The 72,089-nt window shown below is 34.3% G+C and overlaps 4 protein-coding genes across 5 annotated transcripts; all 4 read right to left on the bottom strand.

Moving 5' to 3' along the window:
• Positions 1-37,988: 37,988 nt before the first annotated feature.
• Positions 37,989-39,035, bottom strand: LOC131614418 (F-box/kelch-repeat protein At3g06240-like). The gene is made up of 2 exons (XM_058886001.1): positions 38,799-39,035; positions 37,989-38,612 (listed from the first exon to the last, which is right to left on the bottom strand). The coding sequence occupies exons 1-2, from the start codon at positions 39,033-39,035 to the stop codon at positions 37,989-37,991; spliced, it is 861 nt and encodes a 286-aa protein (XP_058741984.1).
• A 7,575-nt stretch (positions 39,036-46,610) lies between these two features.
• Positions 46,611-47,845, bottom strand: LOC131609661 (probable WRKY transcription factor 24). Its single transcript, XM_058881434.1, has 2 exons — positions 47,317-47,845; positions 46,611-46,939 (listed from the first exon to the last, which is right to left on the bottom strand). The coding sequence occupies exons 1-2, from the start codon at positions 47,763-47,765 to the stop codon at positions 46,762-46,764; spliced, it is 627 nt and encodes a 208-aa protein (XP_058737417.1). The 5' UTR covers positions 47,766-47,845; the 3' UTR covers positions 46,611-46,761.
• A 2,606-nt stretch (positions 47,846-50,451) lies between these two features.
• On the bottom strand, positions 50,452-54,125 carry LOC131609660 (sphingoid long-chain bases kinase 2, mitochondrial). The gene is made up of 12 exons (XM_058881433.1): positions 53,816-54,125; positions 53,428-53,504; positions 53,295-53,348; positions 53,035-53,094; positions 52,767-52,844; positions 52,595-52,641; positions 52,466-52,506; positions 52,029-52,113; positions 51,830-51,944; positions 51,556-51,678; positions 51,324-51,424; positions 50,452-51,239 (listed from the first exon to the last, which is right to left on the bottom strand). Exons 1-12 carry the CDS (start codon positions 53,961-53,963, stop codon positions 51,110-51,112), a joined length of 1,059 nt encoding a protein of 352 aa, XP_058737416.1. The 5' UTR covers positions 53,964-54,125; the 3' UTR covers positions 50,452-51,109.
• Positions 54,126-59,547: 5,422 nt separating this feature from the next.
• LOC131609657 (uncharacterized) lies at positions 59,548-63,628 on the bottom strand. Of its 2 annotated transcripts, none has more exons than XM_058881431.1 (10): positions 62,287-63,155; positions 62,066-62,202; positions 61,796-61,969; positions 61,362-61,598; positions 61,161-61,261; positions 61,000-61,072; positions 60,840-60,908; positions 60,346-60,453; positions 60,101-60,226; positions 59,548-59,984 (listed from the first exon to the last, which is right to left on the bottom strand). In XM_058881431.1, exons 1-10 carry the CDS (start codon positions 62,318-62,320, stop codon positions 59,790-59,792), a joined length of 1,254 nt encoding a protein of 417 aa, XP_058737414.1. In that variant the 5' UTR covers positions 62,321-63,155; the 3' UTR covers positions 59,548-59,789. The 2 variants fall into 2 exon arrangements, with proteins under 2 accessions (XP_058737414.1, XP_058737413.1); XM_058881430.1 differs by lacking the exon at positions 62,287-63,155 and adding an exon at positions 63,240-63,628 and having other exon boundaries at positions 59,552-59,984.
• Between the last annotated feature and the right edge of the window lie 8,461 nt (positions 63,629-72,089).

The following is a 72,089-nucleotide window of genomic DNA, read 5'->3' as shown; positions in this document are numbered from 1 at the left end:
TGATGCAGCAAAAACCTTGAAAGAGAATTTACTAAAAAACTCCCACAACAGAAAATTCCCCCTTCAATAAAGCCTGAGGATAGATATAGTTTAGATTTTCAGTTGCAACCACCAAAGTTTCCAAAGTTACTCAATGCTGACTTTGGTTTAATATTTTATCCACCTTATCCAAGTTTGTTTACTTGTGGAAATATTTTTAATGAACTAAAAAATGACCCTCAAAAACCTGCTAAAAGGGTGGTTTCGACTAAGCATACTCTGGACAGTTTCAAAGGTTTCCTTCACTATGACTTGTCAGTTGTATCTATTGTAACTCAGACATGTGAAGGTGTGGAACTAAAGGATTCCTTGGTCCTTTTGATTACTCTTTAGATTTTACTGTTTTAATGTTTAACTAACCTCAATGATGTACCTTCTTCAGTAGTATACAAAACGTTATCCCGCTATCCGGGATCCCACTATTCCTACTTTTGGGAGTCGGCCGCTCCGCTCCGCTATTCGGTATCCCGCTATTCCCACTATTCCCACTTTTAGGAGTCGGTCGCTCCGTTCCGCTATCCGGAATTAATAACTCTGGCAGCGTGGAGATTAAAGTACATAAATAACTTATCTCTTATATGAAGTTGTTCTTTGTGCTTTAGTATATTCAGTAAGGATTTAAATTGCGGTTGTACATATCTATAAAATGTTAGTATTTAAGATTGAAATTATAATTATGATGTTAAGTTTGCTTATTAAATCATAGAAGTGCTTGTGTAGACTACAAAGTTTATTAATATAGAGAGTTGATATATTTTATGTACTATCTATGGAGCCATGTAGGATTGATTGGCCGGTCCTTAGTACTTGAATATGTCAGACACTAAATACACCTTTGATTTAAAGTCTCATGATATAATTCCTCAATAAGTCCAGCAGTATGATTTAGAGTTATTATGTCACCCATCCAAATTTCTTTGAAAGTAAGGTTTCACAGGTGTAAGATACGTTTAGTCTATTGCTTTTCGTTTACAGTTTTGTTTCCATTGGTTTAAAACTCTAGTAAATTGACTTGATTGAATTGAAAGTAATGATTACTTGATGCAAAGTGTGGATATGGGATAGACAATTATATGATTAGGCTGCACTTATTGGTTGTGTTGACGACTTGCCAACATTTTTATCATATCAACATATCCTAAGGACTGATATTGTTGTAGATCCACTTGTAGCAACTATGGTATTCATTGTTTTTTGGATCCTCAACTTATCTCTGTTTTATAAGTTGTAAGAGATACGAGTTTTTTTAGTTATGGTTGGTGTAATTAATTTATTTCGATCACAAGTTTTCTGTGCCACATTTTGGAGGTTTTGTAAGTCTCGAGTATTTTCTAAACCCGCGCGCTTACGGAAACATTATTCATGTTATATAAACTTGAAAACATTATTATTTGTTTCCAAGTTTGACAGAATGAGAGATTGAGAGAAAGTCAATCCAAACTTGAAATCCTCACTGTTATACCTCAAAATTTGCCCGCATCTTTTTTCAGAGAGAAGGCAACAGACTTCTGTCTAAAAATTGGGAGTTTCATATAATCTTGGATTTTATTTCATAAATATCCTGATTTTATGAATACTCGGTTTTTAGAATATTTTTTATACGGTATTTTGGTTCACTATTGAATTTATTCTTACACAAACGCCAAATACTCTTTATCACTTCACACGCTGTTTATTTGAGATTTATTTTCAGATAAATAATACTGACGCAATTGGTACAGAATTAAATTTTGGCAGGCGCAAAGTCCGGGGATTCAGACTGTACTGGTAACAATTAAATTATTATTAGTTTTTTGTTTCCCACTAATTTTTGTACTATATTACTGTTTTTCAAATCTTTTCCTTTCTTTTAAAATCTCTTTCTTTCAAATCAAATCCTAACTTTATTCCATACATCTTTCTTTTCAAACCCTACCATACACTTTCTTTCAAATCCTACTACCACTCAAATTTTCCTTTTTTGTACGGTATCACTTCATTCCCCAACATCTCCATCCTTCTTTTCACTCTAAATATACCCCTCATTTTTTCCATAAATTCTCACATCAAATTTCACTCATCTCCCAAATTTCTATCATACTATCTCCTAATTATTTTCTCTTCTTCCCCGGCAAAAATGGCAAAGTGGATGGATACGTTTTTTCTTATGGTCATCACTGTTTTGGTGGTGATCGTGTCCTTTTTCTGTCTACATAGTCCTGAGAAATGCGGACCTGGGATGCTTACACTCCCGTGCATCTATATGTTGTTATTTATAGCATGGGTTTTTAATCGTCATACTTAAAATTTGTCGTATCTTTCGCTTTCAAATAACGTACTGTTCATTATATTTGTCGTACTGTTCGCTATATTTTTATGTAGTATTTGTACTGTCAGTATGAAATATAGTATTGTCTGTCGTACCGTCGTTTAATTATCAAGATAATATTATGTGTGTTTATTGCTAGTTAAATATTTATTTTTCTGTGCATTAAATCTTTTTCAATTTTATTATCGGTAATTTCGTTCGCGTACAGTATATTTTATTTATTTATTATGTTTGTGTTTTTCTAACAACTCATGTAAATAAATTTTCACCATTAACACAACAAAAAACAAAAAGAAAAAGTTAACTTTAATTGTTAAGTTTTCACTTTAACTGTTACGTTTATTCCCAGACAGCTAGTTAACAGTCAAACCCGCTGACGGCACGATTCTCCGTGTTTGTACTATCAGTCAAATCAATCTTTTGCATTTCTAAATTCCAAGATTTTTGTTCTAGAAGTCTTCTAATAATCACATGATCAGCAGAGACTCAACACTGCATAAAAATCAGGTACGCTTAACTGACTCCTACACAAACAGTCTCTAATTAGGGTTTTTGTTTTTTTTCAGGAGAACAAGTTTTTTGAGACCTCAAATGGATTTCATGGATCTCCATATGTCTCAAAGTACCACCAGACAAATTTTCCAACTTCGATTCGCTCGGACGCACAGTCAGCAGCTCAAACAGTCAACAGACGACCAGTTTGACCGAAAAGTCAACAGACAGTCAAAAATGAAATTTTTTGTCAACATCCATATTTTGTCAAAAGATTCATCACTTGATCAATGGTTGATCATAATTCATCAAGAAAAGTTCAGAAACCAACAAAACCCTAAGTTTCAAAATTAGGGTTTTCTCCTGAAATGTCAACTAAACTTTGACCGACCATAACTCTCTCCTCGTTCATTCAAAAAATTCCAACCAAAGCTTATTTTGAAGGAAATTCAATTATCTTTCAAATGAAATTGGTCCCATGGTCATTGGATTTACCATTTGGAAAATATGAGCCAGGATATTACATGTCATTTTCAAAGTCAACAAAAAGTGGTTTTTTGTCAAAGCCCATAACATCAAGATAACTTCTCCAAATGCAAAAAAAGTTTCCATAGTAGCTTGTAGAGGACATCTCGAGGTTTCTAAAAAGTACAAGAACTCCTTCATATGATCAAAATTGAGGGAGTTATGCCTTGTTGAAGTTGGTTATTTTTTGGGAAAATGCATGAAACCAACATTGATCAATAATGTTTTTTTTCCAAAAGAGGCAAAGTATTCATGATCCAAACATGTTTCTAATGATGTTAAAGGGCTCCCACGACCAACATAAGGCCCATGACCTTTTTATTTCTTTTTTTAATTTAATTTTATTCCATTTAAAATTAAATTAAAAAAGAAATGGTTCAAGACAATTATCCAAAGCTTTTGTCCTTAGCTTGAGTCACCAAGTTAGCTTAACTTCTGCAACATAGAGGCACAGAGGACCTATGGCAAGAGGGGTGGAGAAATTAAAGCCCTGGCCAAGAAATTCAAAGCTTTTATATTCAAAAATTCAAAAGTTCAAAGACAATCAATGCTTGTTAGCTTAAGATTGCAGCACCTCTATTGCTCATAAATAGCTTAGGACACTTCAGTAAGCATAGAGACACATAAATTCTGAACCAGAAACATATTTGTATGAACTTGAAAATTTCAAAGAAATTGAAAATTCGAATTTTGAGTTTGAGCTAGATTCAATTGCAAATAATTGTCCAAACACGACCCTCAAGTGATTCTGAAACTATTCCAATAGTTTCCATCAACCAAAACACCTTGAATCAAGCTTCAAAAACCCACGGTTTGCTCAAACAAAAACCTACAAAGATATAATTATCCATGCATATTTAACACGATGTGAACATATATTTGAGTTTGGTTTGTTGTTCTGATCGTTTCTGGATAGTTAATTAGGGTTTGGTCACATATTCACGAAGTTAACATTTTAGGGTTCATGAGCTCCATTTTGGGGATTTTCGTTAGAGGAAAAATTAGACCAAACTAAGGCCATGGTTATGATTAGTGAAACATTTGCAACAAAACCATGGTCTCGCGCCAAATTTATTTTAAGTCTAACCCCTATTCGTGTTGCACAGGTGTAGTAGATATAAGTCTTTTACAGCACCCTGTAAACGAGCGGTGTAAAAAGCCCATCTGATGAAGAAGACGAGACGTGTCTTCCTCCTATTGGCTAGAGGGCGCGCGTGTTTAGTTTTAAAATAATATTTGATTCATTTCTTTGCAGGTCCTCTACGTGGCATACTCCCTCGCTCTAGTCACCATCAGATCCATCTGTCCCCTCATCCAACGCACATGAACATGCATCCATACCATGGACTCTCCAGCCAACCACACTTGATCACTTATTTTATATTTTCTATTTTATTTAGTTTTCTTTTGCAAAATTATTTTAAAATAGTTTTAAAAATTAAAAAAATACAATAAAAATATTTTTTGGGTGATAAAATGTTTAATTAATTTTTGACTCAAAAATATTTTATTTTTCTTCATAATTAAAATATTTTGTTTAGTTAATTAGATAATATTTATATATTCATTTTTTAATTATTTCTAACCTATCAAAAAATTAGAAAAAAAATATTTTCTTTTTATTAAATTAAGTTTATATATTATAAACTAATTTTGTACATATTTAGAATTTTTTTCCCTTTAAGTTTAATTTATGTGTATAATTGTTTGTATAATTATATGTTAATTAGCTTAATAATCTCCAAAACAATTTCAAAAATCACAAAAAAATTAATTTTATTTTAAAATTAATTAACAAACAATTTGGACATATTTTAGACTTATTTTTTAGGTTTAAATTTTATTTCTAATTCTTAACCTTTTAATTAAATTAATTATGCGTTAATTTTAATTAAAATCTACCATCCAAAAATCCAAAAACATTTTTCCTTTATCTTATTGCAATTTAAATTCAAAGATAAGTGTATAGGTTGTCAAATTCATGTAAATAGTGTAGTTTACATTTCTCGCACAATCGATGTAATAGCGTAGATTTACTTTCCGCATTTTACATTCCCGCATTTTAATTTTTGTACATATAAAACTGCGTGTATGACAAGAATAAAACTGAAGCGCTAGATCACTAATTTCAAAGATAACATATCTGAAAATAAAACACAATCACACTTGCACCTCTTAGGGTAATCCCTCTGTTACTCTTTTCAAAATCAATTCTACTATTTCAAATACAATTCAAATTTCTTTTTGTATCCAGTCAAAGAAGATTTTCTAAAGAAATGGGAAAGAACCTTATAAACTTAGGGTATACCTCCTAATTGCTTGCTCAATCAAAAACAACAAAAGTTCTCACATATCACTGTTTTTCCAAAACAAACTTTCGAAAAGACAACATTTTGTATATATCCAAACAAGGATCATTACGAAGTTAAAAATCTTTTTCAAACCATCAAAAATATCTTTCGAAAGATAAACACTTTGTATACATCCGCACAAGGATCATTACAAAGTTATTTCTTTACAAAAGTATTTAAAACCACATACAAGCATTTCAAAGCAAGAAAAATGATTTAAGCAAGTTAGCTAAGTAATTAAGAGCCCATGGATAACCATGGATACAAAGGGGTGCTAACACCTTCCCTTTGTATAACCTACCCCCGAACCCAAAATCTCTTTAAGGTCTTTTTCTGTTTCATTTATAAACCTTTCCTTAATTGGATAAAATAAAAGTCGGTGGCGACTCTCTGATTTTCACAACTCAAAATAAAAGAAGAGTCAGTTCTCATTCCACAAAAAACCGAGGACGACAGAACTGGCGACTTTGCTGGGGATTTCAAAAACAAAATGTTTTTTAAAGGGGTTACCTTAAAGTTTAGATCACTTCGATGTTTTCAATTGCTTGTCTTGTTTTCTCTATTTTTCAAAGGTTTTTTTGGGTATTGGATTTACTTGTGTGAAAGATTCTAGCCCGAATCTCGAGATACCTTAAGTATGTGACAATAGACCAAGGAAACTGTAGGCATGTACCGATATGGTTGATCTGGTAGTCACCGTTAGTGCGACACTTTGGTCTGTAGTGATATCCCTTGAAAACGATCAAGGAGTATGTTAGGCTTCCGAAATGTCATTAAGCACTAATTTGCTTAGAACCTTTAGTTGAACTTGACTTGTGGCCTACTACGTGACTGGCTTTGAAATTGATCAAAGTTGGTTATCCTCGAGGAATATTTTGATCGGCCGTCCGAGTGCCGTATTGAGATGTTGTCTCCAAGGATCATAGAACCCGAATACCATTCTAAGACAGGTTTAAACCAACTCAACTTTAGTGGGGAGGGTATCACCTATGAACCTCGTGCAAGCCTTTAAACCTAAGGCTTTTGTGTGATTTGTTTGTGTTTTCTACATGTTTGACATCATGACATCATAAGCATCATAAACATATCATTTTCTCACTAATCATTTCAAGGATCAAAGAGTTTACTTTTGTTCTGTTGTTTCAGGTAATGGCTCCCGCTACCAGAAATTTTATCCGGATCAACATCTCAACAGTACCATCTGAACTTAAGGACTTAATATCAGAATTTCCCAGAAATGCTCAATTCACCGAAAAGCACGGTCACCTACTCCATTTTGTTACCTCAAAATTTGAAGAAGACATGATACGGGTCCTGTTCCAATTCTTTGATCCCGAACATCATTGTTTTACATTTCCTGATTACCAGCTAGTACCCACCTTGGAGGAATTCTCTGAACTAATTGGGTTACCTGTTCGAGATCAATTACCTTTCACTGGTTTAGAAAAGATCCTAAAGCCTGAAATCATTGTTGCTGCCTTACATTTACGAAAGTCAGAAATCGAGTCTAATTGGGAAACAAAGAGTGGAGTCAAGGGTTTGCTTGCTAAGTTCTTAATGGGAAAGGCTCGATCACAATTAAAAGATAGGAGTTACCAAGCTTTTGAAGAAGTTGTGGCTCTTTTGGTTTATGGGTTGGTTTTATTCCCTAATCCCGACCAATTCATAAGTGTGCACGTTATCAACATTTTCTTAACCCGGAATCCGGTACCTACTTTGTTGGGAGACATTCTACATTCTTTACACACTCGTACCATGAAAAAGCGAGGAACTCTTATATGTTGTGTACCACTACTGGCTAGATGGTTTACATTACACCTTCCCTGATCAGTATTGAGAAACGAGCAAAGGATGCAATGGTCTCGCAGGATTATGTCTTTGTCTCATTCAGATATCCGGTGGAACAACTTCTTTCAAAAAAACATCACTCTCATTGACCATTGTGGGGAATACCCTAATGTGCCACTCCTTGGCATTAGGGGAGGCATCACCTATAACCCCTCTTTAGCTTTGCCCCAATTCGGATATGCACGAAGAAATGGTCCTCACGAAATGATTACCCATGGCATTGTGTTCGACTACGAAGATGATTCCCAAAGATATCGATGAAGGTTTATACATGCTTGGGGCAGTGTCTACAAAGTAGAAAGCAAGACTTTAGGACAATGGAATTCCATTCCCATGGAGCCTTACCTCAAACGGGTGTGTGCTCGTGCTCAGAAGTTCATCATGCCATATCCCGCTATCCTACCTGTGACTATTGAGCCAGAAGTCGAAGGGGAGGAACCTTGAGTTATTTTACATCCGGACATGCCGACTGACCTAGAAGAGCTGCAGAAATCTTGGGTTCAACTAAGAGAAGAAAGAGACACCTTCAAAGCACACTGTCAAGACTATGAGAGGAAAGTGTTGGAGCTCACCAGACAACTCCATGAAGAACAGCAGATCAACACGTTCCTGGGTGCAAAGAGAAAGCGTCCATGGGAGGCTTGAAGAATCCTTTATTTTCTTTATTTTTTGCTTTATCTTGTAAGCCCAAAAGAGGCAAAGAAAAGAAAAAAAAAGAGACAAAAAAAAAATTAAATAAAATGTTTGACTAATAAATGTTTGTTTCTCTCTTGTTTAAACAAATCTAAATTCTAAGATCCTTGAAAACATTGCATATACATTTCATTCATAAACATTGCATAACAGGTTCACATAATAGGTTTCTCATCTCCTCAATGTTTATTTCAGTTAGAAGGGATGGATTCCGAAACAAGCATCAAGAATCTCGAAGCACAGAACGCCCAAGTTCAGATAGAAATTTTGGAGTTAGCAAAGGGGCAACTTGAACTGAAAGCCTTGATGATCAAGAAGAAAAAGAAGCCCAAAGGATCTGTAGGTTTAAGTCACCTTGCAAGGAAAGTCAAAATCCCAGCCAGGAGATCCAAAAAGGCGCCGATTCTTGAAGTAGTCGGTGAAGGTGATCAAGAAGACAATCACAGCAACTAGGGTTCTGCCAAACTCTCTCTCTCTCTCTCCTGATGAAGAAGATTATCATTCCAAGGACGAACAGGGTGATAACAAATACCAGCAGTAGGAAGAACGCATGAAAGCTATGGAGATGCAAAAAATACCTGGTTTAGACTTCAACGATCTTGGACTAGTCTCAGATATTGTTATTCCTCCAAAGTTCAAAGTTCATGTCTTTGCAAAGTATGATGGAGTCTCTTGCCCAAAGCTGCATCTAAGGTCCTATGTAAGGAAGATAATACCTCATACGGCAGATAACAAATTGTGGATTCATTTTTTCTAGGAAAGTCTGTCGGGTACACAACTCGAGTGGTACTACCAACTGGAAAGTGCAAAAGTTCACACCTGGGAAGATCTGGCTGCTACTTTCTACAAACAATATCAATACAACGCTGACCTTGCACCAACCCGTACTCAACTACGGGGCATGACCATGGCACCAAAAGAAAGTTTCAAAGAGTATGCACAAAAGTGGAGAGATCTAGCTGGAAGGGTTCAACCACCCTTATCTGATCGAGAGCTGGTCGACATGTTCATGGGCACTTTAACCGGCCCTTTCTACAGTCGTTTGCTGGGAAGCTCGTCGTCAGGTTTCACTGACCTGATATTAATTGGAGAGCGTGTCGAAAGCGGCATTCAAAGTGGAAAAATTCAAGTAGGCTCCTCCTCTGGTACCACAAAGAGTCCCATCAGTGGGAGAAATGAAGTCAATACAGTGCACAGTCAGAAGGGTCGCAAAAGTGAGCATCACCAATCTGTAGGGGCTGTTCTGATCTCTGCATCTGCACCTCAAAAAGATCAACCGCCGAAGTATACGCGTCGACCAGATGCACCAAGAAGAAACTTCACCAAAATCAATATGCCAATCTCTCAAGCATTGCAGCACTTGTTAAAAGAAAATCTGATTACATTAAAAGATCCTCCAAAGAAAGTCAACACTTCCTCTCCTAGTTATCGCCCCGACGCAACATATGCATACCATTCTAATTGTCCTGGACATGACGCAAGTCAATGTTGGGCCCTGAAAAATAAAATCCAAGACATGATAGATGCTGGGGAAATTGAATTCGATACACCAGAGACTCCAAATGTCATCACTGCGCCTATGCCAAAACACGACAAGACCATTAATGCTATCATGGACATTGTTTATATCTATAATGCTATCCTTGAAATCAAAAGAAAGCTAATACGAGCTGGTTTATTTCCAGGTTGTGACCCTGATTGCTTTTATTGTGCACACCTACCCATTGGTTGTGAGAATTTGAAAAGAGGAATTCAAAAGTGGATGGATCGTCGTATCATTATGTTTGAGAAACTTCCTTCTTTAGACAATTTGTGCGAAGTTTTTTCAAACGGGATGAAGATAGAGGACGTCTCAGTGGTTTCTAACATACCATTGAAAATCCCTACCAAGGCTCCCTTCAAAATTTTTGCTGCACCTAGAGTGGCATCTGTAATCATCGCCAATCCAACTCCATTTCCATATTCCTCAGACAAAGCTGTCCTGTGGAGTTATGGCGCAAATGTTTATGTCCATGGAGTTAAACAAGACACATTAACTGAAGAGGCCGTGAATTTTACTACTCCAGCTACTGATAATATTGTGGGGACTAGTAAGATTACAAGAAGTGGAAGGATCTTTTCACCAGAAATTTCTCCAAATGTTGCTACTACTCCAGTCCAGGTCCCAGTTCCTAATCAAGATGTCAATGCTCGAGGCAAAGAGCCACTAGTTGAACCAGTTCAAGTACCTGTTGAAGTCACTATTGAAGATCCTTCGAGGCAAGAAATGGAGGAGATATTGAAAATCATCTGCAAAAGTGATTACAATATTGTTGAACAACTGGGGCACACTGCTTCGAAGATTTCAATGTTATCCTTGTTGAAGTATTCGGAAGCTCATGCTAAAGCTCTGATGAAATTCTTGAAAGCTGCACATGTACCACAAGAGATTTCAGTCGACCAATTTGAAAATTGTGTTGCCAGTCTAACAGTGGATAACGGTCTCGGTTTCTCTGACGTTGATTTAACCCCTGCTGGGAAAAATCACAATAAAGCCCTGCACATCTCTATTGAATGTAACGGAACCACTTTGTCTCATGTGCTGGTAGACAATGGTTCCTCGTTAAATGTATTACCAAAAGTAGTACTGGAAAAAAATTGACTTCGAAGGAGTTGTGTTACAACCAAGCGATGTTGTGGTAAGAGCCTTCGACGGGTCAACAAGAACAGTGTACGGAGAAGTTAAGCTCCCAATCAGAGTGGGCTCTCAGATATTTGATTCTACCTTTTACGTGATAGAAATTCATCCAGCATACTCCTGTTTACTGGGATGCCCTTGGATACATGGGGCAAGCGCTGTAACTTCTACCCTGCATCAGAAGTTAAAATATCCTATAAAAGGCAAGGTCGTCACGGTTCATGGTGAAGAAAAATATGTGGTTAGCCACCTGAGTAACTCCAAGTATGTTGAGGTGGATGGCGAATTCATCGAAACCCCCTGCCAATCTTTTGAGGTGGTCCCTCCAGCCATCTCTACTGCCAAACATATTTCTGCTACTCCTGCTACAAGAATAACTCCAACAATGGCTTCTCTAAAAGATGCTAAATCTGTGATCGAAGAGGGTGGTTGCACAGTATGGGGACAACTCCTTGATATGCCTTACAAGCTCGATAAGCTAGGTCTGGGCTATGCTAATGGAACTTAGAAGAATGATCAAAGTCCTCGTTCTGGAGGATTAATGTCCCATTTCATCAGCCAAGAAGTAAATGCTATTGAAGACGACGAAGTGGTCTCGAACCATATTACTCAGCAATATCCAAATGAAGTTCCACCCGTTTCCAAGGAGGTTTGGGATACTTTGGGAGAACCAAGCGGCCAGTACGACTTTCTAGTGAAGTAAACTGCTCCTCAGAGTTCTCTGATTGCCATTGAAGACATTGTCCCAACTAGATGGGATGATCAGTTTGAAGATGACATAAGCATCACAGGTTCCATTTCTAAGCAATACCAAAGTCCACCTATTCCAAGAGAGGTATGGGATAAACTGGGAGAACCAAGTGGCAAGTATGACTTTATGGTGAAGTATTCCGCTCCCCTGAGCTCGCAAATCGCTATCGAAGACATTACCCCAACTGGATGGGATTAACATTTCGAAGACAATAAGATGCTCACAAGCCCTGTCACTCTTGAAGAATTCTGGGAAACACAAAATGACGAGAATGATTTTCTGGCGAAGTACACTACTACCCAGAGTGCACAAGTCTCTATCAGAGACATCATCCCGACTGGATGGGACGATCTTATCGAGTATCTCTCTCAGCCAACAGAGGCACCTCAGTCTGGGCTCTCGTATCTAGCAGAACATCTTGCTCATCCGGAAGGATCAACAGCTCATCTCGTCACCAAAGAAGTCAATGTTGTGGAAGACGAAGAAGACAACTGCAACTGGAACAACTTGATATTCCCTACTCTCAACAATGGATTGAACAACTGGGAAGCTGAGGATGTTATCTCCTTTGATCAGGAGTAAATGCAATTTCCTATTTTCGTTGTTTATATGTTCAAAAATAAAAATGGTTCCTGTACTATCGAACCATGAACTTAAAATCTAGGTGCCTTGCCCGAAGCACACTGGTCTTTTTTATAAGGGTTTGTCATACCATGATCATATGTTCATTCAATAAAATCATGGGACGTTTGCATATTCAAATTTTGTGATCCTTTTTGTTTCTTTCTTTACTTTATTCATTTTCAAATAGCTATGTGTTCTTACACACACCCACACAATAAATGCAGATTCACATTCACTCTGGATCCTGTTTATAACGATTCTGCTATTACCAATCATGACTTTGAAAATCCAATCTAACAAACTGAGGACGAAAGTGAGGAAGATTGTGAAGTACCTAGGGAACTTGCAAGGCTATTAGAACAAGAAGAAAGGACTATACAGCCGCATGAAGAGCCAATTGAGGTTATCAACCTGGGCAGTGACGAAGAAAAGAAAGAAGTCAAGATAGGGGCTGATTTAGAAGACAGTGTCAAGCAAAGACTGATTCAAATGTTACGAGACTACGTCGAGATATTCGCTTGGTCCTATGAAGATATGCCTGGCCTCGACATGGATATTGTGGTCCATCGCCTGCTAATTAAAGAAGGTAGCACTCCAGTTAAGCAAAAGTTACGAAGAAGTAGGCCCGATATGTCCAAGAAGATTAAAGACGAGGTTGAGAAACAATTCAATGCTGGTTTTCTAAAAGTTGTGAGTTATCCTCCATGGATAGCTAACATTATGCCTGTGCCTAAAAAAGACGGGAAAGTCAGAATGTGTGTAGACTTCACAGATTTGAATCGGGCAAGCCCTAAAGATGATTTCCCTTTACCTCACATCGATGTACTGGTTGACAATACTGCACAACGCAAGATATTTTCCTTTATGGGCGGATTCTCCGGTTACAATCAAATCAAGATGGCGCCAGAAGACATGGAAAAAATAACCTTCACAACACCCTGGGGAACCTTTTGTTACAAAGTAATGCCCTTTGGTTTAAAGAATGCAGGAGCAACGTATCAGCGTGCAATGGTAGCTCTGTTCCATGATATGATTCATCGGGAAATAGAGGTTTATGTGGATGATATGATTGCAAAGTCCAACAACGAAGAAGAACATCTGGGTCATCTACACAAGCTGCTTGACAGACTCAAGAAGTACAAGTTGCGACTAATTCCGAACAAGTGTACCTTTGGAGTAAGATCCGGTAAACTCTTAGGTTTCATCGTCAGCAACAAGGGTATTGAAGTTGATCCTGCCAAGGTCAAAGCCATTCAAGAAATGCCCATACCCCGTACCGACAAACAAGTCAGAGGATTCTTGGGACGTCTGAACTACATCGCCAGATTTATTACCCACATGACTACTACTTGTGTGCCAATCTTTAAACTGTTGAAGAAAGATCAAGTAGAAAGATGGAACGACAAATGCCAATAAGCCTTTGACAAAATCAAAGAATATCTTCAAAAACCGCCAATCTTACTACCACCAGTGGAAGGAAGACCTCTGATAATGTACCTAACATTATTAGAAGATTCAATGGGGTGTGTACTGGGGCAACATGACGAGTCTGGCCGAAAAGAGCGTGCAATCTACTATCTTAGCAAAAAGTTTACCGATTGTGAAACAAGATACTCACTGCTCGAGAAAACTTGTTGTGCCTTGGCATGGGAGGCTCGCCGACTAAGACAGTATATGCTAAACCATACCACTTTGCTGATCTCCAAAATGGATCCTATCAAATATGTGTTTGAAAAACCTGCTCTCTCTGGAAGAATAGCAAGATGGCAAATGATCTTAACAGAGTATGACATCCAGTACACTTCGCAAAAGGCAATCAAAGGAAGTGTGGTAGCTGATCATCTGGCTCATCAAGCAGTGGATGATTATTAAGCGTTGAACTTTGACTTCCCAGATGAAGACATTATGCTAGTTACTAACTACGAACAACCCGGACCGGAGGAAGGACCCGAGCCAGGATCCCGATGGACTATGGTTTTTGATGGAGCCTCTAATGCGCTTGGCAATGGCATCGAAGCTGTAATCATTTCTCCTACATGAGGACATACACCATTCACTGCCAGATTATGTTTCAACTGCACTAACAATATAGCCGAGTATGAAGCATGTATTCCGGGTCTCAAAGTTGCAATCGATCTGAGAGTCAAGTTCGTGGAGGTCTATGGAGACTCGGCCCATGTGATTTATCAAGTCAAAGGGGAATGGGACACGAAGCACCCAAATCTAATTCCTTACAAAGAATATGTGTTGAGTTTGATTCCTTACTTTGAAGAAATCACTTTTGAACATATCCCACGAGAAGAAAATCAACTGGCTGATGCCCTAGCTACCATGTCATCTATGTTCAAAGTCAGGTGGGACAATGAGGCGCCAAATGATCACCATTTACAGACAAGATGAACCAGCCTATTGCAATGAGTTTGATACCGAAGGAGTGGAAGAAAAACCCTGGTTCCATGAAGTAAAAAGATATCTCAAAGCCCAGGAGTATTCTGAAGGGGCATCCATTAACGATAGAAAGTTTCTAAGAAGATTTGCTGCCAAATTCTTTCTAAGTAATGGAATCCTGTACAAGCGCAACCATGACTCGACTCTGCTTCGTTGTGTGAACAAGAAGGAAGCAGAACAGATTATAGAAGATATACACGATGGTGCCTTTAGTACTCATTCAAGTGGACATACAATGGCTAAAAAGATTCTGAGAGCAGGTTACTACTGGTCTACCATGGAGACAGACTGCCATCATCACTCCAGAATTTGTCACAAATGCCAGATATATGCCGACAAAGTACATGTACCTCCAGTTCCATTAAACGTTCTCACAACTCCTTGGCCTTTTGCAATGTGGGGTATTGATATGATTGGAGAAATCAAGCCTACTGCCTCCAACAGACATCGCTTTATCCTGGTCGCTATTGACTACTTCACGAAATGGGTAGAGGCAGCCTCGTTTGCTTATGTCACCAAGAATGTGGTGGCTCGGTTTATCAAGCACAATCTCATTTGTTGGTATGGCATCCCTGAAAGGATCATCACAGACAATGGCACAAATTTAAACAACAGGATGATTATCAAACTCTGCACGCAGTTCCAGATCAAACATCATAATTCATCCCCATATCGACCAAAGATGAATGGCGCCGTGGAAGCTACCAATAAGAACATCAAGAAGATCATACAAAAGATGACAGTAACTGTCATACCCCAAAATTTGCCCTCATATATTTACAAACGCCATTTTATTTCGAATAAATGAATTGGCACAATTGGTAAGGATTTGAGTATGAATGGTACAATAGTGCGAGGTCCCGTGTTTGAGTCCCACTACTAACAATTTTTTTATTTTATTTGTTACTAACTTAATTTTCGTTTTAAATTACTTTTTCTAAAAATCACAAAAAATTGTTTTTTTATTTGCAATTGATTTTCATAGTTTTTACTTTTTCCATAAAAAATAGAAAGATTTTAAATTCTACATTTTTTTTACATTTTAGGTTAGTTTTTTAATTGATTAAATATAATCATGAGAACTCAATTAAAACAATTCCTTTTATTTGGGCTTTTGGTTATTTTTAATTAATTTTGGTCCATTAAATTTAACCTAATTTTGTATATTATAAATAGGAACAAAACCCTGATTTCAGAGGGGGATTCATTCACGTACATACACTCTTACAGCTTTTTTTTAACCCTTATATTCTCTCCCTCACGGTACATTACTACCAACACCAGAAACCTCTACTTTTCACACAAGAACTCAACACCTTATCACGTACTAAATCCACCAATTCTCCTAACCCTTGTTTTCAACTTACAAACCTACACTCTCACGTATTTTTTTGGTACAAAATTCTGCACATATCACCAACATAACACCCTTCGTCATCTTGGTTCACTCGAAGCAACCATAATCTCATGTAACCTCACAAACGAAAACAAGGACCGAAAAACCTGCAATTGCAATATTTTTTTCTCTTTTTCAGGTACAGCCACAATAAAGTGACAAAGGAAAGAACAAAAATCTGCAGACCAAAGCCGAATTCAGAATCCACAGCGCCTCAAGAGTTTGCAAATCTGAATGTCCATCGATTCAAGCGTCTCTCTCGTTTCTCTCTGAATCCAAATCAATCATCACCATCGCTCAAAGCCTTTGGAATCGCCCTCAAACGAACGCTACGGTCTGAGCTACACCATAGTTAGGTCTCAAAAGCTCTAAATTGGGTTCTTGTGTTAGAGGCAAAATCGACCTAAATAGAGGCCATATTCATGTTCAGAATTCGATTTCCAAGCCAACCATGTGTTTTATTTGATTTGTTGCTTGGTATTTGATGGTTCGGAGGGTGGCAGAGCTAACGCTAAGAAGAAGAAAGAACCGCAGCCATGTCGCTGGGTCGCGAGGAAGAAGACGCTGCTACCAGCGCTTTTTTTCTTTTTTTTGTTATTCATACTTTGATTCATAGTTTATATTAATTCTGTTTCCTTCAAATGCCAACTAACAACGTGCAGCACACATGGCCACACTCTGATTCCTTTCACCGTGAGCACCTGGGTTCGAGTCCAGGACAAGGCAATGTTTTTTTCTCTTCTCATAATTCAGTTGTTAAATCATCCGGTGTGCATGCTCAGCATGTGTGTGTGGTACGCCCTTGGATTGCAACCTTCAGATCACAGTGCATTCCGATCCAACGCGTGTAAAGACACCAGTTCACCATGGACCCCCTGCCCAGTAGCATACTGAATCTCAAGCTAAGTTCTCTAACATTTATTTATTTATTTTCTTTTACTACATAAACTTGGTTTATTTTATATTACATATATATTATTTATTTATTAATCACTTTTCTAAATAAATCTCTCTTAAGAACAAACCCTTTTTTACAAACACATAATGAATAAATAAAACATATTTATTTGATTTATTTATTTAATTTCATTTTAATTGTTTTAATTTGATTTAATTTGTTTAAATTATTTGTTTAACTAAGTAAATTTTTTTTTTTAATTTTGTTAATTGATAAAAATACGTATTAAGGTTAGAAATTTTAATCGAAACCTTATTTAATTAATTGGGTTGAAAACCAATAATTAATTTTTATTTATTCTATTAACCAGGGTTAACTTGTACCCTAATCAGGGTTTACGAAGATCACACCTACACTGAAATATTATTTTTGTGTATCCTTTTCAGGGTTAGCAACAGGATTTCTTCCGACAACGCGCCACGCCTATTACAAAGCTAAGTCTTGATCTAAACCTTATTTAAATTTTTATTTATTTTAGGGTTTGTATTTTATTTAAAAGAACTTTCATACACTCACTTCCTACTATCTTGCTGTTAATTCTCAGATGATCAGAGTCAATGCTTCGAGGCTTCCTCCGACTGCCAACCATCTCAGATCAAATCAAAGCTAAGTGCTCTTTTCTGTTTTAAATTTTCGTTATTTGATTTTATTTATTAAATTAGGGTTAACCCTAATTGACTCTGAACTGATAATGCACTCACCCTACTTTTGCTTGCTATTTTTCCACCTTTTCAAGGTTTGCCAATTGCCGAAGCTACGAGTTTGGTAACCCTAAAACCCTAACCTTGATATTTTTTCTTTGTTTATTATTACTTATGTCAAACCCTATTAAGGGATCCGCGGGTTACAATTTCCCTCCCCCATATTTGTTAATTATTTCTGTTAAACTGCGTGGTTAGTAATCTACAGAGTGTAACCTCGAATCGAACATAGAATCACTAATTTTACAAGATAATATACTTGAATATAATCACGTGATTGGTGCACACACGCACACTCTTGGGTAACCTCTCTGTTGCCTTGTTGCCTGTTGCCTTGTTGCCTTGTATTTTGTGCAGAATAGTCAGTCCCTCGAATACGAGGATACCTCAGCCATGTTGCCTCGATTAAAGGTCATGGTCCCTAATGATGCTGCCTTCGATACACTAACATGACCTCGACCCTCGGAAGTTGCCTACGGAAAAGGCTGAGGTATCCTCTGGTTGCCTACGAAAAAAAGGCTATCCTGATCCTTCCTCTTAGACTACCTGCCTCTTTATGGCATGGGTCAGTCTTTGAGCGAATGATAATTCGATGACCCTTCTACCTCCAAACGAAAGGCTTCCTGCCCTCTTATGGCAAGGATAGACTCTTTCATTCTGAAAGGCTAAAAAGAGACCTATCATCTGAGTTTAAGGTAATTGCCCCTAATTGCCTTGCCATGCTCTATTTTCTATATTCTTTCTCAAAATTCTTCAAAAGCTGGCTACGCTCATTTACGAGCTAAAGTCCATTTTTCCTCTTTCATCTACATTTTCTGAAAACGAGCAAGCAAAGCAATTAAGAGCCCATGGAAAACCATGGATGCAAAGGGTGCCTTACACCTTCCCTTTGCATAAATTACCCCCCGAACTTAGATTTCTTTAAAAGGTTTTTTTCTGTTTCTTTTAGCCTTTCTGAATTTGTTTGGATAAAATAAAAGTCGGTGGCCACTCATGCTTAACCGCAGCATTTCGATCGATAAAAAGTCAGTTCACCGTATTACAGAACTGGCGACTCTGCTGGGGATTAAATTTCGATAAAAGAGGGGTTACCTTAAAAGTTTAGGAATCACTTAATTGTTTTCTACTGTTTGTTTTGCTTGTTTTATTTTTTTCAGGGCTGTTTTGGGAAAATTGAAGGACGAATCCTATTCCCGGATTCAAGAACACTTAAGATTAGGAGTGGCATAGTCATGGCGACCTCTTTCACATATGTGGGAGATGAGTCAATATGAAGTTCACGCTTGAGTTAGGACTCCATAGCATATGCACACCTTTATCAAATGAGGGAGGTCTATGTATGTGTCTGTGGGTGCGCCGGAGCTCAAGGACCTTTAGTTACCCTTAACCCATCCTGGCCTTTAGGAACGTAGTGGGGGGACTACTCTTGATAAATGTTAAGAACTAGTCGCTACCCGATGCTACAATTCAGATAGGTTCTTTCTCAAAGTATCATTGCATGGTGCGAATGCATCATGTCCGAGGGTGCTTTAGAAGGGCTGACAATTCTGGATAACTTGTAGAACCTGTCGCTGAAATCTCCTTATCCATAGAAATACCCTTGGGAAGGACACCTGATCAGAATCCATGCAAGCCTTAAGACAAAAATTGTGTGACTTGTTTGCGTTTGCTACTAACCTTCGTTTCCTCGCAGGTTTTGTTGAAAGGACTTGTTTGTCCTTACTATCTCACACTAAGTATAATGAACTGCATTCGCATAACATCATGGCATCATGACATCATAAGCATAACATGATTAACTAACCCTTACAAGGATCTTAGGAAATTAGGGCACACAGTTTCAGGTGCTCTTATCAAGGACGAAATTCCTATCTAGGGGCAAGAGGATTTACTTTCCTCTGGCCATTTGTCCGCCAAATCAAAGACACCGTACCCATCAAGGGGCAAGAGGATTTATTTTCCTCTGGCCGTATGCCTTCCAGTTTAAAGACATCATACCTATCAAGGGGCAAGAGGATTTATTTTCCTTTAGCCATGTACCTTCAAATTCAGAGATATCTCGAATCAGAGGCGATGACCCACTCGATATGGTGAACTTGATTCTCAAAGAAGGATGTTCCAAGACGAAAGTCAGAGTTCTTCAGACAAGACTGCGACCAATTTAATTTCTATATGTCGTGAACTAAATTTCCTAAAGAACCTTGAAAGCATTGCATTTGCATTCATAACATTGCACCACAGGTTTCCGCCACAGGTTTCTCACCTCCTCGCTGTTTATTTCGACATCATGAATCTCGAACAATCAGTCAAAGACCTTCAAGCTCAGAATGCCCAGTTTCAAGATTTGATCCTGAACTTGTCCAAGGGGCAAGAAGAATTAAAGGCACTCCTATTCTTGGGGTACAATTATAATGCGAGATGCGCTTATTATTCGAACAATCCTGGTTATGGTGTAAAGGATGGTAGACCATTGAAGCGTGCCATTAAAGATTTAATCATGACACTCAAATAAGAAAAGACCACGACAACAAAATCACGACAACTGAGTCACGATAGTAGAATCATGACAACTGAGTCACGATAATGGAATCACGACAACAAAGTCACGACAACTGAGTCACGATAATTGAATCACGACAACTGAGTCACGATAATGGAATCATGACAACTGAGTCACGATAATGGAATCACGACAACAAAGTCACGACAACTGAGTCACGATAATGGAATCACGACAAATGAGTCACAACAATCAATTCACTCATATGATCCAGACGCTCAGGGCAATCGAGCCAACGAATTCTAACACCTACTATAAACTCAACGCAAGGTGCGCGTACCATTCCAACATTCCTGGACATTACACAAACAATTGATAGACATTGAGGAATAAGATTCAAGATCTAATCGATAACAGGGAAATCAAATTCAACTCTCCCGAAACTCCTATGGTGATCACCGCTCCTATGCCTAGTCATGACAAGACAGACTGACGTCTAGACGGACAAACTTTTGGATCATTAGATCTACTTTCATTTGCAAGTCTCCCTTCTGTTGTTTAAACATTTGGCTCATGATAGACATTATCTATCTTAATAATCATCATCAGTGCATTGCATATGCTTGTCTTGAATAAATTATTTCGCTATCACTCATTTTAAATTATGTCTTTACTTTGCATATGTTTTGTGATATTTAACTCCTGCTAAAGTTGTATGCCTTTTGAGGGAGGATGACGAAAACGATACCACAACCTTATACAGTATGCTTTTGAGCGGACTATGTTGACGATGTACAGGCATTATTTCAATTCCTAAACAGTGGAGATGTAAGGATGTTAATCCCTCGTTAACCCCTTTGAGCCTAAGAAGTAGAAGTTTCTTTCTTGTACCAATTAAAACCCTTGATCATAACTTGGGGCAGGGTAGCTCTCAGTTAATTCGGCTGTGCATTCTATTTTAGGAGAATCATTCAGTACACCTTTCAACAAAGGTTTCAATCACAAACGTTCAACCGCACACATCAAAGAAGTGTCGGAGATGTCAATCAAAAGACAATGATGGTTCATGAATCATTAAGTAAGGCAGTCAATATCTTTCAAAAAAAATGATGAAAAACATACATACAAAGAAAGGCCTGCTAAGTAAAAAAAAACAAAAAGATAACTTAGGCAAAAATCAAGGCATCCCGCTGACTGTAAGCTCAAAATAGACAGTTCAGGCAAAAGTTAGGGATATCAAAAAGATGAAAAAAGAGAGAAGTTAATAAATTCCTGAACAACTCAAAGTTGTGAATACCAAAAGGAAGGAGTGACTGCCATCTCAAAAGTTCTCTTTTCTTGCGAACCATCAACATTATCAAAGGCGCAAATCCAGAAATCTCTTGGAACCTGAATGCATAAGTTGAATTAACGGAGTTTAGGACGGAAGATCATCACGAAGAGGGGTGGGTATAAATAAACTTTGAGCCTTTATCCTTTGCTTCTTAAACCGTGAACCAAGCCACGTTACAACCCTTGAAAGTCCTAATTGAAGCATGGTTAGTTTGAAAGCATACTGTCACCAAGAAGGTATCCCGACTCCATCAGGTTTACCAAAAATGCTGAGTTGATTTTTACAAACGTCACGCTGTTACAAATATCATGTTTTTATAAACATCATGCTTTTACATATCCAGTTTTAATGTTTTTTAACAAACTCAAGACAGACATATGTATTGCATCTCATGAATTCATTATTAAACATATTTTGCTACATAATTTCAAATGTTAGCATCAGAAAGAATCTGCACAGGGTACGACTAATGACTAAAAGTCATCCCGACAGACGGAACTATTTCAGCAACAACATCCCCTATAACTGACTCAGTTGACTAGAAGTCAATGAATACAAGGGGCACGATATGCTTTGTTCAATCAATCTGGGGCAATCAAGTCAAGATTCGAAGAATCTCTCAGATGCCAAACAGTCAAAGTCACATCCCAAGTGGGTTTCGAACTATGTCCCGATCAATCCGGGGCAACCAAGTCAAGATTCCGAGAATCTCTCAAGGATGCCAAAGACAATCAGGGGCATGCATCCAAGTAGATCTGAATCTATTTCCAATCAACATGGGGCATTGTCTTGGGCCTATGATTACGAGGGGCATGACGCCCATAGTGCACATCTCATAAAGTCCTCGCGAGGCGAATCTTTCCAAAGTTCCTGCTAACTGGGGTAAATCTATGCAAGTCCAGTTCAACATCTTGATCAATACTCAGTGGCGTGTCCTGAATCAAGTAATAAGTTACTATGATACTGGGGGCAACTTTCAAGACACCCACATCTCCCCACAGAGCCAGGTTCATAAGATCATATCCCCACAAAGTAATCATTAAGAAGATATCTGCAAAAGTTCTCGTCCCGAGAAAGATATGGCTCCCCAACGGAGTTTACATCTTCAATACTGTCATTTCTCCAACACTTTGCTCTTCTCCAAACATGGCGTATTAATGTCTTTATCCCCAATCAGGGAACATCAAGTCACTGATCATCCCCAAGCGGAAACCATGAATCCCCAGCTGAGCATCCTCAAGACAAGATCGGACAATAAAATCACGAAGACATAGAGATTTATTTTCTCAAACAAGACAACATAAATCGTATTCACATATCATATGTCATAAACATATTCATACATTGCATACATTACCTCATAACGAACTCATGCATAACATACAAAGTTTCTCATTTATTTTGAGGGACTCATTACATAACCCATGCATCATGACATGGCATAAAAAACTAACTTTACCTTTTTCAAGTTACTGCTACAGTCAAATAAACATTTTCAAAACCTTTGGATATTAAGTCGATACCTTGGACGGTTCCTTAATGATCCACCTTCAGAGTTAAGTCGATACCTTGGACGGTTCCTTAACAATCTACCTTCAGATCTAAGTTGATACCTTGGACGGTTCCTTAATGATCTACCTTTGGAGTTAAGTCGATACCTTGGACGGTTCCTTAATGATCCACCTTCAGAGTTAAGTCGATGCCTTGGACGGTTCCTTAACAATCCGCCCGTAGATCTAAGTCGATACCTTGGACGGTTCCTTGATGATCTACCTTTGGAGTTAAGACGATACCTTGGACGGTTCCTTAACAATCTACCTTCAGATCTAAGTCGATACCTTGGACGGTTCCTTAATGATCTACCTTTGGAGTTAAGTCGATACCTTGGACGATTCCTTAATGATCCACCTTCAGAGTTAAGTCGATGCCTTGGACGGTTCCTTAACAATCCGCCCTTAGATCTAAGTCGATACCTTGGACGGTTCCTTAATGATCTACCTTTGGAGTTAAGTCGATACCTTGGACGATTCCTTAACAATCTACCTTCAGATCTAAGTCGATACCTTGGACGGTTCCTTAATGATCTACCTTTGGAGTTAAGTCGATACCTTGGACGGTTCCTTAACAATCTACCTTCAGATTTAAGTCGATATCTCAGACGATTCCTTAAACAATCAACTTTTCCAAATCTAAAAGCGGTAACCTCGACGGTTCTGTAACGATCAACACTCAAACAACTACTTCTCAAACACTTCAAACATAACCTAATGCATGCTCAACTGGATGGCATCTTCAAGCCCATCTCCAACAAAAGTCCCCTCATCATCAGCTAGGGCAAATTTCTGGGTATTCTAGTGTCCAATCCTCTTCCACCTTCAGATTCCGACTGGCGTACAAACCACCCTACATCTTCAGGTTTAAGAAAATTGAACAGGGGCAGCTGTCATACCCCAAAATTTGCCCTCATATATTTACAAACGCCATTTTATTTCGAATAAATGAATTGGCACAGTTGGTAAGGATTTGAGTATGAATGGTACAATAGTGCGAGGTCCCGTGTTTGAGTCCCACTACTAACAATTTTTTTATTTTATTTGTTACTAACTTAATTTTCGTTTTAAATTACTTTTTCTAAAAATCACAAAAAATTGTTTTTTTATTTGCAATTGATTTTCATAGTTTTTACTTTTTCCATAAAAAATAGAAAGATTTTAAATTCTACATTTTTTTTACATTTTAGGTTAGTTTTTTAATTGATTAAATATAATCATGAGAACTCAATTAAAACAATTCCTTTTATTTGGGCTTTTGGTTATTTTTAATTAATTTTGGTCCATTAAATTTAACCTAATTTTGTATATTATAAATAGGAACAAAACCCTGATTTCAGAGGGGGATTCATTCACGTACATACACTCTTACAGCTTTTTTTTAACCCTTATATTCTCTCCCTCACGGTACATTACTACCAACACCAGAAACCTCTACTTTTCACACAAGAACTCAACACCTTATCACGTACTAAATCCACCAATTCTCCTAACCCTTGTTTTCAACTTACAAACCTACACTCTCACGTATTTTTTTGGTACAAAATTCTGCACATATCACCAACATAACGCCCTTCGTCATCTTGGTTCACTCGAAGCAACCATAATCTCATGTAACCTCACAAACCAAAACAAGGACCGAAAAACCTGCAATTGCAATATTTTTTTCTCTTTTTCAGGTACAGCCACAATAAAGTGACAAAGGAAAGAACAAAAATCTGCAGACCAAAGCCGAATTCAGAATCCACAGCGCCTCAAGAGTTTGCAAATCTGAATGTCCATCGATTCAAGCGTCTCTCTCGTTTCTCTCTGAATCCAAATCAATCATCACCATCGCTCAAAGCCTTTGGAATCGCCCTCAAACGAACGCTACGGTCTGAGCTACACCATAGTTAGGTCTCAAAAGCTCTAAATTGGGTTCTTGTGTTAGAGGCAAAATCGACCTAAATAGAGGCCATATTCATGTTCAGAATTCGATTTCCAAGCCAACCATGTGTTTTATTTGATTTGTTGCTTGGTATTTGATGGTTCGGAGGGTGGCAGAGCTAACGCTAAGAAGAAGAAAGAACCGCAGCCATGTCGCTGGGTCGCGAGGAAGAAGACGCTGCTACCAGCGCTTTTTTTCTTTTTTTTGTTGTTCATACTTTGATTCATAGTTTATATTAATTCTGTTTCCTTCAAATGCCAACTAACAACGTGCAGCACACATGGCCACACTCTGATTCCTTTCACCGTGAGCACCTGGGTTCGAGTCCAGGACAAGGCAATGTTTTTTTCTCTTCTCATAATTCAGTTGTTAAATCATCCGGTGTGCATGCTCAGCATGTGTGTGTGGTACGCCCTTGGATTGCAACCTTCAGATCACAGTGCATTCCGATCCAACGCGTGTAAAGACACCAGTTCACCATGGACCCCCTGCCCAGTAGCATACTGAATCTCAAGCTAAGTTCTCTAACATTTATTTATTTATTTTCTTTTACTACATAAACTTGGTTTATTTTATATTACATATATATTATTTATTTATTAATCACTTTTCTAAATAAATCTCTCTTAAGAACAAACCCTTTTTTACAAACACATAATGAATAAATAAAACATATTTATTTGATTTATTTATTTAATTTCATTTTAATTGTTTTAATTTGATTTAATTTGTTTAAATTATTTGTTTAACTAAGTAAATATTTTTTTTTTAATTTTGTTAATTGATAAAAATACGTATTAAGGTTAGAAATTTTAATCGAAACCTTATTTAATTAATTGGGTTGAAAACCAATAATTAATTTTTATTTATTCTATTAACCAGGGTTAACTTGTACTCTAATCAGGGTTTACGAAGATCACACCTACACTGAAATATTATTTTTGTGTATCCTTTTCAGGGTTAGCAACAGGATTTCTTCCGACAACGCGCCACGCCTATTACAAAGCTAAGTCTTGATCTAAACCTTATTTAAATTTTTATTTATTTTAGGGTTTGTATTTTATTTAAAAGAACTTTCATACACTCACTTCCTACTATCTTGCTGTTAATTCTCAGATGATCAGAGTCAATGCTTCGAGGCTTCCTCCGACTGCCAACCATCTCAGATCAAATCAAAGCTAAGTGCTCTTTTCTGTTTTAAATTTTCGTTATTTGATTTTATTTATTAAATTAGGGTTAACCCTAATTGACTCTGAACTGATAATGCACTCACCCTACTTTTGCTTGCTATTTTTCCACCTTTTCAGGGTTTGCCATTTGCCGAAGCTACGAGTTTGGTAACCCTAAAACCCTAACCTTGATATTTTTTCTTTGTTTATTATTACTTATGTCAAACCCTATTAAGGGATCCGCGGGTTACAATTTCCCTCCCCCATATTTGTTAATTATTTCTGTTAAACTGCGTGGTTAGTAATCTACAGAGTGTAACCTCGAATCGAACATAGAATCACTAATTTTACAAGATAATATACTTGAATATAATCACGTGATTGGTGCACACACGCACACTCTTGGGTAACCTCTCTGTTGCCTTGTTGCCTGTTGCCTTGTTGCCTTGTATTTTGTGCAGAATAGTCAGTCCCTCGAATACGAGGATACCTCAGCCATGTTGCCTCGATTAAAGGTCATGGTCCCTAATGATGCTGCCTTCGATACACTAACATGACCTCGACCCTCGGAAGTTGCCTACGGAAAAGGCTGAGGTATCCTCTGGTTGCCTACGAAAAAAAGGCTATCCTGATCCTTCCTCTTAGACTACCTGCCTCTTTATGGCATGGGTCAGTCTTTGAGCGAATGATAATTCGATGACCCTTCTACCTCCAAACGAAAGGCTTCCTGCCCTCTTATGGCAAGGATAGACTCTTTCATTCTGAAAGGCTAAAAAGAGACCTATCATCTGAGTTTAAGGTAATTGCCCCTAATTGCCTTGCCATGCTCTATTTTCTATATTCTTTCTCAAAATTCTTCAAAAGCTGGCTACGCTCATTTACGAGCTAAAGTCCATTTTTCCTCTTTCATCTACATTTTCTGAAAACGAGCAAGCAAAGCAATTAAGAGCCCATGGAAAACCATGGATGCAAAGGGTGCCTTACACCTTCCCTTTGCATAAATTACCCCCCGAACTTAGATTTCTTTAAAAGGTTTTTTTCTGTTTCTTTTAGCCTTTCTGAATTTGTTTGGATAAAATAAAAGTCGGTGGCCACTCATGCTTAACCGCGGCATTTCGATCGATAAAAAGTCAGTTCACCGTATTACAGTAACCTACAAAGACTGGCATGAGATGTTACCTTTTTCTCCTTATGGTTATCGCACATCAGCGCGTACTTCAACAGGGGCAACTCCATTTTCCTTAGTCTATGGTATGGAGGCAGTTCTTCCAATTGAAATTCAGATTCCTTCCCTAAGGATTATGAAAGAAGCCAATCTAGATGAAGACGATTGGATTCAAACTCGGTTGGACTAGATAAACTTCATTGATGAGAAGAGGCTTGCAGCTATTTGTCATGGTCAGTTGTACCATAAACGTATGATCAAAGCCTTCAACAAGAAAGTCAAAAGTCAGGCATACCAAATCGGTGATTTGGTTGTAAAACGCATCATCTTACCACAAGGTGACCCCAGGGGCAAGTGGACTCCCACTTATGAGGGACCATTTGTAATCAAGAAGGTATTCTCCGGTGGAGCCATGTTGCTTACCACTATGGATGGAGAGGATTTTCCACACCCTGTAAATGCGGACATAGTCAAAAAGTACTTCGCTTAAAGAAAATCTCGCTAAGTTGAAAACCTGAAAGGGAGACTTAGGCAAAAATGAGCGTCTTAGTGGATTTAAAACCCGAAAGGGAGATCCAGGCAAAAATTAGAGACTAAAAAATAATTATCCCGTTAGGCTGAAAACCTGAAAAGGCAACCTAAGCAAAAGTTAGGGAATAAAGCATACGACTATGTCCCGTTTGGCTACCTACTCACCTTCAAGGTTCAACACATCAAAGGCACCAATCAGTCCAATCATTTTCTTCCAACAAGTGAGGGATGAGATACTCAAAGACAGATTGGAAATAGCAAAGTTGAAACTTGACTGGATTGTTTTCACATAGCTATTTCCCTTTATAAGTACTTTTCAAAGTTTTATGACAACTTCCTACTACTAGGATTTTTTGTCTCCTTGTACTAATCCGCCTATTATGGCTCTCTTTCAAATCAATACAGTTCATGCTCAAAATCAATGTTTTCACTTTTTCTGTTTTGAACGCGTAAACGTCCCAATGATAATTTTGAATGAACATATGCATTTGAATATGATTGATGTTTATAAGAAAAGCAGGAATAACATTCAGGTAATGTCCCAATCATCTGGACATCATCTCGAAACCAGCATCAGAAGAAAAAGTTCCCCAACAGAGATACGTTTCTCAAGCAGAATCCTCAATGAAGATTTTTCTCTCCAACAAAGTGATTCGAGAAACCTTATTCCCTAGCAGGGTTGTTCAAGATCACTATCCCCAGAAGGTGTGATCCTCCACACCAAGGCTTGATCAAATAGTGCATCGGAGGATTACACATCTTTCTTATTCCCATCCAAGGTGCATCAAAATCAGAACTTTCAAATTACCTTCATCCTCAAGCGGTAGTCAAAGATCCCTCAACAGAGCATCCTGGTCCGTAAGGAAATTCCCCAGCTGAGTATACTCGAACAAGATAACAAAGATCATCAACGATCATAATGCTTTTGTTTCTAAAATAACAAACAGGGATTTATTTTCCCAACCAGAAGTTTGATACGCTCTAAACTGCATAAGTCGTGTCCATACATCATACATCATACGCATATTTATACATAGCATATAATGTTTCATGACAAATGCATACATAACATGCACGGTTCTCATTTAGTTTGAGAATCTCAACATATACATTACATGTATCATGACATTGCATGTCACTAACTTGGTTTTTCAGGTGGACGAATATCCTCAGCAAGTTATTCTCAATCACATGCAATATTCTCCTGGATTCTATTCAGACAAGCATTCCTCTCAGATATAATCAAACCAAAGATTCATTCTGAAGAGATCTCTCTTTCCAAACAACTTATCAACTCTAAACAAGCAAAGCAGATACGGTCTAATGGTGACTCATTCTGACGCTTCCAGACTATACTACAGTCGAATAAACAACTTCAAATCCTTCAGATCTAAGTCGATACCTTGGACGGTTCCTTAAATGATCTACCTTGAGATCTAAGTCGATGCCTTGGACGGTTCCTTAATGATCTACCTTCAAGATCTAAGTTGATACCTCAGACGGTTCCTTAAAGCAATCAACCTTCAAGATCTAAAGCGGAAACTTCGGACGATTCTGTAACGATCAACATTCAAAATCTAAAACAGAAACTTTGGACAGTTCCATAACGATCAACCTCCAAGATTTTAAGCGATAACCTCAGACGGTTCCGTAACGGTTAACGCAGAGGTTTTTAAATCCTTCATCAAGATATAATCAATGGATTCATTCTGATAAACAGCCCATCAACACATTTGATGGATGGCATCTGAAAGCCCATCTCAGGTAATGTTTTGATCCGCCAACGATGTTTCTCAAGCCACATTCAATGCAATTTCCAACATCACTTCCGGTGGAGGTAAGTGCAAATTTTCATGGCATCTAAATATTCAATCATCTTCTACCTTCAGATTCTAATCGATCTATTCAGGTTTAAGAAGATTGAATAGGGGCAACTGTTATACCCCAAAATTTGCCTGCATCTTTTTCAGAGAGAAGGCAACAGACTTCTGTCTAAAAATTGGGAGTTTCATATAATCTTGGATTTTATTTCATAAATATCCTGATTTTATGAATACTCGGTTTTTAGAATATTTTTTATACGGTATTTTGGTTCACTGTTGAATTTATTGTTACACAAACGCCAAATACTGTTTATCACTTCACACGCTGTTTATTTGAGATTTATTTTCAGATAAATAATACTGACGCAATTGGTACAGAATTAAATTTTTGCAGGCGCAAAGTCCGGGGATTCAGACTGTACTGGTAACAATTAAATTATTATTAGTTTTTTGTTTCCCACTAATTTTTGTACTATATTATTGTTTTTCAAATCTTTTCCTTTCTTTTAAAATCTCTTTCTTTCAAATCAAATCCTAACTTTATTCCATATATCTTTCTTTTCAAACCCTACCATACACTTTCTTTCAAATCCTACTACCACTCAAATTTTCCTTTTTTGTACGGTATCACTTCATTCCCCAACGTCTCCATCCTTCTTTTCACTCTAAATATACCCCTCATTTTTTCCATAAATTCTCACATCAAATTTCACTCATCTCCCAAATTTCTATCATACTATCTCCTAATTATTTTCTATTCTTCCCCGGCAAAAATGGCAAAGTGGATGGATACGTTTTTTCTTATGGTCATCATTGTTTTAGTGGTGATCATGTCCTTTTTCTGGCTACATAGTCCTGAGAAATGCGGACCTGGGTTGCTTACACTCCCGTGCATCTATATGTTGTTATTTATAGCATGGGTTTTTAATCGTCATACTTAAAGTTTGTCGTATCTTTCGCTTTCAAATAACGTACTGTTCATTATATTTGTCGTACTGTTCGCTATATTTTTATGTAGTATTTGTACTGTCAGTATTAAATATTGTATTGTCTGTCGTACCGTCGTTTAATTATCAAGATAATATTATGTGTGTTTATTTCTAGTTAAATATTTATTTTTCTGTGCATTAAATCTTTTTCAATTTTATTATCGGAAAATTCGTTCACGTACGGTATATTTTATTTATTTATTATGTTTGTGTTTTTCTAACAACTCATGTAAATAAATTTTCACCATTAACACAACAAAAAACAAAAAGAAAAAGTTAACTTTAACTGTTAAGTTTTCACTTTAACTGTTACGTTAATTCCCAGACAGCTAGTTAACAGTCAAACCCGCTGACGGCACGATTCTCCGTGTTTGTACTATCAGTCAAATCAATCTTTTGCATTTCAAAATTCCAAGATTTTTTTTCTAGAAGTCTTCTGATAATCACATGATCAGCAGAGACTCAACACTGCACAAAAATCAGGTACACTTAACTGACTCCTACACAAACAGTCCCTAATTAGGGTTTTTGTTTTTTTCAGGAGAACAAGTTTTTTGAGACCTCAAATGGATTTCATGGATCTCCATATGTCTCAAAGTACCACCAGACAAATTTTCAAACTTCGATTCGCTCGGACGCACAGTCAGCAGCTCAAACAGTCAACAGACGACCAGTTTGACTGAAAAGTCAACAGACAGTCAAAAATGAAATTTTTTGTCAACATCCATATTTTGTCAAAAGATTCATCACTTGATCAATGGTTGATCATAATTCATCAAGAAAACTTCAGAAATCAACAAAACCCTAAGTTTCAAAATTAGGGTTTTCTCCTGAAAAGTCAACTGAACTTTGATCGACCATAACTCTCTCCTCGTTCATTCAAAAAATTCCAACCAAAGCTTATTTTGAAGGAAATTCAATTATCTTTCAAATGAAATTGGTAACATGGTCATTGGATTTACCATTTGGAAAATATGAGCCAGGACATTACAGGTCATTTTCAAAGTCAACAAAAAGTGGATTTTTGTCAAAGCCCATGACATCAAGATAACTTCTCCAAATGCAAAAAAGTTTCCAAAGTAGCTTGTAGAGGATATCTTGAGGTTTCTAAAAAGTACAAGAACTCCTTCATATGATCAAAATTGAGGGAGTTATGCCTTGTTGAAGTTGGCTATTTTTTGGGAAAATGCATGAAACCAACATTGATCAATAATGTTTTTTTTCCAAAAGAGGCCAAGTATTCATGATCCAAACATGTTTCTAATGATGTTAAAGGGCTCCCACGACCAACATATGGCCCATGACCTTTTTATTTCTTTTTTTAATTTAATTTTATTCCATTTAAAATTAAATTAAAAAAGAAATGGTTCAAGACAATTATCCAAAGCTTTTATCCTTAGCTTGAGTCACCAAGTTAGCTTAACTTCTGCAACATAGAGGCACAGAGGACCTATGGCAAGAGGGGTGAAGAAATTAAAGCCATGGCCAAGAAATTCAAAGATTTTATATTAAAAAATTCAAAAGTTCAAAGACAATCAATGCTTGTTAGCTTAAGATTGCAGCACCTCTCTTGCTCATAAATAGCTTAGGACACTTCAGTAAGCATAGAGACACATAAATTCTGAACCAGAAACATATTTGTATGAACTTGAAAATTTAAAAGAAATTGAAAATTCTAATTTTGAGTTTGACCTAGATTCAATTGCAAATAATTGTCCAAACACGACCCTCAAGTGATTCTGAAACTATTCCAATAGTTTCCATCAACCAAAACACCTTGAATCAAGCATAAAAAACCCACGGTTTTCTCAAACAAAAACCTACAAAGATATAATTATCCATGCATATTTAACACGATGTGAACATATATTTGAGTTTGGTTTGTTGTTCTGATCGTTTCTGGATAGTTAATTAGGGTTTTGTCACATATTCACGAAGTTACCATTTTAGGGTTCATGAGCTCCATTTTGGGGATTTTCGTTACAGGCAAAATTAGACCAAACTAAGGCCATGGTTATGATCAGTGAAACATTTGCAACAAAACCATGGTCTCGCGCCAAATTTATTTTAAGTCTAACCCCTATTCGTGTTGCACAGGTGTAGTAGATATAAGTCTTTTACAGCACCCTGTAAACGAGTGGTGTAAAAAGCCCATCTGATGAAGAAGACGAGTCGTGTCTTCCTCCTATTGGCTAGAGGGCGCGCGCGTTTAGTTTTAAAATAATATTTGATTCAGTGCTTTGCAGGTCCTATACGTGGCATACTCCCTCGCTCTAGTCACCATCAGATCCATCTGTCCCCTCATCCAACGCACCTGAACATGCATCCATACCATGGACTCTCCAGCCAACCACACTTGTTCACTTATTTTATATTTTCTATTTTATTTAATTTTCTTTTGCAAAATTATTTTAAAATAGTTTTAAAAATTAAAAAAATATAATAAAAATATTTTTTGGGTGATAAAATATTTAATTAATTTTTTACACAAAAATATTTTATTTTTCTTCATAATTAAAATATTTTGTATAGTTAATTAGATAATATTTATATATTCATCTTTTAATTATTTCTAACCTATCAAAAAATTAGAAAAAAAATATTTTCTTTTTATTAAATTAAGTTTATATATTATAAACTAATTTTGTACATATTTAGAATGTTTTTCCCTTTAAGTTTAATTTATGTGTATAATTGTTTGTATAATTATATGTTAATTAGCTTAATAATCTCCAAAACAATTTCAAAAATCACAAAAAAAATAATTTTATTTTAAAATTAATTAACAAACAATTTGGACATATATTAGACTTATTTTTTAGGTTTAAATTTTATTTCTAATTCTTAACCTTTTAATTAAATTAATTATGCATTAATTTTAATTAAAATCAACCATCCAAAAATCCAAAAACATTTTTCCTTTATCTTATTGCAATTTAAATTCATAGATAAGTGTATAGGTTGTCAAATTCATGTAAATAGTGTAGTTTACATTTCTCGCACAATCGATGTAATAGTGTAGATTTACTTTCCGCATTTTACATTTCCGCATTTTAATTTTTGTACATATAAAACTGCGTGTATGACAAGAATAAAACTGAAGCGCTAGATCACTAATTTCAAAGATAACATATCTGAAAATAAAACACAATCACACTTGCACCTCTTAGGGTAATCCCTCTGTTACTCTTTTCAAAATCAATTCTACTGTTTCAAATACAATTCAAATTTCTTTCTGTATCCAGTCAAAGAAGATTTTCTAAAGAAATGGGAAAGAACCTTATAAACTTAGGGTATACCTCCTAATTGCTTGCTCAATGAGATTAATCAAGGGGATATCTTGTTGGAAGTGGAAGCGGAGGAATCCCACCCGGAAATTGTTACTAGAAGGAAAGAAGCTACAAGCCAATTTTGGAGGAACTTGAGGATAAAAGAGAATATGTTAGCTCAAAAAGCAAATTTGAAGTGGTTAAAGGAAGGAGACTCTAATAGTGGTTTTTTTCACAAGGTTATGAAAGAAAAGATAAGGTTTAATCATATAGGTCCCATCAATACTTCGGATGGAGTTTTGGATTCGGTGTTGGAGATTAAGGAACATGTTGTTCGGCATTTTTTCAAAAAATTTGAAGAGGAGGAAGGAGTTTCTCCGTTGTTAGAAGGGATTGTGTTCGATAGGATTAATGATGGGGATAAGGAATGGCTAAAGAGACCTTTTCAAGAAGATGAAGTTAAAGAGGCTTTAAATTGTTGTGGAGGAGATAAAAGTCCGGGTCCGGATGGGTTCTCGTTTCTTTTCATTAAAAGATGTTGGGATTTTTTTTGAGAGGATTTCATGCGGTATTTCGAGCATTTTTATATGGTGGGAGAATTATCTAAGGTGGTTACTTCGTCTTTTTTGGCTTTAGTTCCAAAGGCTACATACCCTTTATGCTTGGATGATTATAGACCGATATGCTTAGTGGGATGCATGTATAAGTTTATGGCAAAGATTTTAGCGGGGAGATTGAAAAGTGTTTTGAACTCCATAGTTTCTCAATGCCAAAGCGCGTTTGTTCCGGGGAGACAATTGCTCGATGGGGTTTTGGTGGCTAATGAGGTGGTGGATTTTGTTAGGAAAGAAGGTATGTCTTGTCTTTTATTTAAAGTTGACTTTGAAAAGGCTTATGATAAGGTTTCTTGGAATTTTTTACGCTTCTTGTTGGATAAGATGGGGTTTGGCGATAAATGGAGGAAATGGATGGAGCTTTTGGTTTTTAAAAGTGAGATGTCGGTGGTGGTCAATGGTAGTCCAACTAAGGAGTTTGTCGTGAAGAGAGGGCTAAGACAAGGTGACCCGCTATCACCTTTTCTTTTTGTTTTGGTTGCGGAGGCGCTTTCTAGGTTGGTTCGGAAATCGATCGAAATTGGAGAGTATGAGAACTTGATGATTAAAAGAAGGTGTTGCGTAGATATTCTCCAATTTGCGGACGATACTTTGTTGTTAGGTGAAGATTCTTGGAATCACGTGAAAGCCTTGAAAGTTGTGTTGAGAGCTTTTGAGTTAGTTCCGGGGCTTGGTATCAATTTTCATAAAAGCAAATTGATTGGTGTAAATACTTCTCAACATTTTTTAGAAGCCGCATCCTTGTATCTCTCTTGCAAGATGGAAAGTAGTAATTTTGAGTTTCTTGGTATTCCTATTGGTCACAAACCGAGGAAGGAAACAACTTGGCAACCGTTATTGGAAAAGATGAGAAGGCGCTTGAACGGGTAGAAAAACCAGTTTCTCAATCTTGGAGGTAGAATTACTCTCTTGAAGTCTATTTTGAGCACTTTATCTATTTTCTTCATGTCTTTTTACAAGATGCCGACCAAAGTAGTAAAGGAATGTATCAAGATTCAAAGTAATTTTCTTTGGGGGGTGTGGTAGATAAGAGGATTATTCATTGGGTGAGTTGGAAGAGGGTGATGTTGCCTTATTTAAAAGGGGGTTTGGCAATTAAAGATATTAAAGACTTTAATTGTGCTCTTTTGAATAAGTGGAGATGGCGGATTGTAAATGGAGGGGGGACTTTATGGTGGGAGGTTTGGAAGGCTCGTTACGGAGATATCAAAATGCAAATCTTATGTGGAGGAGATTCTCGTTCTAGTACTTCTTCCTCTCTATGGTGGCGAGACTTATTAAAGGTTGGTATTTTTATCTCCTTTTCTTAAGGATCCTTTAATTTCCAATTGTAGCTTTAAAGTGGGCAACGGTTTTAGTACACCTTTTTGGGAAGTTGGATGGATTAATAGTTCTAGTTTGTTGGATGATTTTCCGGATCTTTTTGATTTATCTTCTTTGAAAAAAGTTTCCGTAGCGGTTATGGGAGGATGGTGGGAAGGGGTGTGGGTTTGGGGTGATTTAGACATTTCCGTGGCGGAAGTGGCGGAGAAGAACTTGTCTTCGAGGTTGGCGGTTTTGAGGGGTCTTTTGGAGGATTTTGGCGGGGTGATAGATGACAATGATTCCGTGTGTTGGCTTTTGGATTCGGAAAAGTGTTTTTCGGTGTCTTCGTGTTATCGTTGGTATTATTTATTACAAACACCGTTGGGTCCCTTGAATAAGAATGAGGAGGCTTTGGAATTGATTTGAAAGATGGAGGTCCCTTATAAAATTAAAGCTTTTGCTTGGAGACTTTTTGTGAATAGACTCCCCACTAAAGATTTTTTAGTGTATAGAGGTATCAATTTCTCTACTTCTAATTTAAATTGTTTTTTTTGCGACTCATATTTGGAGGATTTGGAACATATGTTTTTCAAGTGTGAAGTGGTTAAGGTTGTTTGGAATGAAATTGGTGTGTGGGTGGATTACCCGAGTTGGAAGGAGTTTGATTGCATCCCTTCTTTTATGGAATGGTATGCCATGGGGCTGGTAAAAGGTATCAAAGCCGGTAAATTGGGGGTGTTTTGGCTAGCTACTTGTTGGATCATTTGGTTGACAAGGAACGGATTTTGTTTTAGAAACGAAGTTTGGAACATTAACAATATTGTTTGGAATATCAAAATTTTGATATGGAGGTGGTCGTGCTTGGGCGATATTGCGTATCCCAATTGTAATTTTTACGACTTTAGTAAAGATCCTATATCTTTTATGTCGTAATTGTAATTGGTTTGTAATATCGCTTTTTTTGTCGGACTTTGTTCCGTTCTTGTGTATCAAGGTTGGAGAACCCTTAGTTCTCTCATTAATTAAATTCTTGCTTACACAAAAAAAATCTTGTCCAATAGTACTACAACTTATTACATGCTTCAATTTTATGAATGTGGTGTGCAAGACATTGCCCAAGAGGCTGTGAGGAAGAGGCACTACGCCACCAAGAAGCCATACTCTAGGTTCATTGTTGGTGCTACCTTGAAAGTCATTCAGAAGAAAAGATCTGAGAAGCCTAAAGTTCGAGATGCAGCCAGAGAAGCTTCTCTCCGTCGTGTTTCTTATATATGCAGCTAGCTATTTGAAAGCTTTTATTTTATTTTTACAAACATCTATTTTCCAACATGTTTCATGTCTTTTATTTATGAAATATCATCCCGGTTTCAGAGTTTTATCTACTTTTGTTTTTTCTCTTACAATTATGGAATACATATCTAATTATATGAGCTCTACCTGCAATGAAATCAAAGAGAGGATTAAGAAAACAAAGGATTTGAAGGTGTCTGCTAATCTAGAAATAAATGTCTGATGTTGGGATCAAGTTTGGCTACTGTTATTTATCAAGGAAGAGGAAAATAATTTTAATTCTCATGAAGACAATATTTCTCAAGAGAATTTATTTTCAATTTTCTCAATAATATAAAGTGTATATACTTACTATGTGACTCTATGATTTGATTATAATGATGTTATCTTTGCTCTTAAAATCTCAACAATTGTGAAACAATTTCTGTCATCCTAACTTTTTGTTCACAAAGGTTGTTTTCTTCCTTTCAGATTGAAGATATGTTCAATGACAAATTGCTCCAATTTGTCAATATTAATCTGCAGGAGATCAAGGTACTTGAAAAATATCCTATGGTCTTCTTTATTCTTCTGTCAGTTAGATGCATACAAAACTAAACTGAGTGAGCTTCTTTGATAAAATATATAAGTTTGTATATCTCTAAAGTAGTACCATAGCATTTATTTTATACAAGATAAATATAAAAGAAAATTGTTATCAATAGTAATTTTACTAAGTTTGACCACTGCTAGGGAGTGAAAATAGAGACTCTGTATACACGACCAATGCGTATCCGTCATGTCCTTTATCATTCAACTTCACCAATCCAACTACATCATTTATTCCAACAATATCACCGCACTTTGTTAAGCATATTATCTCTAAAGAATTGTGCAAATCAGGATCAATAGAAAATTGAATAATCTTAGTCCAAGATGAGTGAACTCCATATTTTTGCATCACCCATATCTTCACTGTATTCAGGTCCTTCACCCATGCATTGATAAGTCCTCCAACTTCCAACAAATCATAATATATAGAAAAATTATTACTATAACTGAGAATAAAATCATCTGGCAGAGCTATCTCTGATATCGTCATTTCCTTTAAATCAAAGGCAATAATAACATTCTTTGATTTCTCATAATTATGAACCATCCAATGGATAGATCCATTCAAGAACAACCCACATTTAGGGGTATTTTCCGATACAGAAGTCGCCATATAAGGCAAATGAGAAGCAACCTCAATTGGTTTCCACTTATTAGCTCTCAATGAGAAAATCATCAATTTTATTGGCCTAGGTACTGGGTCATATTCTCCCCACCCGGAAACTATCAAGTAATCATCAGTTGGCTGGTAATATACAAAACCAGAAAGAAGTTCATTAATTGTTATAGGAGAGTCGGGTATTTGTTTGATCAAACCGGTGGATGGATTCAATAGATAGATGTGTTTGTTATTGTAGAAACAGAGAAAACCTCTAAAACAACCTCTAACTTCAACCGGTGGATGGATTCAATAGATTAATGAAGCACATGCAGAAGCATCGTGGAACGATGAATCAAGATCTATAGATAAAGGTTGAAGAGCAGAACGTGTTATGAAGAAACGTCTGTGTGTGGCAGCATGTTCAAAATGTGAAGTAGCAAAAGTGTTACTAGAAATAAGAGAAAGCCATGATTTGCAGACACATCTGAAACGCAATAGAGGCTTCACCGGTAACCTCAACAGAATTTCGATGATCAATTCAAAAGGCAGAAACACGCTGTTCTCCATCTTGCCGACCAAATCAAAGTAATTTAGGGTTTAGTATTTCTATTTCATTCAACTACTAAGACTATTTTATAGTAACGTACTAAAATTTTATTTGGTTTCAATTTTTTTAATTATAATCAAATGAATTAGATTAAAGAGTGCCATAAATAAATAGAAAAAAAAAATATATTTGGTTTCAATTTAATTAATTTCAATTTATTTGTTAGTAGCTTTTTTAGTAGCACGTCATGATTTAGAATTAAAAAAAAAAAAAAATTTAGTTAGTACATTATGATTTTATGCTTTCAATCAAATCTAATAAATCAATTAGAGTTAAAGAGTGTGGTAAATAAAAAGTAAAATAATTGATTAAAAGAAAGAAAAAAATTTGGACACATGATGTATTCTAAAGTAATTTTTCTCTTTTATAATAAGAGATTAAAAATAATATTTTGCATCTATTTAAAGTTTTATGATGAATTTATTTTCAAATTTGTAGTGAAGACCCATTTTAGTTCCTCACAAAAATTACACAATTCAAATTAGTCCCTCACAATAAAAAGAACCCGATTTAATCCTTACAAAATTTAACCGGACCACATTAGTCCTTCTATTAATACTTCTTTAAATCGGTTTTTTTTCCTACTTTTAAACCGTGATTAGAATGCCTAGATGTATTTTATTTTTTAAATACTAAATTAATTTTTATTTTTAATTTCATTTTTAAATAACTTTGATTTAATAAATTTAATTTAATTTTTAAACAATTTTGATTTAAGAATATCCAAAAAGCCAAAATTAATTCTTAGAAAGAATCGAACCCAAGAGTTTTAAACAATATCTTAAGTCTTTTCCACTAATAATATTAAATAATTTTGAATTTAAAACAAAAATTAAAAAATTTATACCAATGAGGTCTCAAATCTAAGTCCGATAAATGATAATCACTTTACAACTATATTGATATTAATTTGTTTGTTATTTAAAATAAGTAAATGTTTGTTCTAAATTATTAACTTAAGTTTTCATTATTAACAATAGAAATTGATTTGTCTAGTTGTAAAGTGACTATCAAACTTGAAAGGATTTGGGTTTAAGATCACATTCGTACAAATTTTAACTTTTTTGTTTTAAATTCAGAATCATTAATATTACTAAAAACTATATGAGGAATTATTTGTCATGAATGTACATTGAACTAGTGGTAAAGACTTAAGATATTTGTTAAACGTTATGGGTTAAATTCCATATAAAAATAATTTTGGCTTTTTTGATATTATTAATTCATAATTGTTTAAAAATAAAATTATAACTAAAAATTAATTTAGTATTTAAAAAATAAAAAATAAAAAATAAAAAATAAAAGCCAACGTGGCAGTCCAATCACGGTTTAAAAGTATGAAAAAAAACCGGTTTGAAAAAATATTAACATAAGGACTAATATGGTCCGGTTAAATTTTCACTACAACACGGAAGGGCTTCTAAAGCGCTTATTTTGGGCTTTAAAAGCGCTTTAAAGCGCTGTCAAAGCCAGCGCTGGCGTAGGTAACAAAAGCGATTCTGAAAGCGCTCTGGTAGACCCCCCTTTAAGAGCGCTTTTTCCAGAAAAGCGCTCTTGTAGACCGCCCCTATAAGAGCGCTTTTCTTGAAAAAACGCTCTGGTAGCTCCCCCTATAAGAGCGCTTTTCTAAAAGCGCTTTCGTAGGTTGCGTATTTTTTTTTATGCTTTTTTTAATCTTTAGCAGCGCTTTTTGTAACAAAGCGCTTTCGTATGTGGCCCTTTTAGAGCGCTTTTTAAAAGCGCTGTCGTTGCTAAATGAGGTATTTTAAAGTGCAGCCTGTAATTTGAGCCTCCCAGTTCGACCTGTAATATTTTTGACCTGTAATATATTTTCGACGATATATTTTCAACCATCGGTAGGACAATATATATATATATACTAATATAATACCATTATAATTAATATCCAAAATTATATATATACATCATTATAATTCCTGTCAAACAAACTAAATCTGTAACATCAACAATATTATACTTCAAATATTGACAACAGTATGAACAAAGTTAGTAACCATATATCCTAGAGTACTATAATTTGGTACTTCAAATCGACACAAATCCTACACGAAAAACTGATGAATATAAAATTGACACAAATCCTCTTTGATTTCTTCCAACTTAAGTCTCGCGCAAGAAGCAACGCGGAATTCGTTAAAGTACTACAGAACAAAAACATAATATGAATGATTTAGTTAAATTAATGTAATAAATTATAAGAAATTAAGTTCACTAAGTTATAAATTCATACCGTGATTGGAATTTCTAATTGATTCGTTTGAATGATTTCTTTCATAAACCTCAAAACATAGTATCCGCAGTCTGAACGGTTTCGCTGTATCGGACACTACATAGAAAAACAAATAACATTTTATAATTGTACGTCTTGTTTTATCAAGTAGCATAAATATTATAAGCAAAATTGTGAAAAATAATGTACCTGCACTTTGAATCAAGTAATGTTGTTTAATGGTAGTGCATTGTCAGTGTAAAAAAATGTTATACAAACATTCAATCAGAATATTTTAAAGTGTCAAATCATAAAAGTATTTTAAAATTTACAGTCTGACTTGGCGAAATACATGATTGTCATTGGTTGACAATTTACATTGTCAGTGCACCATTCCTTTTCTCTTTAAAAAAATGTTAATTTAAAAATAATAGAAGTTGTTTTAATATTTTTGTAAGTTACCCAAAAAAAAGTCGCATCTTTAAATATATATATATATATGTAATATCAATTTAGAATTATTTGATTTCATTAATTAAATATAAGTTCACATTTATTTATACTTTGGTATTGAAGCTAACCGATAGAAATAAGTTAATAAAATATGATATTTTCTATAAGATACAAAAAGCATTAAATAAAAATAAGTGAATGATTGTTTTTCTTTTTGGTGTGAACTTCCACCAGACATTACAATCAAATTCCAAGACACGCCTGAGAAAAATCAAATTACCTTTAACATTCTTCTCTGAATGTCAAGTTACTTTAAATTGATAGGTTTTAAACACATATAAATTACATACTACAAAAAAAATGGTAATAGAATGCACCAGAACAGTAATGCTTCTTTCTCTCATTTTAGAGTTTCTTTTACAAACAGAACAACATTCTCACCATTAATACATGAGAAAGTAGTTTTCATAAATAAATCAAATAAAACTCTTGTGAAAATTATAAAAGCAAATGCCCCACAAAATTGGCTCATTCGAATTACCAGCAAAATTTCAAACTACCGTTTACGCAACACTCGTACCTTTATTATTATTACAAAAGCAAAATCAACTCAACAAAAAATAAAAAATCCAGCAAGATGAATAGTAAACAAAATACTCAAAACCAGATATCACACTAACAATACCAACACCGCAAAATATAGGTAAATCTGAACCAAATTTATTACCAAAAGCAGAGTTGTCGTGTCATGGCTGCAAATCAGTGTTTATGTTGTAGTTTGACAGAGATCCACGGTTTTGGTTTGGAAGTTGTGGTGTGCTCACAATTGAAGCGTCTTCACAGTTTTGGAACTAAAAATCATTGGATCTGATGAAGGTTGTGAACGATTTAGTTCATGAGAGTGGTTGTTCCAATTTGTCGTTGTTACGTTGAGGAGTTCAAAGGCAAAACCAAAGAGTAGTTCAAGATTTATTTGGAAGCTGTGAAGTTACCCCATCCCATTCATCAATTGCAACACCTTTGCTATAAGCTGAGGAAGATTTGGTATCTAAATAGCATGTGCTTATATTGTCTATTAACCAAAGACAATATTCCTATTTCCTAACTTGGCATCTAGTCTTGACAATTCCTGTTTCCTGACAGTAAGTAAAATTTGAAAATATACATCAAAGTAAATAGAAGCATGTTTGTAAAATATGTATATGTGGTGTCGTTTTTTTACCTCCCCGTTTCACTTGGGAGTACGGCACACTAGACCCTTCACGTGAAATTTGGAAGGAGAATGTGCCCATGGCGGGATGAATTTTGTTTCAGTTCTTCCTACGATAACACACGAACTTTTTAATTATCCTACGAAAGAGGGAGGGGAAAAAGATCTCAAATAAACCCTAGGAGTTTTCTAAGTGTGGGGATTCACCTAGACTAGAAATTCTGGAGTCCGGGAGGTCGGTTATACATAGGGAAGGTTTTAAGCACCCTACATATCCGTAGTACTCTACGGGAACCTTCTCTGTGTCTATGTGTTTGTGTTTGTTGCTAATTGATTGGGAAAGTTTCTCCTTTTTGTTAGGAGAAGGACAATTGAATTAAATTAAAAGACAGTCTGACTGACTATTTTTGGTTTTTTTATTAGCTCGCTGAGATTGCTTGTGAACCTCATGCCTACATATCCCTAATGTTAGTCAGAGCTTTTTGTAGTTCGGAGAACTAATTAGGGAAATTAATTATTTTTGGTGCCTTGCTTGAAACTCAAGGTTGAAGCTTGAATTAAATCTCTGTTTACAGTGAAGAGACATGAAATCATCTTTACAGAGAGGTATTTCTACTATTCCACCACAAACATTAAAAGAGTGACAGAAAAGCTGAATTCATTTCATTCAAGAGGAGGACCTTACTTGCGTATGTGCAAGTATACCAGTCAACTGCGTCTTGAATGAAAGAATGATACTCAACCAAATTAGGGAAAGTTACACATGCCTGAGTTAACTTGCCAGAGCATGTCTTTCAAAATCCTAAATGGGAGAATGATTAAAATTGAAATTTAATGTTTGTTTGTTTGAATGTGGTGAGATAGGAGAAATATATCTCTATAGAGATAAGCTATATCTATCTACTGTATAAAAGATTTGACTTTAGCTGGCTTGTATGACGCCCAAGCTTGAGGCTTTTTGATTGATTTTTATTGACTCTGGGAGATGACTACACTGGGGATTAACTTAAACTAAAAGGTTTTGTATTCTGTACAAAGCCCAGAATTGAGGCTGACTCTAGTTGGAGAGTGTTTATTTGATGGATTTTATTTGGTGTTCTGTACAAAGCCTAGAATTGTGGCTGACTCTTAATTGGGGAATATATTATTTTCAGTCTTGTATGAAGCCCAAGGTTGTGGCTGACCGTTAAGGAAACTGCGTATGGATGACTCTTAAGGGGAAAAGATCCTAAAGGTTAGGAATCTTTTGACACAGGGGATGTGGTTTATCTGCCTTGTATAAAAGACAGCGCTTTTTTCCAAAAGCTCTGCTATAAGTTAAATAAAAAATATAACACGGAAAATATATAAGAAATTGTGTAAAAGCGTTACTAAAAGTCCCACCTTAGACAGCGCTTCTTAAAAGCGCTGCTAAAAGCTCACTTTAAAAAGCGCTTCACAAAATCGCTGCTAAACCGGTCACAAAAGCGCTGCCTAAAGCCCACTTTACAAAGCGCTGCCTAAAATCATTTAAAATTAAAAATAGATTCTATTCACTCTTTCTGCTATCGTTCTTCTTTCTCTAAGAGGAAAAACCTAAGCAAAAACCCTCTGTCACGCTGTCTGTCATCCTCCGTCACGTACCTTCGTCCTCCGTTCTCCGTCCTCCGTTCTTCTTTCAAGGTTTTTCTCACTTGATTTTCTGGATTTTGTTGTTGTTTATTGGAAAATGAATTAGAGAAGTGAAACAAAGTTGTTACTGAGTTTTTGTAGAAGTTGGAATAAGAAGTTTATCCAGGCCAAGTCTTCTTTACATGACCGTGAAAAGAAATTAGACGAGGTACATTCTAAAATCAATCTTTCCCTATTTTATTTTGGTGGAAAATGTGAGGATCATATCACCGATGCCCTAACATTTCCGCCGTTGTCAACAACCTTCCCTCCGCTAACGTATCTCCGTTATTGATCGCTAGGGTTCGTCGTCCCTCACTTCACTATAGTCATTCTCGTTCGTTCAATTCTCGAACTTCACTTCGCTGCCGCTCGCGTCTCCATCGTATCTGACATCTCCATTATCAACAATCAAGGTAAGAACTCCAGTTCTTCTATTCCAAAATTGGGGGGAAATTGACTCTTTTCATGTACCTTTTACCTACTCTCTTCAAATGTCGAACCAGTAGCAGTTGTGAAACCTTTATCGCTTTAAAATGTAGCTACCTTCATACTAGGTTTGAACTTTATTAGGTTGGAATTGAATTTGATCCTTGCTTTTCTTTTAAGTGGCAATTGATGATGTTTATTATTATATATACATTCAATTGAAGTTAGTTAAACTAGAACAAATTAATTTGTTTCTTATTAATCTTTGAAATGAATTGTGTTGGAAATCAATTGAATGTTATGTGTTGTTCGGGTGTGGCGGTTCAGAGAAATCTATCGGCTTCTTCCGTCTGCAGCGTTGTTGAGGTTCTGTTGTAGTGTTTAGCCCCGGTATTCTACCTTCCTTTGGCCAATCACAGGATCAACACTCTGCAGCTTTTCTGTGCATTAGCATCAATTTATTTATTTATCTATTTGAATAATTAGTGTTAATTAGATAAATTCCACTAGAAACTATTCTTTTGATTATAGTTTTTCTGTGGCAGTTTGTCAATTTTGATGACTTTTTTAAAATATTTTTCCAGTCCAATTCTAACTCCATTGGATTCTGAAACTAATATTAGCAAGCAGCACTTGTGGTGTTCTGATGAATTTGTGCTTTATACCTATCTTTGGAGCCTAATTATTTTAAAACAGCCTTACAATTAAAACTCACATTCAGTAGCAAAATCGTTAAATTGGGTAAAAATGTTAGTAGGTTAGTTGTTAATTGAAATAGTTAGTTAAGAATATGTGGCATCAGTTAGCAGTTAATTAACTATTAGTTAGAATGTGAATGTTTAGAGGTTGAGAAATTGTTAGTATGTTAGGAGGTGAATTGATTTTTCTCTGTTAGTTGTTAGTTAGATGTTAACAGTCAATTAGTTGTTGGTTCGAGTTGTAGGTTGTTAGTTTCAATTACAATAGGATAGTTTGGGAACATTTAGGCAGTTAGACTTACGACAGTTTGTCATATGGTAAATTATGTTTTGTTTGTATCATGGTATGAATTAGGATATTTTGGTGTATTTTTAGGTTATATGTGCAGATGTAGAAGATATAGATGAATAGCTTTTGTAATGATATATAATGGTGCAAAATGTGGCATATCTTTTGGTGTTGTTTTTTTGTAAAAGTATATATGTACAAGAGTTATAGTATATATAAGTACATTGGTGCAAATGTATATGGTATTGTTTTTTATTGGATTGAAGCTCCAATTTGTGAAAATCTGGTGAAATTTGTAATGGTATATACAGATGCAAAATATGGTGAAAACCTGGTGCAAATATGGTTAAAATATGTGCATATAAAATTGTATATATCAAACAGCGTTGTATTTTATATCAAATAGCATATAAAATTGTATTTAGCAGCGCTTTTACTTTTAACGAAGCGTTGTCTTTACCTACAGCAGCGCTGGAATAGACTGCACTTTAATACGCTGTCTAAAGCCAAAAAAAATATTGTCTAAAGTCTTGTTTGGCGTAGTAAGGATCTTGATTCAATATATAAATTGTTCAGAGTAAAATTAAGCACTTAATTAGTAAGTATAAAGTATACATAGAGATTACAATTACAACATGAATCATCATAAATTAAGTTAACGCTTGATATATACTTGTGCATACATGTAGGTATAGCCGTGTATATATATTTATAAACAACTTCATAATTACAAACTAGCAAGAAATTGAATTTGCTTTATAAGAGGAGTTAGGGTTTCCATAAGCTTCTCGCATGGATGGTTGTGAATTCCCTCGTACGTAGTCACCACAATGCTAGTATCTTTGGATAGCCTTTGCACTTGTTTCTTCACATTGCATGTGTGATGTGTGCATCGATAGTAGCTTCTTTATATTTTACCAATGCAAATTTATGAAAAACAAGAAAATGAATCATTCAACAAGTTAAGTAGAAGATGCCACCACAACCAATTCTAAAGAATAAACTTGATATCTCACATGTGTATATGCTACATATAAAAAAAAAAAAATCACACCAGATACATGGCATCAGAGTCGTCTCAAGTTTTTTGTAGCTCTGCGTAGATTAATTATTTTTAAGTATGACAAAACAAATAGAAACCATATTTAACTACGTTTTAATCGTAACAAATATTTTACAATATCCTATTTAATCATGACAAATTTTAGACTATGTGTAGTAGTCTGGCTCGTACGCCGTCAAAGAAGGTCTCGCATGACACATATACATAGAAATATCATACCTGGGATATGTGGTGTTCTTGACAGCTTTTTGTCCATATTTCCTCCAACGATAACCATCGTCCAAAATATCATCAACACTTCTTGTCTGAAACGCAAACCTTGGCACTTTTGTTGGCTTCTTCACTCTGCCACTCTTAACCCTTTTCTCCTCCAATTTCTTTCTCTTTTCTTCCTCATGTAGTTGATAACTCCCATTTTCATTTATACTATTCACCATATTAGAAGAAGAAGTGCATTGTTGAATATTCTCCATTAATAACGTCTCCTTAGCATCCTCAACAAGCAAACTATTGTTACTTTGTCCTAAGAAAAAATTGCCCCATGAGTCAATATCACCAATTAGTCCTTGATCTTGAGACTCCAAAGGATAATTTGGTAAAGAAGGCGTAAAGAAGAAGGGGATAGAACTAGAAGTGTTGTTTTGAGGTGGAGGGTCTTGGCTTTCCATTGGAATGAAGTGAGAAAGTTATGAAAATGATCTAGGGTTGAAATTTATAAAGAGATATTAATTTAGAGGGTGGAGGGTAGAAGAGGTTTGGCAACCATGACATAGCATGCATTGATGATAACGAAAAAATTAAATGCATATATATGAGGCACGTATTCTTTGTATTGTGTTATGTTATGTGAAAACTTTTAGGGCAGTTGAGCTGAAGTAGTTGAATTTAGTTGAGTTTACCATAGGGTGCAAGACAAGAGATGTACATAACTATAACTATATATTTATTCCATTTAAATATGTTTCTATGTAATGTAATGTATTGTTGATAGTGCATGAAATGAAATACTACATTCTCTAGGCCACCACTTTAACTTCCACACGCTTTGAATATAATGGGCTGTTTACCTACCTATAAAACTTGCATTAAGTAGTATAGTTTGCTTATGTCATCACTTGAAATGTTTTAGTCATTTTTACTATATTCATGAAAATTAATATAATCAATAAGAGGCCTGTATTATATTGAGAATTCATTGAAAAGGTTTTATTTGAATGGAAGTGGACAGTGGTTATCAAGGATGCACGCCTCTAGACACACACAATATATATTAGATATTTCATAAAAAATTTGATTCAACAAATATCCGAAATTTGTATAGTACAACAAGTATTACACAAATTAAACTAACTCAAAAGTTTATTTTATTCTTTGCTTTGACACATGCTTCTCAAAAATAATTAGAAGAGTTAAAGATTTGTCAAAATTAAAATCTTAAGACATTAGATTTGATTAAAATAATTTTAATTTTTTTATAATTGATGGATAAATAAGTAATTTTAAGTAATAAAAGAAAGTTGACTGTTTAAATGGGAAATATTGATTAATATAATTTAATTATTTAGTGTCGTGATTTCAGGAAAATAAGTTTTTATGTGATTAAACAATTTTGATTTAATGATGCGTAAAAGGGCGATTAATATAGTTCAAAAATAGTTTTAAATATTAAAATAAAATTGATTAATAGATGAGAAAATTGGTGATCCACAAACAGTGTAAAATAGTTTCACACTGTTAATCAATCACAACCATGTATTCAATTACAGCCCACTTTTATTTTAAAAAAAATTTAGTGACCTGACATATTGTTAGTTTTCTATTGGATGACAGTGTAAAACTATTTTTCACAGTCTGTGCATATCCATTAAACCTTTAATAGATTGCAAAATATTGAATAATAAATTTATAATTAAATATTAAAAAATATTTTAAATATGATATATCTGATTAACCAAATAATAAAAAATAATTAATAATTATAAATAAAATAAATGATTAATATAATCTATAGTTTTATTAAATTTTTAATAAAAAATATTATACACAGGGTCGCCCCTAGGGCCCTAGGGTAAGTTTTAATAAGTTTTTGGAAGTGTAGGTTTACCAAAAAAATAAATAGAGGCCTTATTTTGTTATTGGTTAACCATAATCAATATATTTTAGATCTTTTTAACCACAAATTAAGCGTGAAATATTTAGAACTCTGTGCAATATTCCGCTTTTAACGCCTTAAAATGGCCGTGTTAAAAACCATATTTATAAATAATAATCTTTTAAGTTATCTTACATAAAAAGAATATTTGAAATTTAAGTTTTTTTTTAAAGAATTTTGGTAACGTTTTTTCAATTATGATTTTTTTAAAATGATAAGCAGAGTGCTTAGATGTGTTGATTTTATTATCCAATGAAAATAAAATTGATTAGAATAATTTAATAATTTTACATTCTAAAAAACATAAAGTTAAAATACATTAATCTAAAATAAAAATATTTTTATTATATTAAAATATTTAATATAAAATTTTGTCTCAGGCTTCAAAATGTGTTGGGGTATATTGCGTGTTCTTGCTTCGTAACCAGAAAGAGCAACAGTAATAATGGTGCATAGATAAAAAGGGAAAATTTTAAAATCTAAATCAGATAAGATTATCTATTTTGGAAATTATAAAATTTTATTTCCTGTTATGAATATTGAGGTTGTTTTCATGAAATATGTAATTGCCGGAACAAATAATAAAGTGATAGCCTGTAAGAATAGAAAGTGCAAACAGTTAGACATCTCAAATATCAATAATAATTTACATGGTTTTATACTCTGCCATGAAAATTGAACAGAAGTTGGTAAATTTATTGAAGCCTCCCAGTTACTAGGAGGGTTAAAACTAACGTCTAATTTGATTGGTTGAACTAACTAGGAGTGATAACTAAGTAAGAAAATGCATACTTAGAAAGAAATTAAAACTGCTACTTTGGACTCCAAAATAAAACTATAGTTTGGTGAACATCATAAAGGATAGATATTCAAACATTGACTATATCAAAAGAAAAAAAGTTAAGTTGTAACATTATACATTACACTATCAACATCACAACTACCATAACAACTTACAAATTGCATTAAGGCTACAAGAAAATAAAGAGAAAACAATTAATTTATCTCAAGACAGGGCCAACCGTGAGTGGTGCCTAAAGTAAATTTTGTAACAGATTTTTTCACTAAGGGAGAGACCATAGAACTGTAAGTTGAGCCTTTTTATTAGTGTCATGATTCATGAGACCTTTTAAGAATAAAACAAAGTTAATCACTAATAATTATTTTCAGATGCCTAAAGTCATCATTGCCTCATTTCTTAACCCAATTCTCTTGCTAACTAAGCCTTAGAATGTGTTCCATTGCTAAAATAACAAACACTACTGAACATTTTATTACCAGCATACTTATCCAGATTATGCATCCACCTCATAGCAGCACGGTCACATAGCATAGTTGCACAAAATACTGTTAAACACACATTTTTGCTGAAGACAACTAATTGCTACATTCTATTAGAAAACAAACCAGTGTTTATCAGAATTACTACCAAAAGCCAATAGAACGGAAAAGAAATAAAGCACAAGGTAGTGTGTGATACTGAAGCATCATTCAGAGTATTGATAAATCTCAGGCCAGTCATTTGAGTAATAAATTGACACTACCTACAAACAAAAAGATGCAAAATTTTGAAGAGATGCGTGGTAACTATTTTAACCTTCCAATCTGTACAGTTTTTTACATTCTATAAATGTAGAAACATTTTACAGTAATTCAGTAAAGTATACATCAACCCATTTTCAATTCAAATTTATGACTTCTTGGCTTCTCACCCTAAGGCTACAAAAAAATGATGTAGGAAACCTACCCTGATGCTTAAGCAATTAACACGAAAAAATCCTCCTCTATTTAAATCTAACAAATTACAAGGCATGAAAAGCATCATCTCTTTTTTGTCGAATCTGTTATACTCTAAAAGGATCAAAATATCATCTGAATAGCAGCAGGGAGAATAGAGATCTTTTTTGGAAGGAATCCCAAATGCTCTCCGTCAGATTGAATATAGATGCCACCCTTGCCTGAGATGTCCTCCACCTCAATCGAAAGTACACTACGATACAAACATCACTCCAAATGAGTATAACCACAAACCTTATGTAAACAGGGTCATCTAAATATTTGAAAAAGATGATACCTTCTTGTCGATACATTTTTAACCGAGAGATGTGTCCCATTGTAAAGTTTATGTAATTTGAGAACAAAATCATACCACTTGAAGTCCTGAAGAATCACAACCTGCAGAATTTATGTGAAACTACAAACTTCAATAAAAGATGAGTAGGAGTTTAGGAGTAGGTTTAGCTAACAGATCGCTAAAAATAGATTATAATCTTCATCACTGAGATCCTTTAGAAAAAGCATTTCACCTCTAAATTTCCTGTGAAAGGATCAGCATTCGGTGCAATTTTCATGCCGCCGCCAAAGTATTTTGCATTACCGGCACAAATAGCAGTCACTTGAGGAAATGTAACCCACTCGCCTTCGTTGATCTGCATTTTCTCACGTAATATAAAACCTTTATGACACTTCTAGTGCACAGTGCACTTACATAAAAGGCTATAGAAGAGCTGAACTTATACACGACCGATAGAGACAATTTACTGTTACCTTTCATAGCAAGGGTAAAAAATTAATACTGACCTTGATTCTCAGATCCTGATTTTGATGTCCCATGAAGGCTTGCAATGCCCCGATGACATAGCACACTTTTCCAAATGCCTTGTACCTAGCAGCATGAAAACCTGCCTTTGCAGTCCTGCAAAATTTGATCAACTATGCAATTTATATACAATTTCCGTGTTGTTATATGCTTATTTGAAAACTTCTAAGTAAGCCTTACAAATGAATGTCAGCAATATTTATGAAGTAATGATGTTCGCAACTTTCTCCAGTAATAACTCCGACATCTATCTTTGATCTCAACCCTAAAGAAAAAAGGATTCATTTCCTCTAAAATGAGCACTCACTTTAGTTGGTAAAGTAAGACATCCCAACCATTGATGAGAAAATCACTAGTTGATATTCTAACACATGCAAAAAATATCAACCATTTGGTTAACTTATCAACAATTAAGATTACTTACTTTACCGTCTAAAGTGATTGTTCATTTTAGAGGAGTTAGATCCAAAGAAGAAATGTATTAGAAGGTATTAAGGAAAAAACTAAAAGAATTTGTAGCAACATAAGATGTGAGGCTAGCTACACCATGCTAGAGCTATTATGACACAGCTAGGCTAGAAGGAAATAGCAATTGTAAGACAAGAAAAAGATAAAACCTCTAGCAACGCGTTCAACAGCCTCACAGGGATCATCTTTCCTAAAAAAGAGCAACAGATGTTTCTATTAACTTCAGTTATATAGAAGTGCAATGCAAAATGAATGAAAATACAAAAGAACAAACAAACCATCCAAATGTTCTGGCAAAATCAGAACCGGTCCCCAAGGGGATGAGCTGCATAAAGACAGAATATAGTTAATGATAGTATCATTCAGGATATTTGTTAGGGATTTGAGAAACGCAAACCACATGCAATGAAAAAAAACTGAGAATATGGCATTCTGGATGCTGCTACTCACACCGAGAGCAGTTGAACGTGTAGACTCATTCATTTGATTAGCAACAGGTTTTCCAGCCCAGAAAAACCCATTAACAACCTGCTTATAATGAACTGAGGAACATTAGGCGCAAAAGGAAGAAAGAATATAGAAATTCGTCAACAAATACGCTTACTACTAAGTAAATATGTTTTACAATCAACACATCAAAAGCACGCTTGGTTGAGCCCTTTCTAATAAGACAGAAAATAGAAACTACTAAAAGATTTCACTTCGGTACAATCTATACCTCATGAAGAGTTCCATCACCTCCAACAGCAATGACAGCATCAGCCCCTTCCCTTATAGCCTATATAGCACGAGATAACAATCACAATATATGAACTCATTAAAACCAATATAGTTTATGACTAAACTTATGTGCGTACCTATGTATCCGATTGTAAAACGTAACATGTTGTAATTGATGAACCAAACAAACAACACCTATAATCACCTAAGTTTAGTCCTTAAGCTTATACCAATGAATTTAAAACCCTTGTAACTAACCTCTCTCGTTATGTCAATCGCATGACAAGGGCCTGAAGTTAAGGATTCACATATCTATTCAAAAATCAAAAAGGGTATAAACACGTGTATCATGAAATCTCAGATAAACAAACACATAGTTGAAAGGACTCACATTGCATTCTTTACCAAGGCGAGACTTAAGATATGGAACTAACTTCCTCCATTCTCTACCAGTCCTCCCATTAGCACCTACAACCCAAGTTGATTGCTTCAAAATTTCATACAACACTTAACTTAAGCTTTGGAAACAGGACAGCGACATAGCAATAATTTTAAAAGATAAATAAATTACACTTGTTTCGGACACGGACACGGACACTTACGCTCTTACATGTTTTCAGAAGTGTCAGTACTACATAGCCTATAATCAATAACATGTCTAGCTAACTAACTAATTAACTAACTATCGATAAGAGTGTCAATTATACGGAAAGAATTGAACATTCTATGAAAAAGGAATAATTATTTTGTGAGCAAGCAAAGAGGGAAGAAAAAACTACCTTGAGGGTTGACGACGAATACAAGGTCCCTTCGACGGGAAGAAGAAGAAGAATCAATGCCATGGAAGCGTTCCGGTGTGATAGGTTGGAGCTCTGATCTGAAAACCATGTTGTTAGGCATGGAAAATCCTTTACCCAATGCTACCATGGATGATTGTGGTGAATTGGGAGAAAAAAGTGAGGAAGAAGCAACAAGGAAAGGGATTCGTTTGGTTTGGTCCTATCTGTGGAAGATATCGCTGGTGTTGCGACTTGTCATAAGAACTGTCGTTCTAACCAAAGCACTTTTGTTTGGTTTTTTCTCGTGTGTGTGATTTAATCAATTTTTGTGAGTTGTCTCAACGAGTTGGTCTCTTTCAAAATCAATAAAATTCATTTAATTCGGTTTCATTTAATTTTTTCTATAACTTTTTACACGAATTCAAATTAAATCAAAACCAAATAAACATTTAGAATATGTATGGTTAAGATAATTGAAAAAATTTAAGAAATTTAAAATTTTAATTAATTTAAATTTTTCTTATAAAGGATTAAGATAAATCCTTATTAGATTTTTAAGTTCATTTTTATAAATTTTAAAATTTTTAATTCAAATTTTAAATTTTAAAAAAGGGGTGAATTTGTAATTTTTAAACTTAAATGGGACAATTTATAAAATTTTAAAATTATTAAGAATTAATTTGTAAATTTTAAAATTTAAAAGGGACAACTTGTAAAATCTGAAAATTAATAAGTAATAATTTGTAATTTTTTGAAAATTTTGAGGATCACTTTTAAAATTTTGGAAAATATGGTACCAATTTGAAAATTTTGAAATAATAACATTAACTAATTTGACATTTCAATTTTATGGAGTATGAGAGAAATTTAAAATTCTATTATTTTATATGTCATTTCAAAATCATGAAATTTAACTTCAACAAAATATTTCATAGATTTTTATCATTTTAACCATTCTTAAGTTTTTTATCCACCTTAAAATATTACATTCTCTCATTAAAAACCCATTCAAACACACTATTACAGTCCGTTTTGTTTAATCGAGGGGAGGGGAGATGAGGAATTTTTATCTAAGGGAGGGGTGGGAAGGGGAAGAAATGGGAATGATTTGATTTAAATATATGTTTGGATAGAAGCATGGTCATTGATAAAACATTATGGATAAATCTTCCTGTCGATCATTTAATTTTTTCTGTCGATCTGCGCATCAACCTTTTGTTTGAAGAAGATCATTTATTTTCCTGTCGATATACGCATCAACCTTTCAGTTGAAGACGATCATTTAATTTTTCCTATCGATCTGCGCATCAACCTTTTGGTTGAAAAAGATCATTTACTTTTCTATCGATATACGCATTAACCTTCACATTAAAGACGATCATTTACTTTTCCTATCAATATACGCACTACCATGAAAATTCACGAATACTCCTGGGGTTCGGAGATGCATCTCTTGACGCACCTTTTTAAAACATTTCTCAGACCAAATCGAATAGGCACCCCTATTATGCAAAAATATAATTTGGAGATGCATCTCTGTATACGTAAAAGGCACGTCCGAAGATGCATCTTCTTAAACACCCCCCCTTTAGAAGGTACTTAAGGCCTAGGATGACCGTACTGAGGATGTGACGGTGACATGTCGGCGTGTTTGGAAGATGGATAAGGCAGCCATAGAGGGAAGACTCTTTTAGGATGGCATTCCATAGTTGGCCCTTGTGAAAAACATGTTTGTCGAGTTATGAGATATCGTGCAGTATAGGCAGAGGAGGAGAAGGCAGGGGATTCGACAAACCAATAGTTTATGTTTAGATGTATTTTTGGACAAATATTATTTATGGTGTTGACTTTTTGAATTAATGTACAACTTTTTTAATTTCATTTAACTTTAGTTTGATTTTATTTTGATTTTACTTCAATATAAGTTGGCCTCAAAAAATTACAATGTTGGGACAATGTGCTCTGTTGAAATGATTCTAGGGGATTTCCGAAGATGCATCTCCAAAAAATCCTCATTTGCAATTAACACGCTTCCAATAACTTTCAAGGAATTTTTTGGAGATGCATCTCTGGAAACCCCTAACAAGCATAGAGAGATGCATCTTCGGGTCATATTTCATTCAAAATAAGGTGAATATCATAATAGCGCATTTTGGTGTAATTTTGGGTGCGCTCAAAGATGTATCTTCAGACGCTTGAAGGACATTTTACGATTTTCAAAGATGAGGAATGCACACATAAGGGTGGAAAGAGCAATCCCACATTAATGAAACTTATGCAATGGGCCAAATGAGTCTCAGTGCATGGTTCATTAATTTGCTCCAGCCAATAATAAATATAAAACAATAAATGATTTTTACTTGTTACCATATCTTATGTAAGTTATCAAACTAGACTTAATGCATCTTTTGTTCTCTTAACTTAATTTAATATTTTGCTTTAGTCCCTTAACTAAAAAACATTACAAAGTAGTCGCTTAAAAACCATTCAGTTGCCTGAAATGATCTCTGTCGTTAGTTTTTCTGAAAAAAAAACGTTAATTTTTTGCCTTGTTGGACATGTAAAATATGACCTGGAATTTTTTCTCTCTCTTTGTTTTTCCTTTATATGCATGTTTCATATTGCTCCCTTAACTCTACGTGCACATTTCACATTGGTCCCTTAACTGTATTATAGATTTTAAATTAGACCTTTAACTAAATTATACTGTTTCACTTTGGTCTCTAAACTAGTATGTTACACCACTGTTTTTTCCCTTTCTTTTATACCAGTGTTTTGTTTCATTGTTATATCATTGTTTTGTATGTATGTTACACCATTGTTTTGTTTTAGTTATAATGGTACAATATACTAAACACATAGTTTCTCATAAAAACAATCATTAAATCAACAATAATGTTACATAGAATTCTCATGACATGTTCAAAAAGTGAAGTACATTGATAAACTCAAAATTCTACAAACACAATGCTTTACCCTAATTCTTTTTGAGATACATTGTTACAAACACAAGATTCAATCCTAAGCTCAAAATCTCAACCACCGTGGACATTTTCAACCATCCTCTAGTGTGGAAAACCCTCATTCTTCAATTATAAAATTTTCTTCTTTTTCCTTTCAATCTTCAAATCCCTTTCATCAACAATTTCATCACCTAACCACTTGAAGAAATTACAACTCTTATCGTGTGATTTCTATAATTTCTACAACTCCAAAAAATTTCCAATAGTTCACAATGTTCGTATCATCGACAATACGAAGAACATTGTTATATTGGCAAAAACACTTCATCCTTTTGTTTCTATGAAGCACATACCTAACTATCCCAAAGCTTTGATTGTTTTACATTGAAGCACTGCTTGTATTCTTTGACATTAGGGACAAAAACATGCAGCAATGGAAAGATGATGATCGAACGTATAAGAAAATGAAAGAAGGAAATATGATGATTGAACCATACGAAAGAAGGAGAAGCAGATGTCGCTGATTTCATAAAACGCGGAAAACGGAATAGGGAAGATGATGATTCAACCCTAGAAGGCTTTTATAACACACTTTCTAAGTCAACATTTTACCATTTGCTTAGATATCATGCCACATAGTCAATACTTAACTTTTTTTGTGAAGAACTAATGACAGGTAACATTTTAGGTAACATAATGGTTTTTAAGAGATTATTTTGTAACATTTTTTAGTTAAAAGACTAAAGCGAAACATTAAATTAAGTTAAAGGGTTCGATAACTAATTATGCCATCAAAGTATATATATTTATGCCCAATTCCTTTTAAAAATATTTTTATTAGCAATATTAAAAATATCTAATTTGTTACAAGTGAATGGAAGAAGTGTTGGAAAAATAACAAACATAGAGAAAAAGAGAAACAAAATAACAACACAAGAGATTAACGTGGAAACTCCAAAACCAGAAGAAAAAAACCACGACCGTTATCGATAGACAACTAGAGAATAACACTATGTAAAAATTGTTACAACACATAACATACCCTCAACTAACTCACGGCCCCCAGTACACCCACCCCCTCCAAAACAAATATTTAACTACATCTCACAACACTCTAACACAAGAGAATAAATAAAATCAAATACAAACTTAAAGTGTTTTTGACTGGTACATCTTGTAACGAATAACTTGAATCTTTTATATAGCCTTAGACTCCCTCTTCCTTCACAAAATTATGCGATGTGGGACTTCTTCAATATATATATTTTCAACCAAACCCAACAATCTCCAACTTGATTGAAAATATTACGTAAACTTTCATTGTCTTCACCGACAATCATACTCCACTATAAATAGGCCCGGCCCAAGGGGTAGGCCAACTAGGCAACCGCCTTGGGCCTCCAATTTTTTTCTATTAGCATTTGGAGTAATATACACAGTATTGTAGTGATTTTTGTATTGGTTATTATAGAAAATTTTCCTACGCTTGTCAGGTAGTGCAGCTTTGGTTGTATGATTTTCAATTTAGAGAGAGAATTAGCAAAAAATATTGGAAAGAATAAAGGTAGCCAGAATAATAGTTAAAGCATTGCATATAAAAAAGATTGATTCAACCTAACATATTTTAGTATATACTAATATATACTTTTGGTTGTAAAAATATTTAAGCTTTATTGTTTTACCATTTTATGCTAAACCCACATTAATAATAATAACTTATATTAAAATTAATTTATTTAAGATCAATATTGTCTTGGTCAAGATTGAACAAATTGGTTTTATTGTCAATTTAAAAGTAATATTAAGTAAAATCAATTAGAAAAAATTAAGAGAAAAAAGGAAATGAACTGAAGTGTAAAATAGTTTTACACGGTCAATTAATGGGAACATGCATTACAATAAATTTCAATTTTATTTTTAAAATACTGAAATGACATGATAAATATAAGAGTTTTTATTGGTTGTATGTGTAAAATTATTTTACACCGACAGTGCACTATTTTTAAACTAAAAAATTAATATTCTTTTTTTAGTCTAATTGTCTAACTACTTGAATCTCATGGTTAAAATTGAATAGATGAGATATAGTCAATTCAAAATTGTCTAGTTGAATATCCTTTACACAACTATCAATTAAGTTGATGTTTAAAGAAATAAAATTTTAAAATCTAATAAATAAAATTTAATATTAAAATTCGCCTAGACCCTCAGTTTAGATTGGGTCGGCCCTGACTATAAAAAATATCAACATGTATATTTTCAATCAATCTCATCAAGAAGAACTTCTTGTTTTTTTTTTTTTTAATAGTTTTACGGCTAAAATTTCAAAGTATATATATTTATACTCAATTTCTTTTGAAAATGTTTTTATTAGCAATATTACGGAAGCAGAACTTGATGTTTTTATTAGCAATATTACGAAAGCAGAACTTGATTTTTTTTCTAATAGTTTAACAGCTAAAATTTCACTCCTTTAAGATAAATAAGTATGATACGGCGGATTGCACAACTACCAATTAAATTGATTTAAATGGAAGACCTCGTGTTTGATGGCCCTCAACAAAATGGGATTATTTGTTTCATTTTTCTCTATCACCCTTTTTATCTCTCTTTTTTATGTTAAAGTGTAGGAACAAAATTCCACCTTATCCTTCGTTTCTGTTTTAAAAGTTTGTTCCTTTTTGCTTCTTCTGCTCAATAATATCATGGCTATTTTAACCTCTTGAGTATTACTACTAACAGAAATCTAACTAAGAATTTTAACAATTATAAAAAGTCTGACATCAAGCTTTTAAAATATTTTACTTCTCCAGAAAAAATACACCGAAAATGTTATATAATGTACAACTGATGCCAACCTGACATTATTTCAGCAAATACAATAGTTTCTTATAATTTTATATGAAGAACTGAACTCTAAAAATTCAGAAGAAAATAAAAGGTTCAAAACTCAAAAGGCTAGGCAGCTTATGATAATAAAAAAAAACATTGTTAGGGAGTAGAAATGGTGATCAAAATAATGGTTTCTTTCCATTTAACATTCCCAACAAATGATCAAGAACTTTGTTCCCATCATCACGCAAGCCAGAATGCATGAACTCATTAGTTATCCATAGTCTGATCCCTGCTATTTGAGAAGCTGTTTCCTTCGAAAGGTTAAAATTCACATACATGTCTTCATAGTAAACGGCGGCTGCAACAGGTACCTGTGACCATAGATATGAATCAAGTTAACAGAAAATATAATATGAATGTATACATCTTCAAGTGCGTGTACAGAGACAATCATAGTGGCGCATGAAATGAGTGTGAAGTAAACTACCTTGTTGTTATTAAGAGCCTTGGAGTCATATAATCGGGGCCAATCCTTCTTCTCGGACAATATATGAGCTACTTCTTTGAATGGTTTCAAGGCATGAATCTCATCAAACATCCATGGGAAAATCATCTATATAAGAAATGAAAATGAACATGATAAGAAAAATGATATCCTTTATACCTCTGAGCATAGATATGAATGGTTGATGCATTGCATAGTAAAGAACAATGATATCCTTTATGCCCTACCTCTCCGGTAAAATATACAGGGAGTCCTTCTCTAGCAGCTTTAATTGCGTCGAATTTTTCATCGGCTTCAGTCCTTATTCTGCTGGCAGACCATCTACTAGAAGAACCCTGCAGAGCAGTGTTGAAGGAGAACACATATCAAGCATGTTAGAGATATAGTATAAAACCATTCACATGCCATTACCCAACGGTACAATCTTTTTGGTTAGTTAGTTCATGACATGGTACCCGAGTCTCTATGACCAAATGGCCTAGAGTCAATCCTCGATGCTTTCATTCTTCTAATAAAAGTTAAATTTTAATGCAAGGTATGTAAGCCTAAGCATTATGGACGCTTTTGGTCAAAGGACTCTTGCATGAGGGACATGTTCAGAATACTATACTCTTTCTGGTCACTATTATAAGTACAAAAGATGCGTCAAATGTTGATCACTATAATAAACAAAAGTTGGTCAATGACGGTGCATACACGAGCAACTGAAAAGAACTTTTACCTGACAATATATAGATTCATGTAGAAGAGCATACAATGGATTAGTATCAACACTTATCGAGCTTTCAAACTGCATAGAACAAAAATTGGAGGTTGTTGGTTTTCAAAAGAAAACATGAAATTTGGGATTCATAATCATAGGAAAGCAAAGATTTACTTACAGCATTTAGGAAGTAGTGGCTTATTTTCTTAGGTGATCCTGGAACTAAAGTTGGATCCCACACTCTCTCAAACCTAGAAGGATAGTACAAAACAGCCGAGAGATTAATTTGAATTCAAGATAGTTGGAAAGAAAAAAAAAAACTAGGTAATTACGCATTACATATAGTGCAGGTTCTCGAAACCAGAACTAGATCCTAAGCCAGAGAGCCCAAGAGTCTGCAACCCTCTTGGGGTTAAGATGCCTCCAGAAGGAAGAGCTACCTATGCTATGCAAAGAGAGAAGGAAATAAGGATTGAGATAACTTAGCTCATACTTTCATCTTTACAAAAACAAGAGAAAAAGAGTGAGAGAGATAATTACCCCTCCTCCTTCTTGTTCAGCTAAATAACTAACAAGTTCTTGAACAATTTTAATATCCTGAGGGTATCTTTTGTAGTACTTCTCGTTTTGATGTTTAACTTGCTCAAAGCTTGCTCTGTATACCGAATCTGCAGTGCAGCCATCTCCAATCGGAGGAATTCCACCTGTCATAAGAGCTTGCTGCAGTCCTTGTGGCGCAAAACTCAAATATGTGACCGCACAAAACCCACCGTAACTCTGTCATAATTTAAAAAGAAAATGAGTATAGTAACCAATCATGGAATTTCAAGGGTAGTACAAAATATTTTCAAATCACGAGCTCACAAATCAATGGCTAGACAATTGTTAGAAGTCACAGATTGTAAAGCCAGCCAGGCTCGGCATCAAAATCAGCAGCTTACACAAATACCATTAGAAAACAACTATGTCAATACCTGTCCCAAAATGGTCCAAGGTCCAGCATTTGGAACTAAGCGAACACGAATAAACTCTGCATCATTTACTATACTATCAGCTCGAAAATACTTCAAGAAGTCAGCTAAGTCAACTGCAGACTTGAACTGTGACATTGATGACACAGACAAAGGAGTTGATAAGCCTGTTCCTCGCTGCATACAAGTACATAAATAATGGAACAGATTACTCGTAAAGTTATCTCACGACAAAAAGATAACGATACAACACAGGTATCCATAAAAACACACCTGATCCATTAAGATGAGACGGAACTGCTCACAAACTTTATGAATCCATCCACTAGATTCAGTTGGTGGTCGGCACTCAAACCCAGGTCCCCCTTGCAAAAACAGTAAATATGGCAATGATTGCTCTTCTTTTCCAACTGCAACAAAACAAAAGACTTGTAAGGAAAAAATGGCAATATGATGAAGGAGGATGATTCACAAGATTAAGCACAAGTGCTCACCCATCAAGCAGTCAATAAAGCTACTACTTATCATACAAAAAAATTTATGCAGCTGATCAAAATCTGATTTTGTTGAATATTGACTATAGAACTAAAACATAAAACAATATGACCAGAAGAAATCTTTACGATTCTGGACACGAGGAAAGTAATGTTGTTGTAGCTGCACTCATACAAAGTACTAAAGTCAACACTCGACCATATCATACATACAGTTTGGCTCCACCAAAACAGAGGACATTCCATAATTAAATGCATGATCCTCATCTACAAGGCAACCACATTCCTCAGAAATATGACAGTTGTACTGTAGGAAATTCTCGGGACCAAAGTTTACCAGCAATACAATCGAAAACCGTGCCTATTCAAACAAACACATATCATATCAACAACCGACCATGACCTTGTCCCACACACATCATCCCAATTATATAGTACTAAAGATTAAAGGAACTCAAATAATCTCTTCTGATCCGATTAAAGCTGAAACAAACTGGCCCGATATACCCCTATAACTCCATAAGGAAAATAGCTTAATGAGGAGAAAAGTAAGCAAACTCACATTTTATGGCACTTTAGGCCTTTTGTGATTAATTCCAAACTTCAACCTCAAGTAAGAAAAATCCCAAGCAATTCAAATCATTTTAGGTTCCCTTTAAAAGAAAAAGCACCAAGCACTCACTCACTCACTCAGAATCCAATACTTTGGATCCCACCCCAGATGCCCATTAACAAAATATTCACTATAATTACTCACACCAAAAAGAAAAAACTTTAACCTAACTAGTATAAAACACAATTGTCAAAAACCCTATCTGGGTTTTCCTTCATTTCACAAAAAGATTCATTAATCACCATCAAAATTTCATTTTTTTTCTCCCCGAAAAATCCCAACAAAAAACCAACAACGTTAAACCTTCATGCAACGATGATTGATACTGTGCAACTGTTACCTGCAACTACTTCACGAGCAAAAACAGTGATCTTAGGAGAAGACTGTACGCCTCGAGAATAATCGAGAGGAACGGTGAATCTGTGATCACGCAGCCGGAGTGAAGGAACGGATGACCAATCCCCGGTGACGTGCTCCGGCGAGGAGGTAGAGGAGGAGTCATCAGTGGCGATGGTTACTCCGTTCATTGGGAGGATTGAACTCCGGCGAGATTGTGAGAATGAATGGCTGGTTGAGAAAAGAGGTGATGAGAATAATGTGCGAGAATAGTGATGAGGTTGATAATGGAGTATAGTTGAAAGAAGAAAAGGTAGTGGTGGCGCGTGAGATAACAACATTCTGTGAGGCGTGTGTAATGAGATTGTGGTCAACGATTGTAAGATTGAAATTTTAAAATGTTCATCTTCATCCAACGGTATGTAATTTGTGTGATTTTAATTTTAAATGAATAATAAATCATCTTAATCTTTTTTTTTTAAGATTAAAATTCATTTTAGTCTTTAATTTTGTTTTTATAAGAAAATTAGTAAAAAAAAAATGGAGATTAACTTTGCTAAGTTGTTTAACCGATTAATATGCAAATTGACATCATCTTTGATTTGATAATTTATTCGTCAAATTAAGATTTTATTTCAATTTACATAATTTAACTTTTAAATTATGATCCATAGTTATCAACTTTGTCCAATATCTAAGTCTATTATCTATTTAAAAATGTTTATATAATATAAAAAAGGTTTATGTTCAAAAAAAATACATATATATCTTTACCGTATTCTCTTCGTCTTACGGTGAGTGATTCATTTAAAATAAAAAGTATTTTAAAATGAATTACTCATTTTAATTTTTAATATTTTTTTTTAATTTTAACTTCTAAGTAATAAAAATTTTATCATTCTAAATATATGATAAGAGATATTATAGTAAAAATATTATTTTATTTCTTATGTTTATACTTTTTTTAAAAGTGTGAATGGTCAATTGAATCACTCATTGTGAGACGAAAGTATTATTTTTCATGTCTTCATTTCAACGGATTTAATTGTTCATTTTTGTTTTTACTAATTAATTACATCATCTAGTTCCTATTCTAACATTTGATTACCCCATTTTCACCAACAATGTCGCTTGTAATCCACTTTTTAATTGAACATTTCTTTCTAAGTTTTAAATCAACTCTTTGTCAAATCAATCAATCAATTTTCTATGACATATTTAAGATTTTAATGTTTCATTTCAACTTTTGCACAATGCACATACACTTATTTTCATATATTTTTACGGCTTTGGCTAATATGCATAAGGATTTACTTATGCACCATGCATAAGCCTACATAAGTTATTGGATCATGTTTTTGATACAGTATTGAGTATTGAGTATTGAGTATTGAGTGGTGAGTATTGAGTATTGAGTAATAATAATTGATGTCTAGAATTTGATCCAAGGGTCCATAATAATCTATGCATGGTGCATAGATTTTTATCTATGCACGGTAACTGCACCCTATTTTTACTATCCCAGTAAACTAACATACTCGACCTTATTTCTCTCATCCCTAAAAATAGCTAACTGAATGGAATTCTCTTTTGCAAACTCAAATTTTTTGTTTTTCTAAACAAGATAAAATCTCTCTAATTTGTTTTATGCATTTCAAACCCTAATCATATTTTCATCTCTACTGTTACCTTTGATCATTCACTGTTATAAGACCCTTTAAGATGATCAATGACATCAACGACTGAAAAGAGTTATGAAAACTTGCTCTCAGAGTCCACCCACAAATGGATTGTGGTACCCAATAACAATGAGCACTTCGAGATGAATTTGATTGATAATGAAATAAGAAAATATCTCTCTAGATACATTTATTTTTACTCATGTGTCGATAAACATAACTCTGATTTTTCTATTGATTTATTGTCAAACCTTTTGTGCATACCAACTTTGTCTATACTACATGTTATCTTTTTTTATTTTTAAACTTTTATAACATTTACATTTGTAACTTATGAATATTTTGTTTTTTCATTTTTTTTCATTATGCTTTTACTATTGTCATCGGAGTATAAGTAACATAAGAATCAATTTTTTCGATTTTGCATTTTGTCATTGTTATTATATTACTCTTATCTATCTTTCAATGTTATTTACTTTTGCATATATGAATATTTGCTTTTCATTTCGATCTTCCTAATCCTAATCACAATATTCACTCATATTCAGGGAACTATTATTCATGTTATAATTCTGATCATGTATAAAAAATCATTTGGTTCATGATCAACACCTACACAATTGTAATCTTTCAAGTGCAAATGAATGATGCGTTGTTCAAGTAATTGGAACATAAATATGTCTTAAAATTTACTGATCGAATCATTGTTGGTGATAAGTACAAACATGTCATATGTGATAAAGTAATAAAGTTCAAACTTTTTGGTGATATTATTTTTGGAAAATGAAAGATAAATCTCTCAATAGGGGTCAAGTTTTTTATGTTTGATTCTTTTCAATTCTTATTCCAGTTGCTTACATATTCCACAACTCTCTTTATAACATTAATCATTATTTTTCATGTTTCCTCAATGTAATTAGAATTGTTTGAGGAGATTGGGTACACACAGATCCGTAATATGAGTAAAAATCAAGTCAACGTAATATTTAAGGACTTAAGGTATATGTGTAACAATTGTGAATTTTTCACATTTAATTACTTTAAGTCTTTTGAGTTTATATTTTTTTGAACTTTGACTTATATCGCCAAAAATAAAAAGAACATTATAAATTGCATACTTTGGAAGAGATATGCATTTTGTCATTGTTATTATATTACTTTTATCTATCTTTCAATGTCATTTACTTTTGCATATATGAATATTTACTTTTCATTTTAGTCTTCCTAATCACAATATTCACTCATATTCAGGGGACTATTATTCATGTTATAATTCCGACCATGTATAAGAAAGTAGAAAATTTCTTTACCCACCTCCCTATGGGTGGTCACCTCCTGCGAAAAACCAAAACTACCCCTGCTTCGGAAGTTTATTTCCGAAAGCGTGTTTTTTAAAAAAATTGACTTACTTCGGAAGTTCATTTCCGAAACAATTATTTCGGAAGTTCACTTCCGAAATACTGCGATTTCTGCAGATTTATCAAAACACTCCCCCTCCCCCAATCATTTACCCTAAATCAAAACAAAAAGTGGCAGAGGCGAAAATTTGTGCAAACAGAATTCCAAAGCTGCATCAAGGCTCCAATCACACTGCTAAACAACATTCAAAAGCCCTCAATCCTAACACTTTGTAAGTTTTGAAATTTTTAGATCTATTATTCAAATGCATGTTATTTAGGGTTTTAATTGCATAAATGATATATGGCTAGGTTGTTAGTAGTATTTAGGTTGTTTAGAAGCATTTTGATTTGGTTTGAAGGTTGATTTAGGGGTCTGCCATGGAAGTTGCAGGAAATTGCATCGCAGGGGTGTTTCGGAAGTTCATTTCCGAAAACACCTCCATCCCAGTTTTCGGAAATGAACTTCCGAAATATATCAGAAGTTCAAATTTTTTTGTTTTTTATTTTGTCTCGCATATTAATCGATTTCAATTGTTTACAGGAACATGTCTTCTAGAGAGGGCGCTAAGGGAAGAAAGGATTCTTCAAAGAAAGAGGTGAAAGAGGTGAAGGAGGTGAAGGAGAAGAAGAAGGTTTCGACCGGCTCTACTTCTCGTTCCCAGGGGGCCCGGGGCCCGGATGCTCAAGCTCAGTCTTCAGGCGTGAGAGTCGTGGTTGATGCTGATGGTTCTGAGACTGAGTGGGATGAGGATTGGTATAATTATCTTCATTCGGAGGAGTTCGCTCGTCGGGAAGAATAACGTGTTTTTTTTTGTTTGATGTGTATTTTGTAACGCTCGTCGGGCAGAATAACATGTTTTTGTTTTGTTTTGTTCTGATTTCGGATTGTATCGCACAGTGTATTTGTATTGGATTTATCATGTTAGTTTTTGGAAGTGGTAACCGGGGTCGGAACATATGACGGATGAGGTGGATGTCTGGAGGAAGTAGAACTGGAGATATGTCCACCACGAGACAAAGTAGTCAATCAATGTAAGCTATAGTTTATGATTATCATCTGGGGACGTCATTTCTAAAAAATCAAGATTAAAAATAATAAGATTTTTTTTCCAATTTTTTGTAATGACGTCCCCTGATGATAATGATAAATTATAGCTTACATTGATTGGCTCTTTTGTCTCGCGGTGGACGTACCTCCGGGTCTTCTTCCTCCGGACATCCACCTCCTCCGTCATATGTTTCGGCTCCGGTTACACCTCCTCCGTCATTTGTTACTTTCAGTTGTACGTATTTTTATTAAAATAATAAATAAACCTTTTGAAATTTGGAAGCCTTTTTTTCTCCCCACCACTCTCTCATCCCCACCTACCCGTGTTTAACAATATGTAACTTTAATTTTATGTAATATTATCGTTGTAATTTTCACCCGATTAAATAAAGCGAATTGTTCATTTTCTTCTGTCCAGACCTATTTTCGGAAGTGCATTTCCGAATTCCTCCAAGGGGGGTGCGCTCGGAGATGAACTTCCGAAACACCACATTTTCTGAAAAGTGACTTTATTTCGGAGATGCATCTCCGAAATCAATATTTTATATTAAAAAAAACACGTTTTCGGAAGTTCATTTCCGAAAACACCTTTTTTCCAAAAAAAAGTACCGTTTCGGAAATGAACTTCCGAAACAAGGGGTATTGTGGTAAATTCACTAGGGGTGGGCAAGAAGGTTAGGAGGTGGGTGAAGAAAAAACCAAGAAAGTATTTGGTTCAATGTTTACTATCACCAACACCTACACAGTTGTAATCTTTCAAGTGCAAATGAAGGATGTGTTGTTCATGATATTGGAACATAAATATGTCTTGAAATTTACTGGGGGAATCATTGCTGGCATAAGTACAAACATGTCATCTCTAATAAAGTAATAAAGTTCCAACTTTTTGGTGATATTATTTTTGGGAAATGAAAGAAAAATCTCTCAATGTGGGTTAAGTTTTTTATGTCTGATTCTTTTCAATTCCTATTTCAGTTGCTTACATATTCCCTAACTCTCTTTATAACATTAATCATTATTTTTCATGTTTCCTTAATGTAATTAGAATTGTTTGAGGAGATTGGGTACACACAGATCCGTAATAGGAGTAAAAAACAAGCCAACTTAATCTTTAAGAACTTAGGGTATATGTGTAACATATGTGAATTCTTCACATTTAATTACTTTAAGTCTTGAGTTTATATTTTTTTTAACTTTGGCTTATATCACCAAAAATAGGAAGAACATTATAAGTTGCATACTTTGGAAGAGATATGCCTTGAAATTTGTCAACGTCAATCATAAAGGAAGGATTTGTCGCCAACAGTTATCGTATTGTGATACACAAAAGTAAAATAAAAAATTTATTCATGTTTAATTTTTTATCTTATATTTGTTTTTGTGTTTCTGTAACATATTGACTACAATTATGGCAATATATTGTGATTTAAAAAATATCCATTGTTTGTTTCCGACACCTACAATGGCACCAAAATGCACTTTAAAAAAGACATATATGAGATAATTGATTTTTGGAATAGGTACTCTTTATATCACATTACTGCAAATAATATATTTAATGTCAAAGCTTTTACCTCACCCAACAAGAAACCGATGTATAATACCAAGGCGCGTCATATTTTATTTGTTTTAAAAAAGAAACCACATGTTCCCTTGGACTTTTAATATAACCGAGGGGAAAAACAATTCAAGACATGCTTCGAATCCCAGATAATGCAACTTATGTTTTTATTTCTTTATAAGTGGAACCTTTCTTTTTATTTTATTTTTTCTTTGTAAACTAAATTATCTATCTCTTCGGTTTTCGTAACAGCTGAGGGATAAAATAATCAAATTTTACTATAAAAGCACTCGTTAAACAGATTTTACCATAATCCTAACTTATATCTAGCGGCCCCAAACTCGTGCGCATCATTCTTTGGGCTGAATTGCATGACAGAAAAAAATCTTCAATGTTCTGTGTTCTTTTATTTTGAATAAAATATGTTTTCTGCCCTTGCAATATATCTTACATAATGGTGTTGCTGTTGTTGTTTTTTTTGGAATAACCATTCTATATTGTCAGTAAAAAAACAACAATGCTTTCCTTGGTTGACAATATTGAGAAATTTATTCTTAAACATAGTGTAATTCATTCATCATTTTTTTTCTTGAAACTTATTACCTCGGTTTTTTTCTAAAACTCGGGGATTCCCTCATTTTATTTTATTTTTCTATTTAAAAAAGAAAATACATTTTCCCTTGGATTTTTAACAAAACCGAGGGATTTTGTTACACAACTACAACAACAAATCTCTACCTTACATTCATAAAGGAACAATGCTCAAGATATAGTTAAGACACGAATCCACAACAAACTATATTCATCCACCATTATATATATCTTAGTTCTCTTTCTTGTAAAAGTATTTACCATGCAAATATTTGCTCAAGATAATGAAATTTTGGTACTTAAAAAAAGTTGGAAAAATTCTCTATCATGGATTGCAAGTGCAGAAAAACATTTTTGCTTAAGTTAAACAAAGAAGGTAGATCGACCTTAAATAACTTATTAAAAGTTGGATGCATTTAAGGTATGTAACAAAATCTAGATTACAACAAAGATTTGATGTTTTCCAAGATAACTTTAGTAGGAGACGTTAATTTTAGTTTTTATCATGCCCTTAATCTTAATTTTTATTATTAAATCAAATACACACGATAATTAAAGATGTGTACTATAAGATTTTTTGAAAGGATTAAGTATGTTTTTTGTCCCTATAAATATCTCAAATTTTATTTTTAGTCCCTATTAAAAAAATGACATATTTTAGTCCGTATAAAATTTTTATGTATGCAATTTTAATCTCAACTATTTTTTAAATTTTAAAAACTATTTAATTATTTTTAAATTTTTGAATAATTTTGTTAATACGTGTTTAGAATACTATAAAATATTTCTTTATCAAATTATAAATTTTTTTAAAATGAGAAGAATTAAATATGAATTTTTTAAATTTAAAAAAATAATGATAAAAGTAATACAAATTTTGAGATCCTTTTTTTCGAGGAATCTTTTATTACATCTTAAATATGTCAGTAAAATCTACTTTAATATATAAAAATCAATTACCACCCAATTTCCTTAATTACCCTAATCACAATCAATTTAAGATGGTTTTACATACCCCTCAGAGTAATTACACAACTAATAATCATTACATTCCAACAATTAAGCAAATCTTTTTTATTGGAACACGCTTCTTTTTTATTGGAACACGCTTTTACATTCCAACAATTAAGCAAATCTTTTTTATTGGAACACGCTTCTTTTTTATTGGAACACGCTTCTTTTTTATTGGAACACGCTTTTTTCAGACATAGAGCCAAGTGAAGTCTGCATAATTTCAAATTTGCATACCCTTTTCCATTCCTCCCATTCAATTTCGTTTGCCTCTTGAATCCTATAATAACTACATAATGCATCTCTCCTTCACAAGTTCAATCCCTAAACCCATTTGCTTTATTCCATACACAACAGTATTTTTATTGCTTTTACTGTTTAGTGTATTGGGAATTGTTGAACCATTGTATGAGTCCCTCAATCTATCTCTTTGCATCACCTTTTTCTTCTTTCATTCTCTGTTATTTATTTCCACCTTCTTCATTCTTTGCATTCTCAATTTTTTATTCTCTTCCTTTGCTCCTCATTCACTGCTCTGCCATCATTCAGTTGCTCTGCTTAACTTCAGATCTTACTATTCTGCATATGTACGAATTTGATTTTCAATTTTAATTTCTGATTCTCTAATATAATTTTTGTTTGTTTCAGGATTTTAAATTCAGATATGTGAAGTCAAATTTTTGTTTTGCTTTATAATAGATTTGTGATTTTCACCATCATCTGCATTCAGTTTCCTTACCTTTAATTCATTAATGTATTTTTTTTACCGTGACAAAGAGTGGATCAAGTTTACTTGATTTTATTACAATAAAGAAGATATAAATCAGAGAAAGAAAAAATGATTTTGGATTGAAATAAGTACTTTTTATAAGTGTTTTTCGAGATATGAAGTAATTTTTACGTTGCTGCACACAAAATTTACATCACATTCTCTTTCCTTCCTCATGGTTACTTCTTTTATTTATTTGAAAAATTCAATATAAAAATAATTAGGATTATTTTTATTAATTATTATTGTTAATTAAGAGTCGTTAGTTTTAATTATTAAGATTTAGTTTTTTTAATAAATAAAGTGAAAGGTTTTAATTTCCCACTAAAAAATATATGAGAAATAGAAAGTGGAAAAGTTTAATTACAGAGCATTCCATTGAGAGAGATATATTTTGTTTATTTTTTATTTTTATTAAATATTTTGTTATATTATATGAGTATAGAATGAGTATTATCTTCTAAATATTGCTTTAAAAATTTAGGGTGTTATTATATATATATATATATATATATATATATATATATATATATATATATATATATATATATATATATATATATATATATATATATATATATATATATATATATATATATATATATATATATTAATTTTTAATATATAAGACCATCAAATTATCTACTATCTATATAAGAAAATCAGTAGGCGATTTAAGGTCATTTTTCATACCGTAATTATCTCTTTAATCTCTAAACAATTTTTAGGGTCTATATCAATAATGACATTAATCCACATCAATAATGACATTAATCCACAAAATCTATATAATTA

The sequence above is a fragment of the Vicia villosa genome, linkage group LG6 (genome assembly GCF_029867415.1).
Source record: "Vicia villosa cultivar HV-30 ecotype Madison, WI linkage group LG6, Vvil1.0, whole genome shotgun sequence".
NCBI classification, from domain to species: domain Eukaryota; kingdom Viridiplantae; phylum Streptophyta; class Magnoliopsida; order Fabales; family Fabaceae; genus Vicia; species Vicia villosa.
This window is presented reverse-complemented; position numbering and strand designations above follow the sequence as displayed.

What these genes read in the sequence shown, in the direction of transcription:
- LOC131609661 (XM_058881434.1), bottom strand. Translation starts at nt 47,765, where the DNA reads ATGGAAAGCCAAGACCCTCCACCTCAAAACAACACTTCTAGTTCTATC. An exon ending in AAGAACACCACATATCCCAG is followed by an intron (nt 46,940 to 47,316) that starts GTATGATATTTC and finishes TAAAATATAAAG; the next exon opens with AAGCTACTATCGATGCACAC.
- LOC131609657 (XM_058881430.1), bottom strand. Translation starts at nt 63,576, where the DNA reads ATGTTGTTATCTCACGCGCCACCACTACCTTTTCTTCTTTCAACTATA. An exon ending in CTGAACAAGAAGGAGGAGGG is followed by an intron (nt 61,262 to 61,361) that starts GTAATTATCTCT and finishes TGCATAGCATAG; the next exon opens with GTAGCTCTTCCTTCTGGAGG. An exon ending in CTGTATATTTTACCGGAGAG is followed by an intron (nt 60,227 to 60,345) that starts GTAGGGCATAAA and finishes TTTCTTATATAG; the next exon opens with ATGATTTTCCCATGGATGTT.
- LOC131614418 (XM_058886001.1), bottom strand. Translation starts at nt 39,035, where the DNA reads ATGGAGAACAGCGTGTTTCTGCCTTTTGAATTGATCATCGAAATTCTG. An exon ending in CATCGTTCCACGATGCTTCT is followed by an intron (nt 38,613 to 38,798) that starts GCATGTGCTTCA and finishes GTATATTACCAG; the next exon opens with CCAACTGATGATTACTTGAT.
- LOC131609660 (XM_058881433.1), bottom strand. Translation starts at nt 53,963, where the DNA reads ATGGTAGCATTGGGTAAAGGATTTTCCATGCCTAACAACATGGTTTTC. An exon ending in ATTCGTCGTCAACCCTCAAG is followed by an intron (nt 53,505 to 53,815) that starts GTAGTTTTTTCT and finishes CTTGGGTTGTAG; the next exon opens with GTGCTAATGGGAGGACTGGT. An exon ending in GCCTTGGTAAAGAATGCAAT is followed by an intron (nt 53,349 to 53,427) that starts GTGAGTCCTTTC and finishes ATTTTTGAATAG; the next exon opens with ATATGTGAATCCTTAACTTC.